The sequence below is a fragment of the Rhizophagus irregularis genome, chromosome 18 (genome assembly GCF_026210795.1).
Source record: "Rhizophagus irregularis chromosome 18, complete sequence".
NCBI classification, from domain to species: domain Eukaryota; kingdom Fungi; phylum Glomeromycota; class Glomeromycetes; order Glomerales; family Glomeraceae; genus Rhizophagus; species Rhizophagus irregularis.
The window spans coordinates 565,144-621,146 of NC_089446.1; the positions used below are offsets into that span (position 1 = coordinate 565,144).

Below are 56,003 nucleotides of genomic sequence, written 5' to 3' on the forward strand. Positions count from 1 at the left end.
ATCAATAAGCTTGAGTATACACACCCTCTTACTGCTGAAGAATACATTAGATTAGACCAGGAGAATGAAAATGCCGGTATACCCCCATCTGAAGAGCAGATCGTTGCTATTCTTAAAGAAAATAATACTATGTCTGATGATGAAGGTGATAAAGATATTATTTCAGTAACGAGTTCTGAGGCCTTAATTGCATTTGATACAATTTTTAACTATGTAGAGCAAAATGATAGTCAAGATATTTTTGATAAAAGTGCATTAAAGGTAATGAAAAAAATTAGAAAAATTGTTTATAGAAATAATTTTTTTTCTAAAAAACAATCAAGTTTAGATTTATTCGTTACAGATAAAGGTAGTAAACTCAAGCCAAATAACACTGCTATTGATCCAGTTGATAATAATACTATGAACAGGGAAAGGGAAGGCGATAATAATATTATTGATATTGAAAATTTTGATTTTGAAGCTTTGTATTTTAATGAGTTTGATTTTTATAATTATGAAGAAGACCAAGGTTTTATTGAATATCAAATCGATGAGAATAGTCTTTATAAATGATGTACGACAGTATTACAGTACTCGTATCATACTCAATTAAGTAATAGTCATTGAGTAACAAAAATATAAAAAGTATTTTGTATGTGAGTTCATAATAAATAACAAAGAACACTCGTTAATTGAATATAATTGGTTTTGTTTTATTGTTTTTTTATCTTTATTGCCAAATAAATTTGGTTGGTATTTAATAATAGTGCGATAATGCATTTATCACGTGATTATATGATTTTTTTGATATAACGAAAATCTTATGTTTATTCGTTATACACTATAACGAATTTTCTTACTATAACGAATTTTGATCTTCAGCCCACAAGATTCGCTATAGTAAGGGTGAACTGTATATATAACAGATAAGGCATTAATAAGCCTAAAAATATGGATATTCGTACCACCAGATTCCCACACGTCCAATACCTGAAGAGCAAACCGTCTAAGATCATCAATCCACCCAGAATATTGTTTTAATACGATTACGGATTGATATCTCTAACATTCCCGAGCCTTTCATTTATAAACTATATTTTTTTTACGAAACTAAAAAAAAAAGAACGCAGTAATTAGTTACAAAAAATGAAAGAAATAAAAAAATGCTCTTCTAGTTTTTACCAAGACTTACCCGTTGTTTATGGTTTGGACATATAATATAGTCTAGTTGGCTTGATTCAACAAGATTTTTTTTTTTTAAAAAAAAATTATTTATTATTATTGCATCACAACAAAATTAGAAATTACTTACGTCTATACTGCCTTATAGGAAAGTTAAAAAATGTAAAACAGTTTTCTTCAAAATGCTTCGGTACAATCTCACTCGCTTCGTTGGTATCTAAAAGTGATAAAAGAACATAGAAAATAGTTAATGTCCTTTCAAAATGCAGTTATGTCACCATATATTACCAAACTATACTTGCCAGATGTTAGTTCCAGCATTAATACCAGTCTAAAAACGCTATGTGTCTACCCAAGTATATTTACCTCTCAAGAAGCTAAGAAAATTGCGCTTTAAAAAAAATAAACAGTATTAATATTAAAACTTTAAAAAAAACAATAATAAATACTAACATTTACATACTTCGTTAAGTTTATTCCACTGAATAAAATATAGTTTAATGCTTTATATGTGCATTAAATTACCTGTACATTCAAGTCATTAATTCTACAAGAAAAAAGGAAAGAAAAAACATTAAAATACATTAACTGAAAGTGTGGTTTCGTCAAATTCCAAAAAGCCGGTGTCCTTATAAATATAAGAAAAAGGAAATGAGAATTGTTAGAATATTTCTTACTTAAAATACACGTCCTAACTATCCAAGCCATTTGTCAAAGAAAAACAAATATAACAAATTGTTACTAATATATCATTTTATTTAATCAGTTCTATCACTCCTATGTAATACAAATAAATTAATTCTACCGCTCTAACCAAAAAATATTACTTTAAATTTATTTTTTTTGGTTTTGGTGTTGAAGTTTCAACATTATCAAATAAATAAAATAGAACCCTATTTTCATATTCAAGAATATCAGTTATTGCTGATTTTTTGATTTTCCCTCCATCTTTCATTGTCTGTCTAAAAAAATGTGTTACTTGCTGGTGATTTTTTTTTTCAACAGCCGCGCACGAAAATGCCTTTATGCCAAATTGTTTATGTCTTTTCATAAACTCGGACATATGGCAGACAAGAACATGCATATATGGAGTTATATCACTTGGCATGTATAATACCTTAAATAATTCCAACCAATCCTCGGCTTCGAATCGAAACTGTTGTGCATCGTAATTCTTCAATTTAAGATTGAGATAAATTTGATGAAAGTGATCCCATAATTCTCGGATTGCATTTGCACGTGAAGATGGTAATATACGCTTAAAGTTAAAATTTTTTAAAACTTTCTTTTTGTCATCACCCATCAATGATGTGTGGTTCCACGTATTGGATTTTTCTTGCCAAAACTGGAAATTAACACCAATCCTATTCATTTCTTTAACAATTTCATCACGACATATATCATCAAATTGATTAAATTCTTTTAATTCGGCTAAAACTAAACACCAGAGACGATCCCAAATACGAAGCAGAATATGAAGTTCATCTGGTACCCAATTATCCAGTGAAATCATATTAAAAAGTGGCTTCCTATTATGACCTGGATATTCTTGAATGTTTTCCATTTTCTTACTTATTTTCCAATCATTACCTTGGTCATATTTTGATACTTGGCACCATGGGCAAAAAAATTTTGAATTTGCTGAATTGAATCCTAAACATATGGATAAAAATTTCCAATCAGAACTGAAATAAAGTACAAAATTCCATATAATTTCGCCAATCATTAGCCCATTTTTTTTTATTTCATCTAGTTCTTTAATAAAAGATGCCATCATAATTTCTAAAACCTCATATTTCTCCACACCTGAAAAGAGAATGGTTGTATAGTGGTGATCAGGTTTATGGATATTTTGTATGTCATTCAAAATTGCTATGGTTACCATTACATGCTTAATTTTTCTGCCTACATTCCGGCCATCGCCAGAAACTCTTAAGTGGATAATTGGATTATTAATATCCAATATTTCATTAGAAATAAGGGTGGGTACAATATACTTTAAAATGTCTTTAACGCTCCGAGTTCCACCTTTTTTGATATTTTGAATTATTTCAGAGTTTGAATCTTCAGCAAAATCCAATGGAAGATTGATAAGAGTAATTGGTATTTTCTGATTCATTTCTGTTGTTAATTTAAGTCATTGTTTAGAGATGGCCCATTCACGTTGTAAATTAGATTCTACTGCAGCTAATGCTCGATAACCTTCACGAGGAATATAATTTAAATCAATAGCTTGTACTGCTGAAATAAGCTTTTTTTCTTTTATATCGTTTTTTTCCTCATAATCAATTTGGAAATCCATATCTCTAATGCTATAAGAAATTTGCTTAAGAACAACTTGATCTTTACCATAGATTTTGGATCCTTCAACTTGAACATGTTGTTTCAATTGATTTCCAAATTTATGCTGCCTTTTATTTAATGTTGATTTACTACAATGTTCAAGTGATATTAATTGAATATTATTTTCCTTTGTACTTCTTACGTTTTCTCTAGCTTGCTTTAATGTTATTAGATGAATGCCAAAAAGATGTACTCCAGAAATTAATGATTTTTCATTTAAGGGAAAAAGTTTCTAAAAAAAGATAATAAAATTTAATTATTAAATATATTTAATTCGATTTTAACACAAAAAAAAATCGATAAGCTAACCTTCAGAACTGCATTTGCTGCTGTTGTTGAAGATATATTTGATTGGACTTCTTCTGAGAAATTTATACCATACATAATTTTAAAAAGTGGCTTTCCTTCTACATAATTAATAAAGCACTTTACAGTTTTCTTTTTTTCCCCACGACCCCAAGTAGTTTCCACACAATATCCATTTGGAATTTTATATTTGTTTTTTCCTTGGGTATATGCCAATATTGGAGGTTGAGGATATAAACCTTCTTGCTTAATTTTGTAATTATAACTCCTTTTTCCATCTGTATATAATATAGAATCTGATTTAGGATAGTCGGTAATTTCCTTAGGAACATTTTCAATTTTTTTACTTTTTACTTTTGGCATTGTATTTAAGAGTATTAAATACTACTTATAGGAATTTAAAGATTATTAAAAAATGTATTGACGAAGACTTGATAAAGATAAAAAAGTATTGATGAAACTTGATGAAGACAAAAGAGTATTGATGAAGACCTGACGAAAAGAATATTGACAAAGACTTGACGAAAATAAAGGAGTATTGGCAAAGATAAAAAATATTGATGACGATAACAAAAAAAATTATCTCTGCTAAATTTGGACTGAATTACATACTTTTTATATCATATAACTCTAATATAGCTGTATAAATAATCGTGTCAGATTCAATATTACCAAAAATAGAATATTTGTTTGTTTATAGACAGTACACTAGTACAGTATACATTATACGTAGTATTACAGTATAAGAAAATTTTATACTAGTTGAAAATGACCAGTAAAAATAATCCAATTAAACCTGCATTTTTTGAAAGTCTAAAATAATAATAATAATAAATAATTACAATCTTTAAGAAGGTAATTTTAATTATCACAATATATTTTGTATTTACCACTTAATTTTTTTATTGCAAATAATGTTATTGGATAACATAACATAATACAGCATATTACGAGATGAATTTGTGGAGTATGCAAGGATATGAAAGCTGAGTTTGTCCAAAAAGAAACTTGTGCGTCACAATATTTTGTTATTTTGCTATCGAAATAGATGATGTTAGGTTTCGCATTTATTATTTTTGTTTCAAATTCTTAAAAGTCTTATATGATTGAAAAAGTGTGAAGTAACAATCAGTATTTTTATTACAATTAAAATATTTACTAATCAGGTTTCAAAAACTCGGTATATAGAAAAGCAGGTTTTAAAACAAGTTTTCAATAAATAGTAATATGACACGTATAGATTATAGTCATTATACATTTATACTTTATACGCTTTTATACGTTGTTTATGCAAAAATTACCTGTAACCATATCATCACCCCTCTGCATAATATAAATAAATATTTTATAGCAAGGGAGTCAGTAGGGTGCGATGACTTATGCAGTGTTGATTCAAGAAGGTATTCTTCTGAAGAAATTTTCCCCAAGAATCACCATTTTTGGATTAAGTTCAGACGTATCTATAGAAATTCAAAGTACCTACAATATCAGATATATCATTATATACAGTAATATTATATAGAGTATCTCGTAATTCAACACATTATATTAGTTTTAATCAATCAATGGTATCTCGATTATATAACGGTGTTGATGTTCCTAAAACATTAACTGCAGTTAGAAATTGGATTAGTAGTCAGAAAAAATGAAAAAAAAACGAGAGAATTTAGGTTGGAATTATAATATAATGTTTGTTTACGTAAAATGAACAGGTTTGCACCTATTAACTCGGTAATCTTAGTATGGAACGAAAGAGTTAGAAATCCTAGTTCCGAATTTCACGGTAGTTCCTTTTTATGCAGGATATAAAATAATTTAATAACTAAATACTTGCAAAAAAATTTTAAGTTCAATGTTTATTTATTAAGTCACGGGTTCAATCCAAGAATGGTAATTCTTAGGGTAAAATTTTTTCTTCAGCTTTGTGTAGAATTAGGAAAATTTCTTCGGAAGAATACTGTACATGATTATAATTTTTGCTGCTGTCAGAGATTATTTAATTATTTGATTGGCTGACTAAACTAAAAAGATTGATTATTGATTTATTCTAATTGCTTCAGATTTAACTTAGTTATAAATCTGATAATTTAAATACATTAAATACATGAATCTTCGTTCGCACTTTAGATTGAATTCGTCATGTGAGGTGCGTAATGTGAATCATTGATAATCTGAGTGCCTCAATTTCGATCTGAGGCAAAAAATAAAATTTTAATAATTCCAGTTTTACGTTTTGTGGTAAGCTTCGAAGATTTTTTTTTACTTTTTTATTTTTTATTATTTTTTTTTCTTTGGAAATGGTATTTAACTATACCTTTTCCTTTTCTTTTTAAATAGGAACGGGTATGTTTTTTTATGCCTTTAAGGTAAATTTTAGAATTTTTTTCCATTTTTTTCTTTTAAGAACGGTATTTACCATTCCTTTTTATTTTTTTTAGATAGGGTCGGTTGGTAAACTTTTTTTATACTTTCTTTAAGGTAGAGTTCAGATTTTTTTTTATTTTCTTTCTAGGAACGGTATTGACCATTCCTTTCTTTTTTTTTTTTAGCATTTCGTCCTGGACTCTTCCCAAGCGAACTTGTGGTGAGTGGTGTTGGACTGTTGGCTCCTTTTCCTAAAATGGTTACTAACCGTTTTTTTGTTTTTAGAATTTCATTCTGGATTTTCTAAGCGGACTTGTGGCGAGTGGGTGGTGTTAAACTATTGAATTTCCTTTTTTTTTAGCATTTCATTCTGAACTTCTATATGGTGAGTAGGTTGGTTTTGGACTGTTAGTTCCTTTTCCTAGAACGGTTACTAACCGTTTTTTTATTTTATAGAATTTCATTCTGGATTTCCCAAGCGGACTGTGAGTGGGTGTTTTTAGACTGTTGAATTCTTTCTCATTTGAACAATTACTAACCGTTTTCTTTCTTTTTTTAATAGGAACGGGTTAATACGTCGACTTAGGACTAATCTCAAGACTTTTTTAAAATTTTTCTTTGAAATAGTTAAATAAAAATTTTTATCTAATAAGCATAGAAACAATATGGGAATTTTTAATTTAAGGTTAAATAATATAACACACGAATTTACTTCAATATTGTCAGGTGATATGTATGATAATGAGTTTAGCATTATTATACATGTGATTACGAATCACGTTAACGTGGAATTTTACCTTTGAAACATAATAATAATTTTTTAAAATTAACGCTATAAATAAAAATCAGAAAGAGAATTTATTTATTTTATTTCTAAGATGCAAATACACATTTTATAAAAACACGTTTATTACATTGCAGTTTACAGAAACAGATATAACTTTATTAAAAAAAAATTTGATACTATTCATATGACTATATACATTATTTTTACTATACATAATAAAGTAATAACTAGCGGTAGGACTTCAAGGTAGTCATTTACACTGGTGATGCTAACCATAATATGCATACTTTGATTGAACCTACCAAGCGAGAGGTCCACACCTTCTATACAATCAGAAGTATGATATTCCTCCGTAGCAGGTCCTATTGACCCCTTCTCCTCGGACTGATGCTATTCACCACCTGTTAGACTTCATCGAAATATCATGTACTTCTATAATTCTGCTTCCCTAAAATGAAATGTTTGTCCCCTTCCCAATTCTCTACCATTTAACTCAAAGTAACCTGAAAGGTTTGAAGTGTGAAATTTTGATAAATTGAACTTTATACGCCTATAAAATAGAAAGTAGGGATATTAATTGACTAGACTATATGGCTGTACTATAGTTATAGAACCGATTTTGGACTTTGTCTGTTCGTTCTTTTTCGTTCTTTAAAAAAAAGAAAAAAAAATATTAATATATTCCTTCATAATAAAAAGAAAAGTAAAAAAAAAAATAAATGAAATGAACTAACTGTAGTTCGTTTGTTTGTTCAAAATTCCAGTCATTCTGAAAAATTAGAAAAAAAAAATATTTTATAAAAAAAAAAATTGAGAAATAAAAAAAATTGGGTGGTGCCGAAAATAAATTTTTTTTTCTCAACTGAATATAATAGTGGCTAGTTAACGGCAAATTGCGACAGTTTAAGTAATACACATGGGAATATTGCAGATACTATTCTAAATTTAGTAATATTATAGGGAATATTCAGTATATTATATAACAAACATCATTACGTTATACCGAATGATTAAAATTGTTGAGTATGGTACTCTAGTACACTGTACTCAGTAGTACGTACAGTTATATAAATTTTTGAAGTACACTAAAATATATAGCAAAATAGTACTGTACAGTACTACAAATTTGGACAGACGTCTGAAAAAATTTTTTAATTTTTCCGTACTCAAACGGACTATTGCATCGTAGCATCATGAAATAGAACTTTCGATAATGAAAATGGTACAATTACATTTTGAGTAACATAATTGATCTGATTAATTTATATATTTGTAATGTAATGATTTTAGCGTTTTATTTATTATATATTTGTCATAAACAATCTTTACTACTTTGAAGAAGAAAAATAATTGTAAATATGAATATTGATAATATATCCGACTTTCTAATTGAATTGGTAAATCCTGAATTTGAACAGGTTTATATAATTATTATATTTATATTTTTTAACATAAAGTCTTTTATTAAAAATCAAATCATGTATGAAAATTCAAAATTGTACGAAAATTCAAAGTCATATGAAAATTTTTTAAAGTATTCATACGTACTAAATTTATCTGTTAGAAAGTAGAAACGTACGTACGAACAAAAAGGATTGAAGTCCGTCCGAATTTATATTACCATACAGTACTACTTAACTTAATACCTGTGTACTTTTATTATTTAATTGTACATTATATATTCACAGTTAAAATATTCTATTTTCAATTCACGTTCTTTTTAAATGTTAGATAATTCTATAATACAAATTAAAAAGCAAAAAATTGTTTAAAATTCAAAAACGAATTCATAGTATATTTTATGTACAATATAACAATAGGTGTTTGTTATATAATATTACATAATAGTAGGTTTACAAATCCGGTAAGACAAAAAAAGGAGTGGTATCGAGTTAACCAAAAAAGTATAGTATGGCGCGAAATCAATATTTGTGTATGATTTAGATAATAAAACTATACTCAACTGTAATAGTGTATATTATCAAACGAAAAAAGTATTGTATATTTGTATTTATTTATACTCAACTGTGAATTTTTTTATTAAAATCTTTAATTAATACTAATTCTTAATTAGCCAATTTCAATTGACGCGCTTCTTTTAGCGAAATATTATTCTATATACACAAAAATAATATTTCTTTTACATGAAATGAGACTTTTTTTGACGTTATTATCGATTATCAATTATACAATAATTATTTATTATACATACGCAATTTTACAAATCATATTGTTGAGTAGATTATTTCATGTGATATACTATACTTTTTTACACCACTCCTTTTCGTATTACTCTTACAAATCACATTTTCGTAATACTTCATATGACTGTACTCCACTCATTTGGTCAACTGGACTTCATAAAAAAATCAGAAAAATAGAATCACTAAACTATTCTTTTTAAATTACTGTTAAAAGTTTCAAAAAACTGCTATGATGAATGAGAAAAGACTCTAAAAAATAAAAAAAAATAAACAGCTTTCCATAATCTGATATAAAAAAAGCAGTAAAATTTCAATTAAAACGATTGATATTTTATTATATAAATATATAAATAAGTTATGAATTGATCGTGATTTTCTATTTTTATTACAGTACCACATGGCGCATATGATACACATGACGTCTATGACGTCTCTTGTTTATTTTAGTTATTTGATCTGAACTAAAACTTTATTTTTTTAAACACACGGTAAGTTTAGTGGTAAGTTTAAAGATATGCTGTAAGTATTTTTTCTTTTTCTTATTTTTTTAACCGGTCCTTTTTTCTTCAACTTTTAGTTTCCGGGTTTATAATGAATAAAGAAGATGAAATTCCTCCTCTTCCATTTATAATTATTAATAACACTGAATGTACTGTTTGTAAAAAAAGTTTCAAGTCTAGTCGTGGTCTCTTTCAACATAAAAATATAATCCGTAAATACAATGAAATACCTGCAAGACAAGAAAAAATTCCAAGTTTTTTAATTAATAAATTTAAAGAAAATATTGTTTATTTGATTCATAGACGACTTGGAAAGAAAAATACTGGATTACAAACTGTATCTATGGATTGTCCAGTGGATTTATTTAAAGAAATTTTTAAAAATTATATTCACTATTATACGAAAAGAACTGGAGCATTAAAGTGTGTTTTTCGCGGATCTACAGGTTATCAAGAATTATCCAATATTTTTGATGATTCCAATTGGGGGGTGAAATATTATCAGCAAAATCAAAAAACATTTGTTCAATTAAGCAGTCAAAACCAAGAAGAGAGCCCATTAAGTAAACTTAGATTAAAAAAGGCAATCAAGAATCCAAAATATTCTTATGGAGAACTCATAGTTGAATGGAAGCAAAAAAAGGAAATTGATGCTAAAAAAAATGTACATAATGGTGGATTTATGTACATACATTTTTTTGTATCAAGAGGATTGTATATTTGAAAAAAAAAATAAAAAATAATTTAGATATAAAAATTTATATACATGTAATTAAACTTATTTTTTAAAGGCTCAACATTAAATTTATTAAACTTATATATCTTTTCCACAAAAAAAATTAACAAAAGACGCCCAGGAAAAGTTTCAATAAAAAGTGTTTTACCAGTTTTTTTAATATTAAATGAGAGACTTTTTTAATCTAAAAATAAATGCACTTCTATATCTTCTTGAGAGGCAATACCCAATAAAAATCCATGAGGAACGATTCTATTATTGGTTTAAATATAAAAAAGTATTGAATGCGTTGTCAAAAACTGAAGAGATCGGCTAAGTCACATATTGATCATAAATAAAATAATATCCAATCAGATTTTCTAATCAAGTGATTATAAAATCCGTCACACCACCACCCGCTCTAATATAAAAAAAGTAATACAACTTATGAACGAGGACTACATGGCGAATTTTATTATCCTATCCGAAGACATGGGAAAAAAGTCTACCTATAGACATATTCTCCTTCATAAGAGGGAGTATAAATACTGAAGAATAATGAGAAAGAATTATATATTTATTTATACTGATGAAATTATGGGATTTAAGCTAATCAACGTTTATGGAAATCCTCCACATTTTTTTTTTTGATTAAAAAAAAAAATCTTTTTTTTTTAATATCTGGTTCTTTATTTCTTTATTTTTTGTCTCCAATATGGGTAAACCTTCAAAGGCGTCACGAAGAAATGGAATCACTCGCCTACGACAACGACAAAAGTTAAAGAAAACGTCACACATAAAACAAATAAAAGCCAAAGAGGAAGAAATAGGTGACTTGCAAATTGAAGTGCAGAAACTTAAAAAATTTATTGAAGAAGCTAAAGAAAAAGTAATTGATGAATATATGAAATCTGAACGTGAAAAACAAAATTTGTTGAAATGGATTGATTTCTATACTAAACAAATAAAAGATATGGAGGAAAAACAATATTTAAATAGTTTGAAAACATATATAAATACGTCACAACTATCTTCACAACAATCACAATCATCACAGTTTCCTCAACCATCATTTAAAAGTTTGAATGAGTATTTCAAGTGTGAAATGGAACAAAAGAACAAGGTAAATTTTTATTATTTATTTTTTGATAAAATTTTTTATTCATTCTATAAAATTCATATATAGGAAAGTAATACGAAATCTGATTAGACCACGTTACAAAGCAAGAGAAAGTTTGAAAAATTTTATCCTAGGTTTTGCTTTTGTTAGCTCTTTGTTGACCTCTTTTTTTTCAATTCTATTTGATTAATTTGGTTGAGATTGGATCTCCTTTTTTATAATAAATAATAAATAAATCCATTTTAATTCACTTGTAGACTTCTGTATAGCTTAATGCAGTTATATTTTGTTAAAAGAGTAAATTCATTCATCATGCATGCAATGTTAGTGATGTTACTAAGATTACGATTATTAAAATTATTAATTATTTTCAAATAACGTCTACAAATTTCTGGGGTTTAGTTAAATAATCAAAATTTGAAGATGGAGTAAAAGATCAAAGTTAAAAATCAAAAGCGGAATAAATTAAGCTTAAAATGCCTTCTCTTTTTCTGTCATTAAAAAACTTATTTTTAAAACCCTAGATCTTCTAAATACAATAACTTTCTTCAGTTATAAAATCACTTACCAACGAAATTAAAGAAAATTTAGGTTTTTTCTAATCTTTCATTAATACTCCTCATTCGGTTATTGGTGATCTTCATGAAAATCCCATCACAGTATATCAAAATCTACTTAAAATGGCTATCTATAATATGTAGATCTCATTCGGCAAATATGTGTGTATTTTTTTTAAAAAAAAATTCTTTTTTGTTTCCTTTTACTAACACTTCATTTTTTACTTTTTTAAGCGTCTTTGAGTATAGGATTTCGGGTAAGCAGTTTTTTTCTTCATTTCTCTTCAGTTTTCTCTTTTTTAGACGGTCTCTAACGGGTATAGAAGATATAACAGGACTCATACTAAAGTAGAATTAAAAAATAGGTAAGACATTTAGGATTGGAGTTTATGTTATCATTAAGTGAGTATCCCAAGTAATTATTTTAATGGACCACTCACAAAGCAGAGGCAGCAATTGATAGACTTCTCACTTACTTTATCTTTACTATTTATTTTATAGGTAAATAAAGGCCACTTTTTAGAAGTGAAAATTTATAGAAGGACATGATATTCCAATGAAGTCTAACAGGTGGTGAATAGCATCAGTCCGAGGAGAAGGGGTCAATAGGACCTGCTACGGAGGAGTATCATACTTCTGATTATATAGAATGTGTGGACCTCTCGCTTGGTAGATTCAATCAAAGTATGCTTATTATGGTTAGCATCACCAGTGTAAAATGACTACCTCGAAGTCCTACCGCTAGTTATCATTTTTTATTTTTTATGTATAGTAAAGATAATGTATAGATGGTGAATAGCATCATATTTTTTATATTAAAATTTATGCCTTTGGACGAAAAGAAAATTTTACTTTATGTTTAGAACATATAATAAGTAATAACAAATAACAAATAATAATAAATAAATTAAATCTTAATTATAACAATCATTAGTGAATCAAAAAATCAATTAATATATTGTTAATAGAATTTATTTCCAACGTTTAATAGTAATACGGCGAACTGTTAATTTAGATAATGAATGATCGCCACAATTAGTATCCAATCAGAATGTTGTTTATATGTTTATATTTCACAACTGATAATCACATGCCTGATTTTGACATTCAATATGAACTTTGTGTCACGTATCAAGTAATCAACTAAAACATCATCGATGCTTTTTTGAAAGCCTTCTCTTTTTCTTCGGGTCGACCTTCCATTTATTTCCTCTTGTTCTTCCTTCGTTTACCTTCTTCCCTCTCTAACTTTTCAGAAAATCCAGAAGTTAATAAGCAATTGAGCTGGAACATTCTTATATTGAAAAAAAATCTCAAATATATACTCTTTCCCTTTCCCTTTCCTTCGTCTTCTCCCTCTCCAACGAGACATTAGGTTAGTGTTACTAAAGTTACGTTAGAGTCTTGTTGGGCGTGTGTAATTTCGGGTGGTTTCAGCAAATGATCCAGCTGTTAAAGCATTACAAAAGTTGCTCATTCACATAGTCAGGGAACGTGATTTTTCGGCGCAAGAAACTTGTCAACATCTTCAATTACCGCTCTATCATAGTAGCCGAAATTTTGTTAGTCTAAAACTTAACAAAGAGGCAAATCAACAGCTTCGTGATAGTAATGAAAATGTTCCAAATAATGAGAACAATGGAATTATGTAAACGGATCCCTCACCTCTACAAAGATATTGTAATATACCTGCCGAACTTGAGGAACTTTCATTGTTCAAATTGGAGCAGCAATATAAATTCAACTGATAGAATGCTCTGGTGAAAACATTGTACGTATTTAGCCGCGTCCATCTCCCATTCGAAATGGTTCGTTATAGAGACCTTCTTAGCCTCACAGAAATCACACTTTTTCATGGATTAATTTATATAACCAATATCTTGTACAAATCAATGATGACCCTAATGATTAAATTGGACCTGCTGTGAATGATATTCAAGAAGTTGATGATAACGATTCTGATGAAGAAGACGACGACACACCACAGGAAGCGTATGAACCTCGAACTGACTGGCTGAAATGATGCAAAATAGACAGACGCGTAGCTTAGATGACTTTAGTGCCCGTGATATTGATAGAAATCACGACTGGGTTAACGAAAGTTTGTTATGATATCCTGAAATTGAAGAAGTAGAAAGCTTCATCCAGCAGGCAATTGGTAACAACGAAGTAACTCAAGTTGGAAATAATCTAAGAACAAGCCGTCTAAAAAAAAAGAAAAAAAAAAAAAAAAAAAAAAAAAAAAAAAAAAAAAAAAAAAAAAAGAGAAAAAAAAACGAAACATTAGCTTGTAAAAATTTCGTCAAAGAATAATTATAAAATAACCCTTTCCTACCTCGAAGAACCGGCCAATGATGAACGAATTACTTATGTTATTTTATAGAACCATCGTGTGTGTCAACCTCATTTCGTGCAAGATGGACCAAGTGTTTTAGAATTCAAAGAACTAAGACACCCTTACATTACGCCTAGGTATGTTGTTTTTAATACTCCTAATCGTCTTTTTGAACATGGATATCGGCATGGGGAGGGAGTTTTCTTTTTGGATATTTCTTTATTGGAAACTAAAATCAAGAATGGTATCAACATGTTTTTTAAACTTGGAACTTAGTTAATGAGAATAAGCTTTTTTAACGCAAAAATCTTAGTTTAAAGACAAATTATTTTCGAGTCTTTAAACATCGGTGGGTGGTTTTTATTCTTGAAATTATTTCTTTAAATGAAACGGTTGATTTTTCCTATTTAGAGTGGATTTGTTGGAAACTCGTGGGTTCTTTTTTACTTTAATATCTAAACCTTTATTATTTTAACAACCTGTTACTTACAGTTCATTTTTTTCATTTTTTTTTTTTTTAGACGGCCGGTTCCGACTTTTGAAGAACAGAATCATAGTAAGTTTTCGTAATCTTTCGAAAACTTCTTTAGAAACTTACATCAACGCTTTTTTTATTTCTATCTTGTAGGAACCCAGTCAAATTCCGATTTCGGACTCCTGAAGCGGAAAAGAAAGCAAAAGAAGAAGCTGATGGAAAGAAAGCTGAAGCAGTCCTTTGGCTTTGGAAATTTGGATTTGGTAAGTTTCGTTCGAGACGAAATTTATTTTAAAAAAATTTTTTTAAAAAAATTTCTCTTTTTTGTAGGTATCGGACGTTTGTTTCTTGTTGGATTTCATGCCTTGCTGTAGATCGGATGGTAAGTTTCAAAGCATCTCGCTCTGTTCGAAACTTTTTTTCTTTTTTTAATTTTTTATTATTTTTTTGCTAGAATCGCTTCCTGGATCCTGGGATGATAAGATCGTAAGTTTCGTAATGGTTTGTTTCGAAACGTTTTATTAATTTGTTTTGAAGAAACTAACCGTTTTCTTCTTTAGTTTATTTTGTAAGCATGTTTTCGGCTTTTGGGTCAGTTCCTTGAGTAAGTTTCGAAGTAAACTTGATCTTTGAATGACTACTGAATTGTTTAAATTGTTTATTAAATAAGTTTTGTTCTTTTTTTTTTAGGATTCGGCTTTAAATTTAGAGTTTATAATAAATAGAGGTAGATGTAATTTGTACATGCATAAAAGAATAAATGAAATGAAATAATAAATAGAATCAAATCACCTAAAAATCGGCGTTAAAATCTGATTTTTTTACTGCCAATTGCTATCTGATTTCTCACTGAACTGAAGTAGTTTGGTAAATTCGAATATCTATTGATTGTATAACCAGCATGGAGATGAAAAATACTATAAAAAATTTGGTCTTCGCTTATATTCAATGTTTTCCAAAGAATTTGTTACTCCTAGTATTTTCTTAGCGTCGTTCGTTCTAACTCCCTGATCGCTGCCTCGAATTAGTGCAAGAATAGAACTGATGCGTTTAATAATCAAATAAAAAATTGAAAAAATTAATAATCTGCTGGTTATTTTTAAAATACCATATGAAAAATCTATGAAATTATTCCCAATGCCAACGTTTAGGGCTGCATAATAATTGTCTCACTCCCATGTAATATTGATTCTGCTTCTAAACTATTTTGTTCCTTGTATTTCTAAATTATTGTTTTAAACTCATTTATCTGGAGATCAAGTTTTTTGATAATATACTTCCAATTGCATTTTTTCTAAAATTCGACATAATATCATAGTGGAGAGAACAAATGCACATGCCGGGTATAATAAACATAAATTTACAGAGTTATATATTTAAGTTATGTTAATTTCTTTCTTTTTTATTAATATGTATTTAAAAAAAACCTTAAATGTTAAACTGACAGCTAACTACCTAAGCGAAAAGTGAGAAATGGGTTTTTCATAGGAGAAATGGGTTTTAAGCGACTATGTTTTGTCTGATTATTTTGGTTTCGAGATATAAAAATTTTTTATCTTAACTGATCATTAGTCAGATGATAAATCATCAGCTGGTTTTCTGTGCTACAGCATAATTTTGAGTCCGATTTATTCTGAAAATTGCCTACTTTAAACTTATTAATCCCAGATAGACAAATCCGCCGATATGTTTAATATAGCTTCTACAGACGCTTGTCTGTCTCCAAAATCATTATTAGTCACAATGGATGTTGGTGTGCCAGAAGGAGTCTTTTCATTTTTATGCAATTCTACCGCAAGAGCACTCTTAAAAATAGAAAATTCGTCCTTATGATTAATAAAGTTTAAGTAATCAATAAGTCGATTCCTGTAATCCCTGGAATGTTTAAATATTAAATTATCTCTCATCGGAGGATTTTCGGGTAGCTTTTCGATACATTGAAGAAGCCGATATATGTCTTTGGCAATTCAGCCGTAGTATTCAGCAGTTTAACAGATTTGTCAAAATATTCAACTCTAATCCTAAGATCTCTGGCTTTTCGTCTTTCCGAACCTATCCGACTAAAATTGTATGGAATTGAGATCTCGTTAACTTTCGCCTCTACAATCCTAAGATCACTAACTGATCGAACGTGCAAAATTCCATCTGATTTCGTATATTGCATCAACCCGGTTTCAACGTTCATTGTAAATGTCTTAATATTGGTTTCTTTTAGTATGCTCCAGAGCGCGAACGAGACGTTGAATACATTTGTATTCAACTTATCAGTGACTGTTTCCGCAAGTTTGGCATTATCTAAAATTTAACAAATTATTAATGACCCAACCGAGTAAAATCTTTCATACTAATATTATACCTTTCTTATTTTTTTTAATATTATTGTTGTCGCTTATACCTTAAAAAAAAAATCCAAATTAGTAAGATACTAATCAATATCAGTTATACAAATATATCAAAATCTTTCGTAATATTATATATACCTTTCTTGGTTTTTTTTGTATTTTTAACATCATTATCATTTTTTCTTTTATTGTTGTTGTCTCTTGCGCCTTAAAAAAAAAAATCAAATTAATAAAAATACCAATCAATATCAGTCATACAAATATATTAAACATACTTGTTGAAGAAATCATTTCGAGAAACCTTGTTGTGGATTAGATGGAATGAAGGTAATATGAATTAAGGAAAGTAAGTATTAAATGAAACAAAGTAAGGTAATGAAACAAATTTTTTGAAAGAGAAATTCAGATTAGAATTCGTTTTTAAATAATGTAAAATTTTCACATAATCACATGTAAGTCAATTATCTCGGGAATGATTAATCACATTTAGAACTAACTAATTACAGAAAGTACACACCTAATTATTACACTAATTACAATTAGAATGATTATACATTTTTTATTTGCAACCAGTCATGTGACTTACAGTAATTACATTTGATTAATGTATTTTTTTAACAAGATTTTTAAGATCGTTAAATTAAAATTTATATGAATTTAATTTCATCATTCAATCTCTTTATCATTGCGAATCTCGCTACCTTCAGAACAACTTGAACGATGTTATTACATTAAATACAGTAAGTCACGTTTTTAGGTATATTTATGAGAACTGAGTACGACGGTATTCTACTTCAATCATTTCAGCAATCTTAGTTTGATCTTTCGCACATATAGTTGGTTCCATATAGTCATATGCATATCGCCATTTACTAATTGATTCATAAAATTTGAGGTATTAATTCCTAAGAGGTCACAAGAATTTTCACTGTAATTTCGCACTTTCTGAAGAAATCTTATTGTTGAACCCGCAAGGTTAAATGTGATCCACCTTACAGCAAGGGTACTAATTGAGATAAGTATTACAAGTAAATCAACGAAAGTCCCCATTGTAGTGACATTACGTTATATTTTATCTAGAACTTTTGTAACTGATTGGACCATCCCAATAAATATAAGTTATTTTTCATCCATAGTTTTATTCACCATATATCGATTACAGTCCAACATCCAACTTTAATTCCATGTTCTTCCACTTCTTCCAAAAGGGTTCTAATGCCAGATAAGTTTTACTAGTTGATGATATTTGGAATCAAGAACCTTCTTTTTGTAGTACTTGAGTAATTACTTTGTTTGACGACTTTCTTGTTTTTAATATGAGCGTTCATCAAAAGAAAAATTGATCCATTTATTGAAATTAGGCACTTGATTATATTCATGACAAATTGAATCTGTTATCGGCTGCACAGTCTTCGATATTATGGCTATCAATAGGGAGATCCTAAAATATGATAAGGAAGAAAAGTTCGTTTGAACTTTTCTTAATCGTGATTATTAAATGTGCCAGAGTTTTTTGATTGGTCTAAATGATTTTGACTAATATTACTGGATAAGGAAGAAAAGTTCATTCAAACTTTTCTTAATTCTCAAAGTCTTGTGATTAAAGATCTTCAACGATAAGGAAGAAAAGTTCATTCGAACTTTTCTTCAAAGTCTTGTGATTAAAGATCTTTAACAATAAGGAAGAAAAGTTCGTTCGAACTTTTCTTAATCGTGATTATATGAGGAAAGCACAAGTATACGATTAACACGTGAATTCTCCATTTGCATTTAATATTATGGCACAATCAATTTGAACAAGTAATATTTGTAACACCATTTTTTGGAACAATACCCAAGACATTTCATTCATGCTTTTGAAATAACCTTCTGCTTGATCTGACCCATCATATAAATCATCATTTCGGAGAATTGTATATTGAACTTTTGACTTTTCAAAGTGTCATATTTTGCAAAAATAGCATACTTTAATCCAAAAAATCTGTGTCATCTTTAAGGGTATTTGATTTGATTCGTTAAAAGAATTTTAGTTGGTTGATCCCCAGTCAAATCAATGATACCAGTATTCATTGTTGGCGTATTATAATTATTATTAAAAAATGATGTCAAAAAGGTGGTGCGCATTCTTTTTGATTCAATTTCTTGTGTTATTTTGGAATTTTCGATATGTGTTGGTGTAATAATATGTTCCTTTAATCTGGTTCCATCACTAAACGGTGCAGAATTATTAATTTTTGACAACTTTGACAATAAACATGCTTATTATTACTAATAAATCGTAGGATTTATCCTCTAAAATCTTTTTAAATAAAAATTTTCCCGATAGAACAAGATTTTGAAAAATTTCTACTATCTTTTGTTCTGTATTTTCATCTCGAGTTCTTTTGGCTGATAAATTTTCACTTTGAACTACTAAAATTTAATATAAATTACTTAATTATTTTACACGTTTAAATTAATACATAAGAGCGACATTTTCACCAGTATTAGATGCAGTGCTTTTTCCTTTTCCTTGAATAAAGTTATTTGTTATTCCAAAATAATCAAGTTTTTTTTTGTTGTAAACTTTTTTTGGATGAACTTGAATTACTTACTACTTTCATTCTTTATGATTAAATTTATTGACAAAGAAAAAAGAGATAAATGATAAATAATAAATAATAAAAAGTACATCGAACATTCCTGATATGGATTTTTGTACGTCGAACCCCTTAATTCTGAACTAAATCTGTACGCAGAAGTAATGCCTTCAAACAAGCATTCAAGGTATAATAGAGATTAGTAATGCTATTATGTTGTCAGAACATAATTACCTGTTTAGAGAATCAAATTAGTATAAACCAGTTTTTATAGTATCAAAATGGTTAAACATTATGTCAGAAACCATAGAAACATGTGACAGAACTACCCGAAAATTTGGGTTCTATCTGTGTATTTAGGGGCTTTGAGAGAAGAAAAAAAAAATCTACAAATAATATAATAAAAAATGTTACATGAAGTGGAAGAGTAACACAACAAAATTACCAAATCAGTAAGATATAATAAATTCAGGGAATTCGTAAAATTTAAATTCGAACAAAATGATTTAGTAAAAAATTTAATTACGTATATGTCACGATAAAATCAAAGCCACATATATATTTGCACAAGTCATAGGATTATTTTAAAATCAGCATTCAATTTATTTATTGAATTTCGTTAGTTTTTATTTTTTATATAATTTATATAAATACTACCCGGGTTCTAATACAAAACTTCAGTGAATTATATTCAGGTCTTAAGCCAGGGGAAATTTTTTATATCGAGTAAAATACCTAAAGTGGGTACGCCTAAAGGGTGATATTTTATGCAGTGCTTGTCGTTTAATTATAATCACGATGGTGTACAATTTTGTATTAGTGCAGATACTTACGTTATCATAATATTTTAAAAATATAAACGCGACAGAGTATTCTCTACCAGGTTTAAAACAAAATGGATAAGGTAAAAAAGCAAATTAAACAAAATTTCATATTTTTTCTTTAAAAAAAATTACTAATTTTGATTATTTGATTAATAATATATTAAGGAAGAATTTAACAAAATTCTGATTGATGAATTAAAATTACTTTTCTTAAAAACAAGAAGCCCTTCAAACGATTTCTTAGAAATATTATTAAAATCAATAAATCCTGCAATGAACTATAGTCAAATTGAAGAATACATCAAAATTTGCAAGGGAAAATTTTCAGATTTTAGGTATAATTACAAAAAAGAAATTTTAAATAAAGCGCGAAATCTTGAGGGTTATTTTAGGTAATGTGAAATTAAAATTAATAACTGAAAGTATATTATATTTTTAATTTTAATTTTTTTTTTATTAGAAATATTAAGTTAGAAGAATTCGAAAGTTTGTTAAATGATATTATTACTGAAAATGATTGCAGACAGATTCTTGCTTCACATCTTTCTTGTGTATATAAAGAATCTTTTGAGGGTAATGAAGTATCTTTAAATGAGCTTACTAATTTTGTTACAAAAAGTATGTTAATTGGTATAAAATCTTTTTACATACCAAACTTTAATGTAAAAGAGGAACTTAAAAAATTAGACTATTGTACTAGTTCAGTTAGACTACAATCAAGGTATCATACTAATATTGTATATAACATGGATTAAAATAAACTGAAATTATAAGTTACAGATTGAGCTTACCATATGATCGGAATTTTACTATGTAACGACAATTTTGTAAATAAAGTTTGTTTAGTAAAATTATCATTATATGACATTGACTGGATGATATATAAAGCTGTAAGATCAAATCCTTAAATAGTTCTTACACTCTTATATTGTAATAATATAATGTTCAAACAAATTAAGCCACGATGAATCAGTTGTACTACTCTATTTACCTGGATGCACATGATCGTTACGCGCCTTACATCACATTTAAATATTTAATGTACGCGTCTAATATTTGATTTTTTCAATTTTTTCTCGTTCAATTTTTCTTCCAGAAAAAAAAATGCCACCCAAAAAATCTAATCAAAAAATACTACCTAACGCACAAAACACGTCAAAAGGTAAATAATATTACGATAAATAATCTCTTTTAAATATAAAGAGAATTCATTATATTCGTTATTATAGAACATGGAAGTAACTCGAAAAGAACTTCAAATATCGAAGACGAGGAAACTGTTAAAAAAAGAGGTTCAAAAAAACCACGACCTAATGCTGCTGAAAATAGTACCGTAAAAATTACAGTTCCCAAAGATCTTGACTATAGTGGTACGACTTAATTTAATTATGATTTTAATAATCTCAGAGTTAAACAACAATTTTTTTTTTTGTAGTAAGCGAAGAAAGTGATGTTGGTTTAGAGGAGGATAAACTTATTCCACTTAACCCGGATAACATTATTAATCTGGAAGAAGAAAGTGAGATTAAAAAAAACAAGTAAGAATATTATAATTCAATTAATGATAGCTTACAAGAAATGAATTTAAATTATATTTTTTTTTTTAGTATTAATTTAGAATCATATAGCGAATTCCAAATCGCAAATTTCGTTGCAGATCATCTGTCAATTTTAAAATTAGCAAACGTACTTCGTGATTCAAAAGAAACGCCAGCAGGGAATTCAGTAAATGAGTCATTAAATATTCAAAATGAGAAGGTAATATTAATATTTTATTAGACTATAATGAATATGTAGTTCTCTAATACCAAACAGCTAGTGTGATCTTAAATAAATAAAATTTATTTTTTTTAGAAAACCATGGACAAAAATAAAAAGCTTTTAATTCAAGAATTGAAGCTGTTGTTCCTTAGATGTAGGATAGCAAATTCTCACATTTTTAATTCAATCATTTCTGCAACCCATCCGCATTTACGAACTGAACTTTACAGAGATGAAGCTAAAGAACTTCGTCGTGAATGTGGCCTAAAAATGTCAGACTTTCAGTTCAAATTTATAGCAACTTTGACCGAAATGGCTCGCACTTTTATTGATAGTGGTGAAAAGTAAGTATTTGGAAGGTTTTAGCATTATCATTTAATTAATTAAATTTATTGATTTTGTCTATTGATTTTGTTTATTAATAGGGTAGAAGATTTTATTGGAGATTCGTGGAGAAATATTTTGGGCTTGCATCTTAAAGCCATTAACAAAATGAAGTTCGAAGCAATGAAGGAAGATCATAAAAGGCTCCACAATTTTGTGCTGAAATCGTTTAAAGCTGTAGTAGATTATGAACAAAAAAAATCCACAATAAGTCCTAAAGACATTATAAAAGATACTTTAAACCATATTACGATCAATATAAAAGTTCCTTCATTTTCGGGTCATGATATTGTAAACAATTTAAATATCGAAGATTTAATTAAGTAGCACCACTATAAGAAAGTGTTATTTGATTGAATCTTATAAAATTAATTAGTAAATAAACACAGAAAATATTTTTGAGAAATTGAAAAACATAGGAAAAAATTTTATTTTGTGATAAATTGCGCTACCTTAGATTTTCTACAAAAATTAAATTTGGTTTTTCTTACTAGATTTAAAATTTTGTATTTTAGAATTTTCACGTATTTCAATACCTAAATTTAAGTGGACACAATTACAATTTTGTTACATTCAGGGGTATTTATTCGTCACGAATAATCGCATATAGTAGAGTTAAGAACACATGAAGACGGTAGATATTATGATCTGATCATTGTGATCATTGTGTAAGGATTTGCAAAAATAGATAATCGATATTATATTAATATAACAAATTCGTATAATTGATTACATGATGATATATCATTGATATCGTCTAATATTGATATCTTCAATATTGTTACTAGAACAACGAAATATTTATATTGTTATAACAAATTTAGAAATAGTTGACAATCAGATGACAAATCTATTTATTTTATTTATTTAGTACATTATATGAAAATATTAAATTTTTACATCAATCGGATAAAATGAAAAATACATTTTAAGAAAATATATACTAAACATCAATTAAAGCCCATATATTCAATTTCCAAAAATGTGTTGAACTAATTTAAATAAATGTCGACGAGTCACAAATAGATATCTAGATTTTTCATCAATCTATAGATGAAAATTCTTTATAAAATAGTTCTCTTTTGGCACATGAGTCGAATCAGTCGATACAAAACCAATAGCAGTTTTATTACAATTATTTGTTGTCACGTGTAAGTAGTTATAATCATATAAATAATGACGTAATATACTGTACCTTAAATAGCGCGTCATAACTGACAAAAAAAAATCTTCCCACTTGTTTTCGCTGTTTCTAGTTTTTGAAATAAATAAACAGTATTTTTCTTTAATTTCTTTAATAAAATGGAATTTGGAGGTGGGTTTACTTTTGATAAAGGTATTTTTTGAGGTGTTTACCTTCTTTTGATAAAGGTGTTATTTTTTTTTTTACCTTCTTTTGATGAAGGTGTTATTTTTTTTTTACCTTCTTTTGATGAAGGTGTTATTTTTTACTTTCTTTTGATGAAGGTGTTATTTTTTTTACCTTCTTTTGATGAAGGTGTTATTTTTTACCTTCTTTTGATGAAGGTGTTATTTTTTTTACCTTCTTTTGATGAAGGTGTTATTTTTTACCTTCTTTTGATGAAGGTGTTATTTTTTTTACCTTCTTTTGATGAAGGTGTTATTTTTTTTACCTTCTTTGATGAAGGTGTTATTTTTTTGATAAAATAGAACCATGCCACCCAGATAATTGCTCATTATTTATTGGTGGTGATAATCTTGCCGGTATGACGTCATTAACTATTGAAAATTGGATCAAAAAAAATGAAACCATTCCACAAAATTTTGCGCATATTTTCAAAAAAAGAAAGGAGAAGTATGTATATACTTATTAATTATATTTTTTAATTTTAATATTAAATGAAATTAAATGAAGATTTAACTTTTAGTTATGGATTTATTCATTTCGTTGACGAGGAAACTAAAATTAATTTCTTTGAAGAAGTAGATGGAAAAAAATTTAAAATTGGTCAAGAAAGTGAGGAGGAATTAACAATCCATTTTTTTCCCTTAGTAAGAAAAAAGCAAGCTGAACATGTAATTTTAATTTATTTTTTTTAAAAAAAATGTAAGCAATTAATTTATTATTATTACTAATGTTTATGTTTATTTTTATATAGAAGACCGTAGATTCAAACTATGGTCCTTCTCATAATTTATATAATTTATATGATGACGGGTAATTATGTTTGTTTGTTTAACATGAAATTTTACTAAATATAATATTTAACTGATGTTTAGTTAATTTTTAATTTAATATAAAATGATATTTTCTTTATATATAATATACCAACCATCAATAATAAAGATGAAATAAGTCTTTATGTAGATGATGATGATAAAGTTGTTATCATCAGTGGCGAATATAAGAACATCAATATAGTGGAAGGTAATCATTGTATTAAAAAGTTAATTCCAACCGGCAGATTTGAAACTAAGATTCCATTACCATCAAGGTAGTAAGTAGTTGTAATTATTTTATTTAATTATATACTATAGTTATTCTAATTTTAATTGATATAATAGAATCGATCCAACAAAAAAAGTGAAAATTGAAAAAGTAGATGCTATCAGTTTATTTAAAATAACATTTACAAAAGGAGAAGGGTATAAAAAAAGAAGATTATCAATAGAATAATAAAGAATAATAGTTTATTTTTTTAAAAAATAAAAAATAAGTATTTTAAATTCTATAAAACAAGCAGTATCCAAATTTTGAACTTTAATTTCTTAAAATCGCACTTGAATTTATAAAGCAGTACCAATAGCGAATTTTTTTTAACTATCGCAGAATTAATAAAATAAATATTGTGCAGTTCAACCGCATTTTTTTTTATTTTCAATTAAAGTCAAAGTTCTTACCTAAAACAGTCTTTAAACACAAATGTATTCTTCTTGATCTGTGTAACAGTACAGACTAGACCACATTAGGTTCCCAGACCAACTGTGCTTTTTAATATATTCCCTTTAAAAATAAGGAAAACCAAATTAAGTTTTAGTTAATATTTTTATTTTTATGAATTTTCATTAATGACATTAATTAACGTGTACAATTAAGCAGGCTAGGTATAAATTTCAGTAAATACATTTACAAATTGCGTGAAGCAGGTCTCTTCTAACTTATTAAATAAAGACTTCTGGTAGCTACTGTATCTGAAATAAAGAATATTATTAATTTATTAAATTATTAGACCAAAAATAAATATATCTTGATAATACGCACTTTGACTTACCATTTATTTTGCTTATTAATTAAAGTTTTAAGTATAGTGCATTAAGAATTTTCATGATTTTTATTATTATTATTATAATAACAATGTCTGTATTTGAATGTTTCATTTTATCCGAATAATTATCGATTGATGTAAAAGCCTCACATTCAATTTCCAAATATGTACCAAATTGTGTTGAACTAATTTAAATGAATGTCGATGAGTAGTCACAAAATCAAGATCTAGATAAAAAGAAAAAAATTTTTTATGATTCTTTTTCAGCATATAGGAAAAAACATTTTTTTTTTAATAGAAACCGATATTATATTATTTAATTATTAAATTTTTAACGTATGTGATTGTAGCTAATACAGCCTCTCCTCATTATTGTTAAGACAAAATTTTTAACATGTCTTTAAAAAGAAGTATTAAGAGTAAAAGTAGAAGTTTAAATTTACGACAACGAGATGATAATTCTTTAAATAGTACTGAATTAATAATGAATGAGGGTAGGTAATTATATTGTGTAAACAACTTACTATAAGGTTGAGGAATTTGAAAATGCATCATGTTGGTTGACCATCCGTTTCATCCCTCTAATAATAATTTTTTATTAATATTCAGGTGATAGCGATAAAAACTATAACAACGATGATATTGAATTTAATGGACCTATAGAGATTCCTTTTGAACGAGAAGAAAATGATTTTCCTGATAATATTGATGGGAGCCTATAGAAATTTTTGAACAGAATGAAAATGAATTACCTGAAAATATTGATGAATATGAGAGTTTTGAAAACATTTCCGATTCTGATTCTGAAAATATATTTGAAAATAGTTCATTACTTAATTCTTCATTTGATGGCGAATTTGGTCCTTATTTTTCATCAAGTACTTCTGCCTCAATATTTGCTTGGATTACTAAACATATGATATGTAAGCAAATTTAGTAAATTTAACTATTATTTTTAATATAATTTTTTTTTAATTTAGTTGACTTTTTTCTTTAGCAACAAATGCATATGAAGACTTAATCAAAATTTTGAATCATCCAAATTTTGATATCAAAGATGTTTCTACGAATATTAGAAATTTTAAGGAAACAAGCCGAAATCAATTGCCATTATTAACCATCAAAAAACATACAATACCGATATCTGATATGAAAACGCAATCTACTTCACAACCTACTAGAGAAGCATATCCAGTATCATTGATTGATACTTTAACAAAAATTTTGTCTAATCCATCTCTAGTTTCCAAAATGTACAATGGTCCAGGAATTGAAATAGAAAACAAAAGTGAATTTTGGCATGGCGAACTTTGGCAACAATCTCCATTATTTGGTGAACATAGCATCATAATAAATTCAGGTAATTATAATTCTTGGGTATTTTAATTAATTAACTATATATTAAATTATATTAATAGTGTGTTTTTTTTTAATAATACTTTTTAGTCGAATATTTTACAGGAGAATTTGTTCATATAATAACATCAAATCATTTAAATTGCATGAGAATAACATCCATAATTTTTCATAATGAAAATGTAAAATTAAAATTGCAAAGGTTTTTAAGATTCGAAGAACTTCCAGATCGATTCAAAACATCTGAACGTGCTTCTAATATCAATACAAGGTGGTTATTAGAAGACAAACCAATAATAGTTGATCCCAGAGTTCTAGTTAATAAAACGTCAGTATGGTTGCGTGACCAACAAAAACTATCTTATTATTCATATGAAGTTGACGAAATTTTATACCGTTATGAAAATACATGGAAAATTAGAAACATATGTTACAGGATTAGGCACCCATCCGAATACTGTTCTTTTCCTCAAAATTCAAGTAATTTACCGATTTGGAAATTATTTATAGATCTCTATTATGATGATTTTGGTACTTATAGAAATGTTTATCACTCCCTTGGTGGTGTATATATACAAATTGGCAATATGCCATTTTCAATGCGAAAACTTTTGAAAAACCATTTTGTTATAGGTTTTGTCCCTTTTGGTGGAAAATTTAAAGATTTTATTCGCCCTTTCTTAAAAGAATTAAAGGAACTAGAAAAAGAGAAAATTATTAATATTCAAGGTGAAGATACATTGGTTGTAGCGGGACTTGGTCTTGTAACTGCAGACCTTCCGCAGGGGAATGACTTAGCGGGAGTTATGAGACATAATGCCAAAAAAGGTTGTAGATTTTGTATGATTGAAGAACATGAATCTTTAAAATCCTTTGATGATTTATCTAAAGAACTACATTATCACCAATTGATGGATCGTGAATTTGAAAAGATACTAAGTTCAAATTCATTAACAGAACAGAAAGTTTTATGTTCAGAACTTGGATTGAAAAATCAAAAACCTGTGTTAGATGATTTAATGTTTAATCGCTTACTTCAAACTCCTCATGATATTTACCACGCTATTGCTAGTAAAATATTAAGATTAATGGATTGTACTTTTAATACCGTATAGTTCCGAAATTAAGCAACCCCCAAAAATAAGCAACCTTCCAATTATTATAGTTCCGAAAATAAGCAACTCACGAACTTCTGTAATAAAAAGGTAATAAACGTAATAAAGAAACATTTAATATTGCTAAAATCACTTAACACTTCAAAATGATGGACAATTTTATTAAGTATTATAAACATTAATTATGCAAATTGTTCCAAATTACAGTAATTCTTAACAACTATTTCTCTAATGGTGCTAATATGTCTTCTTTTTTTTTGTGGCATACTGTGTAGTAAATTTTAACTGAAACATGAGAAACAAGAATGCGCGGCTGATTTATAGATCACAATATTGTACAGATCATATATTTGATCATTTAAATGCACAGTTTTCTTCGGATTTTTCAGATTTTTCAGATTTTTATTCAAAAAAATACTACCCCGAAATTAAGCAACTCTATAATAAAAAAAGGTTGCTTAATTTCAGAACTATACGGTATGTTTAGTTCAACTGGAAATAATGATTTTATCAAAACTTGGAAAATATTTGAAATGCCCATACAATGGCATAAACTACCAAATCCAGTAACACATCGACAAAGTTTTATGATGTCAGATCGGTTACGTTTGGCTATGATTTTACCACATATTCTTAGACGATTCTTAAAACTTAAACATTTAAAGCAACGTTCGATTGATGAATTACAAGAAAATCTATCCGTTAATTCTGGATTAGTAATCAACAGATTAATTCAATGTTGGGCAATCGTAGCAAAGTGTGCTAGATTTTGTTTTAATCTATCTTTTAATGATGAGTCATATGAAACTTTAAATAGTTTATTAAAGCAAGAAATTATTTTACTTACTAAGGTAATGATCATTGATTTATTTGATAATTTCACAATATTATAAAACGAACTTAACATTTTTCATATAATTCTTTTATTAATTGTTAATTTATCTTATAGATGTTCCCTCAAAATTTTACTCATCTTCCTAACCTACATATTAACGCTCATTTACAATGTCATGCTAAGACATTTGCTACACTAGTAAATAGTACCGTTGGAATAAAGGAAATGGTTCATAGGACATTCAAAGGTGCTGTTTCACATACAAATGGCAAAATGATAGAAAGAGATTTGATAAAGAGATATAATACTTTACAAGCATTGTGTAATATTATAGATGGCACGTTAGATTCTCGTTACAACACTTTGGGAAACGGATATTATCAAAACAACATTTTTAGATCATTACTTTCTTCTTGGTATGCCACATCAGTAACTAATTATGACACTAGAGAAATAGGTATTATTATTTTATAATTTTATTTTATTTTCTTTTTTACTAACAATAAATCAATTATTTTATTAAATATAGACGAAGAAGAAATTAATTCCCCAGTTGATTTTATTTGTGAAATTCGTTATCGAATTAAATGGAAATATTATGAAATTTCACAAAATAATTTTGAACCAAATATGTCAATTGATGGAGATATTTATAATGGACTAAAAATGGCTTACAAAGATTATTTCAATTTCTTAGAATATATTCATAATAAGAAAATTGTTTATTTTAATTATATCACTTACAAAGTGTTAAACGATAATGATGAATCATCAATAATACGAATACGTGTTGGAGATATAGTAGAAATTGAAGAAGAAAACGAAGGAACTTCATACGCAATAGTAAAGGCAATTTTTTTGCATACTTATAATAATGATAAAACATATCCTTTCTATTTTGTGAATTGGTTTGAAAAGGTTAAAGAAAGAAATGGGTTTGATACTTTAATGACGTGTCAAAAGTACAAAATATGTACAGAAAGAGAAAAATATCTTAATATTTTCCCTATATCTCTTGTAACTTCTATGCCAAAAATTCATTTTGTTCATCAATGTGTAGATAATTGTTTAATAGAAAGTCATGATTTATCGCAACCTTATTTGCTAAATGAGTTTTTCTATAATGCGATATGATTAATCAAACAATAAAATTATCCAATATATATTATGTAATTGAAAGAAAAACTAAATTTAGTTTTAGACAATGAAAAATTCTTGTAAATAAATTATTCATTTTTATTTTATTTCTGAACGTTGTCTGTTACATTAACAGGATGTTAAACCAATTTAGCGGTACTTTTAAGTTTTTTTTATCGAAAATTTTTAGTCACGTGGAATTTCGTGATTTCAATCACGTGTAATTTGTAATATAAACAAAGTAAACATTATTACTAATATTACTTAGTACATTACTTTTTTTCTCGGTAGGTTTTCTGGTTTTATTCCTTTTCGAATAAATAAATATGAGAAACATATTTATTTTTCTCGGTAGGCTCTCTTTTGATATTTAAAAATGTAGTTTCAAACGTTCTTTTTTGTTTTTCTAAGTAGGTTTCGTTCCTTTATTTGGAAAAAAAAAATATTAATGAAAGTTTAAAAAGACAGTTATCACGTTTAAATATGTAGGCTTTCTTTCTTAGAAATGGTAAGCTTTTATTTTTTGTTTTATACTACAGGGGAACTCTTCCATCTTGGATCAAGTAATACACTTTTACGCTATTAAAGCTATAATATTGTTATAGAAAACAATTAATTATGAAGACTGATACACTGGCTGAATCTGCTTATTTGTTAGGTGGAGACAACTTTGAAGTTAATGTGTATTCCTACCTAGTAAAATAAAGAAACAAAAGTTAACTCAATATTTAATACATATAGAACAAATAGAACTTGATAAAGAAGGTGAAAGTAATACAAATATTCTTACGGGGTCTATTCTCTGGACGAAACTGGAAGGTCTTGACTCAACACAATACCCTATGCTAAGTCAACCTTTGGAATTGTCTGTTGGTGCACAATTTAGTTTTTGGGAAATTGCCGAACACCATATAAGAGAGTATGGAAGGCAGAAGGGATTTGTGGTAAAACGATATAGAGTTTTGATTTTGTTTTTTCAGAAATAAAAATTTTATATTAAAAAGGAAACAGAAAATAAAGTTTCCAAAAAAAGAGAAAAAAGCAACGAAGTCGTAAAATTCAAGAGAGAACCTTCCTGAACCAAAGCTAGAAAAATCAATCAGTAGGTAACTGACATTAAATGATGCTTTTTTTTCTTACATACAATATCTAATAAGTCTTATTGGAATGGTCCTCACTCTTTAGACGTTAGCATGCTATCGACAAAAGTGTGATCAGAAGGCTTACTGCATAAAGATCTATTAGGATACTAGATTTATGCATGACGTACTGTATATTTCTGATCCAACTAAATATTATTTATCTAAATTTACGAATTTTGTGTAATATATTATAATTTAATTTACAATATAATAAAGTTATTTCCACAATACTTTTATGATACTTTTACGATGTAGTAAGTTATTTCCGCAAGTCTTTAAAATATTTTTACAGTATAATAAAGTTATTTCCACAAGTCTTTAAAATACTTTTACAATATAATAAAGTTATTTCTACAAGTCTTTAACAATATAATAAAGTTATTTCCACAATACTTTTATGATACTTTTACGATGTACAGTCAGAACTTGATATAACGATTCGGGATAAACCGATTTTGACTCTTACCGACTTTTTTTTCAAAACCAAATCCACATATAATTAACTTTACTACTATATACCGAATTTATTATAAATTTCGTGATATAGCTATACCGACATTAATCTGTAAACCAGTTATATTGCATTATTCGCGATAAACCGATACCGATTTTTTTTTCTGTATACCGATCATCGTTATAAAAAAATTTTTTTTATTCTATATGCCGATTTTTCATCGATCTTCACCAAAGAGAGTAAAATAACAGATGTAAGTTAAGTTAAATATCCCATAATTACAAGATAATTTTTTTGCCCCTTTTATTAACTCTTCTACTATTGTTATGTCTACAAATAAGCGCGTTACTTTATCTGTAGCTCAAAAGCAAGAGCTTTGCCAAAAGAAAATTGATAATCCGTCTATTCCAAATATTGAACTTGCTCGTCAATATAATGTTAAACCTAATATGGTTAGCGATATTTTAAAAAGGAAATCTGAATACCTGTCTGTTTCAAGTTCAGAACTAGAAAGGAAAAGATTTAGACAACCGATGTATAAAGAAATAGATGACGCCGTTGGAATTTGGATGTCTCAGTTTTTAGCTGCAAACCAAACATTAAGGGGTGATATTTTACAAAAAAAAGCCAAGCAGTTTGCAGATAGATTTGGATTTGCTGAATTTACGGCTTCTGCAGGCTGGCTGTCAAATTTTAAAAAAAGAAATAATGTTCAATCATATATTAAATCAGGAGAAGCAGCTAGTGGTCCTTCATTAGAAGAAATTGATGAATATAGACGAAAAGTTACAGAAAAATTATCTGAATATGCATTGGAAGATATATACAACTGTGATGAAACGGGTATTTTTAAATTTATCATTATTTATAAATTATTTGTAATTTATTTATTTATCTGTGATTGTTTTGTTTTATTAGCATTATTTTGGCAACTAGAACCATCAAAGACTCTTGCGCAAGGACCCGTAACAGGAACTAAAAAATCAAAAAATCGAGTAACTATTTTGCTGACATGTAATGCTACGGGTGAAGATAAACTTAAACCGCTATTCATTCACAAGTACAAAAATCCTCGTCCATTGCGTGGTATGTCAGTTGAAGATTCTGTACAATATTATTGGAATAAAACTGCATGGATGCAACAATCAATTTGGCTTGATTATTTGAAAAAATTAAACAAGTTAATGTGTCTTCGCCGTAAAAAAATCCTGTTATTGGTTGATAATGCTCCAACACATGGTAAACAACATGAATTGCCTTCTTTTAGTAATATTGAAATTTATTATTTACCACCTAATACAACTCCATATTTACAACCTCTGGACCAAGGTATTATTAATTCTTTCAAAGTAAGTATGATAAGTTTATATTTGAAATGATTGTTTTAACATCTTTTATTAACTATTATTAAAATTAAGGCCAAGTATAGAAAATTGTTAGTGGAAAATAGAGTTGAAGAATACGATATTTCACAAGAGTTAAATACACCTATTGCTCCTGTTAATATTCGTAATGCTATTGATTTTGTTGTTGAAGCGTGGAATCAGGTTGACCTTCTCACCATTAAAAATTGCTGGTTGAAAACTGGTATTATTCCACCAGATGATGAATGAGATGTAGATATAGAGCTTAATTTTAATAGGGAAAATGATGAAAATAACTTAAATGATGCTATACAGAAATTGCCATATGATGATACTTTATCTGGGTTGGAGTATATTAATGTTGATAAATTAGGTGAAGATGAAATTTTGTTGGAGGATGATGAGATTGTTGAAACTGTGCGATCAAGACATAATGCAGAAACAGTACAAGATGACGATGAAAATGAATTTATTCCTAATATTTCCTTAAGTGATGTATTAAGCAGCGTTGAAAAATTAATTACTTTTCATAATTTTCCACCAGAAAATTATGAGGTTACTAGTGACGAATTAAAAATTTTGAAGGGCATTAGAAGAAAAGTTTTGAGATTTAAATCGGAATTTATGCTACAATTAAATTTGGATGAATATGTAATTTGCGAATAGGAATTTTATTAGTACTTCTAATAATAGTAGTTTTATAAACATAATATAATAATGCGAATAGGATTTATTAATATTTCTAATAAATAATAATGATATCAATTTTATAATAATATAATAAATAATAGCATATATTACAAAAAAATTGATAAACCGAATTATAAAAAATATTACATATAAGTTCGATATAACAAGAATATTTGTTTTACCGAATACTCAGTATAACGACTTAAAATCACCTGAACGGAGGGTTCGTTATATCGAGTTCTGACTGTAGTAAGTTATTTCCGCAAGTCTTTAAAATACTTTTACAATATAATAAAGTTATTTCCATAAGTCTTTAACAATATAATAAATTTATTTCCACAATACTTTTATGATACTTTTACGATGTAGTAAGTTATTTCCGCAAGTCTTTAAAATATTTTTACAGTATAATAAAGTTATTTCCACAAGTCTTTAAAATACTTTTACAATATAATAAAGTTATTTCTACAAGTCTTTAAAATACATTTACAATAAATGTACAATATAGTAAAGTTATTTCCAAAATATATTTACAATATTTGTATAATATTACATGATTATAAAACTATATATATACTATATTAATACAATATTGTATAAATATCTAAATTATATTCTTATGAGTCTCAATTATTTATAGTTTTATGATTGCTATTGTATAATTGCAATATCATAAAAATATTGTAAAAATATTGTAAAAAAATTAAGGGTTACAGTAAAGTATAGATGAAACAGATAGTGATGATACGCCAAAAAGTTATACTATAACAGAAACAGATGATAGGGAAGAAGAAAATTCATCAGGTAGCGAAAATGAAGAAACAAAAGAATTGAACACATTATATGAAATCATAACAGAACAAGGTTATGAGATAGAGAAATTAAATATTGAAAGATTATTTAGATTAGGATTTGATCGTTATGAATTAGTGGTAGATGGATTTATAAGAAAATATTTAGAAAACCAGGAAAGAGATGATAAAGATGTACAAAAAAGTTTAATGCAATATTTAGCAAAGAAAGGTTATAGAGAAATATCGGATAAAAAATCTGATGAATTTAATGAATCTGATAATGTTGAAGAGACAGAAATAACAAAAATATTTGAAGAAATAATTAGAATGGATCTGAAAAGAATGAGTTATAATGTAGAAATAACAGAAATTGAAAGAATAAGAAAATTTGGAGTAACTGCAAAAATAATAACAACGTACGAATTTATGAAGAAATATTTAACAATATGGAATCTTGAAGATGAGGAGTTAGATAATCAAATCTTACAATGGAGAGTTGAAAACACAAAAGAATGTGAAAGATGTGAAATTGAAAGATTAAAGAAAGAATTTAAAGTTGGAAAAGAAATTTGCATAGAATGTGGAAAAGATATTGAAAAAGAAAATCCAACAGATGATGAAGACGAAGTGGAAGAAGATATAAAAGAACCCGAAATTGGCTCAAGTAAAAAACCAAAAAGCAAAGAGAAAAATAAAGAATTAAAGAAAACACCCATAATACCAATAACACCAGTAATACCAGTAAAACTAAAGATAACAATGGCAGCATCAAGAGATGAACTCAGAGCAGATCTCAGAGCATTAATGAACACTATGTATAACCATGATATTTGAGCGGATTGGAACAATTTAGTATTACCACCAGTAACATTAACAGGATTACAAGAAGAAGTTCAAGTGAATACCAATGCTATTGGAAATTTGAATGCAAATAGAGGAGCTATTGTGGAAATACCAGCATTTTATGGTACTAGTGGAGAAGATCCAGAAGAATGGGCAAGTAAATTTGAGAAAGCATTTACAGTGAATGGTTTAGGAAATGATGACACACAAAGATTTATAATAGCAAAAGCAAGATTAATGGGGGAGCAGCAGATTGGTTAAAGACTGAAGGAGTAAATATTGTTGATTGGAATATTAATGGAGATCATAATTTAAGATTAAGAGTAAGAAAACAGGGCGGACATGGATTATATCACAATGTCGATCACTTGCCGATCATGATATAAGTGATATCACGTTAAATTTGAAGCTTTATTCCAAGCAATAAATGTTCTGACAATTTATGTTAAATTATTTTATTTAATAGTTTCATTTATCAATAAATTAATATAAAAGTATTGTGGCAAAATAAGGTGTGTTTCCAAAGTTAGATTTTACGTCAAATTTTCAATAATTAATATATATGCTATATATATGCTGATCATCTGCTAACGTGACTTTGAAGCTTTGGGCGAAGCCACAAATCTTCAGGCGAAACTTGAAACTTTTACAGTATATTATTTAGGTATTCAAGAATCAATGGCTAAAATAAACCTGGATAATTTTTGATAACCCAAAAGTTATCATTAAATAAATGTTTACAATTATTGTAAAATTAATATATGTCTGATATTTGACAAAATCTTTATGAATTATTTTAAGAACTAATTTATTAACAATAAATAAAATAAAGTAAATAAAATCGAAATTTTATACATTATTATGTAGAATTTGTGAAAAAACTAATTCAACGGTATTTTTTAATGTGATAATATTGGACAAGTGATCGGCAAAATGATCGGCAATATCGTGATAATATGGGGATGTCCGCCCTGTTGAGTAAGAATGATCAGAAAATATGCAAGTGATGAAATTAAAGATAGATGGTTAGAGCAATTAGAAAAGATTAGTCAGGGAAATGAAAATGTAGCTCTATACTTTGTTAGATTTAAATATAGTTTAAAGAGGGCAGGAGGTGATGCAGCAGTAGCAGCAAATCAACAAAAGAGAATTTTTATTAGAGGATTAAAAACCAGAATTTACTAAAGAAGTAGTAATGGGAAATCCGGCAGATTTAAATGCAGCGCTTCAGATAGTAAAGAACATAGAAAGAGGTTTAGAAGCATTAACAGATAAAGTACAACCAAAAGATATTAATAATGAACAAAAAAGACAAGAACCTATCGTTAGTGCTCCGAAAAAAATCTGATCTGATCAGATTTGATCTGAATCCGATCTGTCAGATTCAGATCAGATCAGATAAATTTAATCTGCAGTTCAGATTCAGATCTAAAAAATTTGATCTGAACAAATCAGATTAATTTCAGATCAGATCAGATCAGATCAGATTCAGATTAGGCTTATTTAAAATCTGAATCTGATCAGATTGGATCTGACAGATTTGATTCAGATCTCAGATTTGATTTTACTAATAATTTCAGCCGAATTCATAATGCCGGCTGGAATTAATTCATAATTTTAAACTCCAGCCAAAACGGATATGTCGATCATTTCCTTTTTTGGCGATAGACGTTCCACAAAAATCAATTTTTATAGGAACAAATTTGGCATTTTGTGTAACCTAAATTTCCTTTTTTGGAAATTAAATGATTCCTGCCAGAGTTAAGTGCATAATTCTGGCCGAATTACATATTTAATTTTGGCATTTTGGCTGAAATTTCAGAATTTTGAATTTGACTGGAATTACAAATTATAACTTTAGAATTTATAACATATTTATTCAGATTCAGACCAGATTCAGATCAGATTCAGATCAGATTCAGATCAGATCAGATTTAATCAGATTCGAATCAGATCAGATCAGATTTGAATCTGATTAATTCAGATTAAATTTAAACCGATCTGATTCAGATCAGATCAGATCAGATCAGATTTAATTAATTTCAGATCAGATTGAATCTAAGTAAAATCTGGTCTGATCTGATCTGTTAGGAGTACTACCTATCGTTCAGGGAAACATAAGAAATAAAGAAGTAGATGAATTAACAAGTAGTTTCGCGAAATTGCAAATCAAGATGTTAGAAGATGAGAATGAAAAATTAAGAAATTTAGCGAATCAGAGTTATAGGCAATTGCCACAGAGGAATCAACCAATACAAAGAAATCGACCAGTAAGGTTGCTTGCCGAAACCTAAGGGTTTAGGCAAGATGGCATTTTACCAAAAAGCGAAATTCTGCCGAAACTATATTAAAGTTATATTAAAAAACTGGCGAAACTTTGGAGAAAGGCAAAACTGCCGAAACTTATTATAAATGCTGAAACTGCCGAAACTCTGCCGAAACTATAACTGTGTTGATAAACTAAATAAAAATTTAAGTAATTAGTTGGGTCATTTAAACCATTTTTTTTTATTGTATATATATATATATATATATATATATATAATAAATCTATAGTAAAATTTTGACAAAACTAATTGTAGGATTTTGAAGAGGTTTAGATAAGCAACCTTATCGACCAGTACAGAGAGGTCAACCAATTCAGAAAAGGGTACTGACATGTTTTATGTGTGGTAAAGTTGGTCATTATGCAAGAGATTGTCTAGAAAGAGGAAGGAATATAAGAGTAAATATGATGGACGAATATTATGATCATGAAGAACATGATTATGATGAATATGAATATGAGGAACCACATTACGATGAAATGTATTATATACAAGAATATTACGATGATTATGAAGATAGGGAATTAAATTATCATAATGAATTATATGCAAAAAATGCAGTAAAAACAAGAAGACAAACAAGAAGAACGAACCCAACAGTAGGATATAGAAATAATAACGAATAAGGAAATTTACAAGAAGAATTAAGAAAAGCTGGAAATAGGATGGATGATAGAGAAATACCAAGTGGAACAACAATACCAAGATATACACCTGAACGGACTGGACAAAATTTTGTGAATGGAGGCAGTCAAAATTGGGACAAACCAATAAGACCAAGAAAAATGAAATGGAGCAAAAAAAGACAAGGATATTATGACCCGACAGAAGGATTAAGAAAATGGAGAGAAGCAGGAGGACCAACAAACCCTAAACAGTATGGACCAAGGTTAATTGATGAGATACCACCATATGATGTTGTAGGAGACATAAAAAGTTGTAGAGCAAATATAACATTCGGACAATTGGTAAATGAGAATAATAAATACCATAAGCAATTAAGAGAAGAAATATATAAGCCAAGGAGTATAAATGAGAAAAATTGACTACACTTGGTGGAAACTATGAAAAATGAAGAAAAGAGAACTACAGCGATGAGAACAGAATTAGAAGTTGAAGATCAATTAGTAAGTGTAATAATAGATACTGGAGCAGCAGTAAGTGTGATAACAGATAAATTAAGAAGAAGATTGAATATACTTATACGTGGAAGAAGTAAATTTAGATGTACAATAGCAAATGGGCAAAAGATAGCAGCATTAGGAAAAGCAAATATAACTTTGAGATACAAAAATGAATTAGAAATATTGAAAGAAGTTGAAGTAATAGAATCAAAAGAAGAGAATCTAATTTTAGGAAATGACATATGGAAGTTATATAATATGAAAATAAATTTTGAAGATCATACCTTAGAAATAGAGGAACAGGGAGAAATAATAATGATTCCAGTAGGATATGAAAGAGAAGTAATATATGAAAGTGAGGAGAGTGAGGATGACGAAGAATATGAAAGTAATGACGATGGAGAGGTATTTAAAACATACCAGAATTTTAAATAGAAAGTCTTGGCTCTGAAGAGAGAGAGACGAAAAAGATGTTTGAACCAAGTGAAAAGTTTATGCAAAAACTAAATATAGGGAAAGTAGAAGAACCAATTTGGGAAAATATGGTAAAATTACTATTAAAATACCAAGATATTTTGGAATATGACGAAGAAATAAAAGGGAGAACAAAAGCAGCACAACATGAAATAAAAATAAAAGATGGGATAGAACCAATAAAGCAAAGAAGATACAAAGAAACAGATGAAAAAGCAAAATTTATAAGCGAAGAAGTAGATAAATTGTTAAAACAAGGAAGGATAAGAAAATCAAAAAGTCCATGGAGTTCACCTGTTACATTAGCAGGAAAGAAAACAGGAAAATATAGATTTTGCATTGATTACAGAAAGTTAAATAGGATAACTATAATGGATAGTTTTCCTTTACCAAGAATGGATGAATTATTAGACAAATATAGGAAAGCAAAATGGTTTTCAAGTATAGATTTAGTGGCAGGATTTAATCAAGTAGAAATGAAAGAAGAAGACAAAGAAAAAACAGCATTTGTATGTTCGAAAGGATTATTTGAATATAATGTAATGCTGTTTGGTTTAACGAATGCACCAGCAACATTTCAAAGATTAATGGATGAAATATTAGAAGAATACATAAACGATTTTATAGTAGTGTATATCGATGATATTATGATATATTCAGAGAATTTGAAAGATCATATGAAACATATAGAAAAAGTATTAAAGAAATTACAGGAGAATAATTTAATAATAAAATTGAAGAAATGTAGATTTCTGGAAAGGAACATAGAATTTTTAGGACATATAGTAGGAAATGATGGATTAAGGCCAGATGATAAAAAGATAGAAAAGATAAAAGAAATGAAGGCACCAACAACAGTGAAAGAAATAAGATCATTTTTAGGACTTTGTTCATTCATATTATAGAAAATTTGTGAAGAATTTTTCAAAGATAGCAAGACCAATAAGTGATTTGAGAAAGAAGGAAATACCTTTCGTTTGGGGAAAAAAACAACAAGAAGCATTTGAAAAATTGAAAGAAAAGTTAATACAATATTCAATATTACAACATCCAGATTGGAAGAAAGAATTTCTATTAATAACAGACGCATCAGGAAGAGGATTAGGTGCAGTATTAAGTCAAAAAGATGAAAAAGGAAAAGAAGTAGTGATAGCATATGCAAGTAGAAGCTTATTACCAGCAGAAGAAAATTATCCGATAACAGAGTTAGAATGTTTAGAAATAGTTTGGGGAATTCAACATTTTCATAAATATTTAATTGATAGAAAATTTAAAGTAATAACAGATCACAGTGCATTAAAAGGATTAATGAACGCAAAGATACCAAAAGGAAAAAAAGCAAGATGGGTAATGGAATTACAGCAATATAATTTTGAAGTAATACATAGATCAGGAAAAGAAAATACAAATGCTGACGCATTAAGTAGGTTATTAAAGATAGTAGAGGATCAACCAGAAATAGTAATAATCGATGGAGTAGATGGATTAGGAAAAACAAGTATAGTACAAAATTTAATTAGAGAATGGGAAAAGCAAAGATTAAAAGTAAGATTCAATACTTATAAAAGAAGAAGAAAAGATAAAGATGAATTTTACAAATCAAAGATGGAAACAGAATGGAAATTCAGAAAAGAAGTAGTGGAACAAATAAACAGAAGAATGTTAGAATATGATGAAGATACAGATATAATAATTTTAGACAAATCACCATATTGTGAATATTATTATCAAAGGACAAAAAGTTTTGACAGAGGATTAATTACTCCGCATGGAAATCACGAAATGGAAAAAGAAATATTCAGATTAAAAGAAACAATAGATAAATCAATAGTGATATTTTTAGAAAAAGATGGCAATATATGTTGGAAAAATTATATTGGAAGGGAAACAAAGAAGACAGAAAAATCATCATATCTAACATTAAAAAAGGATGAATATTTGGACATGGTTAAAATGTTTGAAGAAAATCAGAGTGTGTATAAAGATACCAAAAGATACAGTCGAGTAAAAGTTAAAAATGACAATAGTAGTTGGAGAAAAGTATTTAAAGAAGTGAAGAAATGGAGAAAAGCGTAGAACAAATAATAAAAATAACGAATTCAGAAATAAAATCAATTAAAGAAATATTATGGAAGAAAGTAATTACAAGAGAATAATAGACAATATCGAAAAAGAGAATAAGTATGAATTGAAAGAGGGAATTCTATATAGAGTGAAAGGACAAAACAAACTTAGAGTAATCAGGAATTATGAATATGAGGGATTGATATACATGATGCATGATAACAAATTATCAGGATATTTTGGAATAGAAGCAACATTAGATAGAATAAAAGAAAATTATTGGTGGAAAAATATAAAAGAAGATGTAGAAGAATATGTAAGAACATGTTGGAATTGTCAAATGAGAGGAAAACCAAGAGGAAAGAACAAATTAATGTCAATAAAGATAAACGAACCATTTGAAATGATTGGAATAGATATAGTTGGACTATTAAAAGAAACAGAAAAGGGAAATAAGTACTACATTGTAGTAGCAATGGATTATTTTATGAAATAGCCCGATAAGATCTCCCAATTCCCTCTGTCATCAATTTACAGAGTTGCCACATCGAACGGGCATTCTCATGGTCAAACGAACGAATAATCGAATGAACGAACAATTGAACGAACAAGCAAATAATCAACGAACAACATACAACAACATATAACAATAATATACAATATAAATAGCGTTAGTAATATAAAACGTTGAACGATATAAAATAAAATTTAACTTCTCTAAATTTTTCCCAAATTATATTCACTTTACCTTTAATTCCAAACTTCGATAGCTCTTGCTACGAATTATTACTTTTCAAAAACGTATATTTAATTCATCTTAAAATTTTCATTTTATTCAATTAAAATTAATTAAGCAAACATTAATTAAAGTTTAGAGTGAACCTATTACCTTTAATTAATATTAAACTTCACTAACAAATAATTAAATGAAACTTATATTTTATTGAGTTCTGTGGATGAGAACTGTGGAATTACTTTGAATTCCGCTCTCTATTTATACAAATTTTATACTATTCTAATATATGCTATCTATATACTATCTTTTATGTTCCTTTTATATATTATCTTTGAACTATCTTTCTAATATGCTATCTATATTTTAAATACGCTATCTTTTAATATGCTATTTTTAATATGCATGTATCTTCTATTTTAACATGTTATCTTTTTATATATATTCTTTTTTAATATGTTATCTTTTATATTCCGTCTTTATACTATCTTTTTATATGATCTTTGTATTATTTTATGTTCTTTAATCTTTTTGACATTATTTTATATGTTCTTTTAATTCGCTATCTTTCCATTTTATGTGTTTTGCTTATAATCTATCTTTTGTGGCTTATAATTATTCTTTCTAATTGTTCTTATTGTCAAAGATTGCTAAGCCGCAATTGATCGACTCTAATAATTCTATTGGTTCTTTGTCAATCATTCGATAAATATTACATCATGTAGATCATTACTCTTCCTAAATGTTTATCCTTTTCGGCTAATTATTTATCCATCTACGCTAATTCATAATTAATTTGTTCGTTCCTAATATTTGGCAATTACATTTGGTGATTGAATTTTATCATCTTTTCATGCTTGATATTTGACCGTTTACACCAAGGCCACACCACTAAAAGAAGCTACAGTAAAAGAGGTAGTAGAATTTATTTGGAGGGATATAATTTGTAAACATGGGTGTCTAAAGAAAATAATTAGTGATAGAAGGACTCACTTTAACAATAGAATGATGGAAGAATTAGTAGAAAGATGTGGGATAAATCATAGATTAAGTACATCATATAGGCCACAAACAAACAGTTTGGTTTAGGGATGGCAACGGTCAGTTATGGTCGGTTATGGTCAGTTATAATCAGTTATAGAAATTTAAACAGTCAGTTATGGTCAGTTAAAAAATTGGTTAAACGGTCGGTTAAACGGTCGGTTATACCATTTTACTTAAATAATTAGTCAAATGGTCGGTTAAACATTAAAAATGGTCAGTCAAATGTTTAAATGGTCAGTCAAACGGTCAGTTAAATGTGGTTAAACAGTCGGTTAAACGGTTATGATTATAACTGTTGCCATCCCTAGTTTAATCGAAAGATTTAATAAAACTTTATGCGAAGGATTAGCCAAATTAGAAGAAGAAAATTGGAATAAACATATACCATCAGTATTATTTGCATATAGAACAAAAAAGCAATCGTCAACAAAAATTAAGCCTTTTTATGCAACATACGGAAGGAGAGCGAAACTACCATTAGATAAAGATGAAAACAAAATAACATTAGCTGATAGAGTAAAAATATTAATTGAGGAGCTACCAGTAATAAGAAGAAAAATAAAAGAAAATGTCGAAGAAGCTCAAGAAAAACAAAAATGACAACATGACAAAAGAGGAATTAGAAAACCTAAATTTGAAATAGGAGAAAAAGTATTATTATACGAAGCATGGAGGGAGAAACAATAGTTTGGAAAATTGCAGAATAAATGGAAAAGACTATATTTAATTTACGAAGAATTTGGAAATGAAGCATATAAACTCAAAGAATTGGACGGAAGAATATTAAAGACACCTGGAGAATGGTTAAAGAAATTTTATGATTGAGAAAAAGAAATAATGGATAAGACACGAGTTCGATTTGATTAAAGTTATTTGTGAGGTCACAAATAGCGAAGGGAGGGATAATGTAAACAGTCAAATATTAAGCGTGAATAAATAATATACCAAATGGACAAATGTGAACGTCAAGTACTAAGTACGAACGAACTAATCTTGAATCAGCGTGAATAGATAAATGATTAGCTGAAAAGGATAAACATTTAGGAAAAGGAATGATCTACATGATGTAATATTTATTGAATGATTAATAAAGAACTAATAGATTAAGTAGGGAGTCGATCAATTGCGACTTAGCAACCAGTTTATTGAGTTCAACAATAAGAACAATTAGAAGGAATAATTATAAGCCACAAAAGATAAATTATAAGGAAAACATATAAAATGGAAGGATAGCGGATTAAAGGAACATGCATGATGAAAATACATAAAAACAATAATATAAAAAGATAATATAAAAGATAATATAAAAGATAATACGAAAAGATATAAGCCACAAAAGATGGAACATAAAAGATAACATATAACATATTAAAAGATAGCATATTGTTAAAATAGAATGTTAAAATAAAAATGTGGCGCAGTAATTTTATGAAGATCAATTTTGTAGATCATTTCGTAGATCCCTTAATTTTTTTGATTTTCTTGATTTTCTTGATTTATTTGATAAATCTGATAAATCTGATAAATTTGATATATTTGATTTATTTATTTTATTTCATTTATTTAATATATTTATTTTATTTTATTTATTTATTTTATTTTATTTATTTTATTTATTTATTATATTTGATTTATTTATTTTATCAAATATTCTTGATTTTTACTTTATTATAAATAGTGATAGGATTTTACCAAGTAGGAGGGAGGTCAGTCAGTTAGTCAGATAGTTAAGAATTGTATTGTAATTTTCGAGTTATACAAAAAGAGTATTATTCCCAGTAGTATAATTCAAGATAATTAATTTCGCAACCAAGAGATTATCTATATTTTTCGTTATATCTAAAATCTTACATTATTTTAATAAAAACCTATTTTCTTTAACTGAACATCCAACGTTATTTCACGTGATTATTTGTGATCAACTTAAGACTCTCCTATTAAGTTAAACTCCAGTTAACCTGTTAAAGCGTTAAAGTTTTTCAGTCGGCTTTAATCGTTAACAGGATAACAATATTAAAAGATAGCATATTAAAAGATAGTATATTAAAAGATAGTATATTAAAAGATAGCGTATTGAAAATAGTATATTAAAAAGATAGCATATTAGAAAAATAACATATAAAAAGAACATAAAAGATAGTATATATTAGAATAGAAAATATAAGAAAGTTTGTTTAAATAGAAAGTAGAATTCAAAGTAATTCCATATCATAGAATTTATTGATTTCTCATCCACAATGTAATTTAGAATAGTTGAATTTAATTATTTGTTAATAAAGTATAACATTAATTAAAGGTAATAGGTTCGCCCTAGACTTTAATTAATGTTCGCTTAATTAATCTTAATTGAATAAAATGATAATTATAAGATGAATTAAAATATACACTTTTGTAAAGAGAATTATCGAAATATTAAAGTTGTAATAAATAGAATATTTCGTAGCGAGAGCTATCGAAGTTTGGAAATTAAAGATAAAGTGGCTAAAAATTGAGGAAAATTTAGAGAAGTTAAATTTAATTTTATATCGTTCGATGTTTTATATTACTAACGCTATTTTTGTTGTGAACCAAGAATGTTGTCGTTGTATGTTGTCGTTATATGTATTTATATGTTGTTTGTTGATTATGTTGTTTGTTAATTATGCCGTTGATTATTTGCTTGTTCGTTTGTTTAATTCATTCGTTTATTCGTTCGTTCGACCATGAGAATGCCTATTCGATGTGGCAACTCTGTAAATTGATGACAGAGGAAATAGAGGATCTCAACGAACTAAAATTAAAAATTTTAAAGTTTTTTTTAATGTTATAATAATTTACATGATTACTATAATATTAAGAATTAAGCATTAAATGTCTAATTTAAATAAACAAATAAAAACATGATATTTAACTATTTTTGCAATTAAACCTCATTTATAACGCCCAAATAGACCTAATAATATTATTCTAATAAAAAAAATTTTTTTTATTAGCACTATAATTAAAAAATTCAACAAAATTTATAAATAACAAAAAATCTAGCTTAATAATCACCATTCTAAGCTTAACAAAAGTTGTTCATTTCACAAAATTATACCTAAAAATAAAATAATTACTGGTTAAGAAAGCTTTTGTTAAGAGTTTTATTGAAATCAAGAAAAATTTTTTTTATTATAAAAATTGGTTTTTTGCAGTTTACACAAAATCTCCCTAAATAACTGTCTTTTTTAACTTATTAAATCCTTTTTTCTCATAAAATTACATATATTTGTGTTATTTAAATTGTATTTTATACCCACCTTTAAGTTGCATTTAGAGGAAAACTTCATTTTTGAGACGAACTTTCTTGTAATATGTAAAGAAAAAAAAAATATTACTAAAGAGGAAATGATGATGAATATTTATAGTACACATGATGAACTATTAATTTACTTAATTTGTATAAGCATTATATTTAAAGTTGCCTGCCGAAACTTATTTGGCCCAATGCCGAAAGTCAAAACTCCTTACATAGTGTCGAAACTGCCGAAACTGTTTCAGCATTTTGGCATAGTTTTGGCATAACTGATACTAATACTTTATTAGAGTTTCGGCATTGTTTCGGCATATATAGTATTAACTTTCTATAAAAAATAAAAGAAAGAAACAGTTGTTTCTTTAGACTTATTCTCACACGTACATACCCACCCCATTTAAATTATTTGCTCGTTACTAAGCTAAAGGTTTTTATTAATTTGTTTTAAGTTACTACTAACACAACAAAAAAAAACAAAAATTAAAAAAAAATTATTTCGTTTATATTATAATTTAATATATTAGTTTATTGCAATTTTTTATTTATATTAAAACAGATTAATTAGAAAAGTATATTATTTAGTCTGAAACTCCATTTTCAGTTCAGCACGACGGAATCTACGATAAAAAAATAATGAATATTAGTAAAACATTCTGAAGCACTTTCTTCACCATCTCTTATCTCCCACTACCACATATAGTACCCGCCCAGTTCCAAGGTTCCAGTTCAAAAATCTAAGTAAAAAGAGTTTAAACTAAAAACTCCCAGTCACTCCAATTCCAAGGCTCCAATTTGAAACCTACAAAAAGGAAAGAAAAAGAACATTATTAAACATTCTTATATCAAGAACACCCTCCTCCCACTTCGAATTGCTGTTCCTTCAAGTCCAGGAAACACGTCAAAAAGTCCATTCCTACAAAAAGAAAAAGAAAAGAGCATTATTAAACGTTCTTATATTAAGAATACCCCCTCCCCTTCGAAATACTATACCTCCAAGTCCAGAAAATGCGCTGAAAAGAACGTTCCTAAGAGAAAAGAAAAGAACGTTATTAAATGTTCTTATATTAATATATTAAAAAAACCTCTCTTCTAACATTGCCGTTCCTGAATATCTACAGTAGGTCAGTAATGCCAAGCAACTGAAACCTAAAATAAAAAAAATAAAATTAAGTTAATAAAAGAAAAATACATAAGATAATAAAAGAAAAAAAAATAGACTTACCGTTACCGTCCAAGAATCGGAAAAAAAGATACTGTACTTGTTCGTCAATTCACAAGACTAAAGGTATTAAAAAAAATATTTTTTTATAAAAAAAAGAGATTATCAGCCGATTAGATCGGTAAAATCAGATCGGCTACTGCAGGTTGGACAATATTACATCGGAAATGCCGAAACTATATATATGTATATCATATGATATACTGCGCCAAAACGCTAAAACAGTTTCGGCAGTTTCGGCAGTTTTGGCATTTCAGCATTTTTGATTGTTTGCCGAAACCTAATTTTGGCAGTTTCGGCAATTTCGGCATGCCGAAACTTCCTAGTTTCGGCAAGCAACCTTAATTATATTAAAAATTTCTTTTTTTAGCTACGTGGTAATATATTCAATTATGGTTACACAAAATTATTTTAATTAATGATCGACAAGAGAAATGACGTTTCCACTGACTGATAAGTCTATTAACAAGTATGATATTTAATATTAATATTGTAACTAATATAAAAGAATAATTGTCATATATTACAAAATTATTATTTTTTTACATTTCATTGTAATATGATATTTTAAATTATAATAGTAATTATATTGTCAATTATTACAAAATATACATTACAGGATTATTATATGGTAATCAAAAAAATAGGATAGCTAAGAAAATCCATTAATAATGTCCTTAAATAAAAAATAACGTCAAAACAAAAAAGAGAAAAGAACTCAAATCCACTTGTAACTTTAAGGTTTCTTGAAGTTCAAGTTCATTCTAAAAAAAAAGAATATTAGTAAGGTTTATAGACAAAAAAAATGCAAAAATAGTAAAAAGAAATTAAGAAATAATACCTTTATACATTCTCCATACAGTCAACTCTCGATATACTGAAGTCGCCGTTCAAGACTAAAACTTCGGTATATAGTGATCTTTGGTATATCAAATTTTTTTATATACCGAAGTTTATATAATTTTTTTAGAAAACTTTGTTATATTAAGATTAAAATCATGTGACTTTATTATACTATGAAAATCATTACATATTTTACGTTTAACAAATTTTACAAATCACTTGTTGCTAATCCAATTATCTAACGTTCATATCTTTTAAAGAAGCTAAAGCAGCTAAATATTTAACTTCAAAGTAACGTTAATACTGAAAAATAAAAATGAGAGAATAAAGTTGCGAAAGTTACGCAAATTAAACATCATTTGATCATATGATTTTGATCTTCAGTATAACGAACTTATTTTTATTATATACTATTATAAACGGTAAAAATGAAAACTTCGGTATAATGTTAAATAAAATTTTATAGTAAAATTGGTATATCAAAAGATTTTAATTATTAATGAAAATGGTTATACAAAAATCTTCGGTATATAGTGATCTTTGGTATATCGTGGCTTCAGTATATCGAGAGTATACTGTACTTATAATTTCAAAAATCTGTACCAATATCCAGAATGTTTTATCGTAAAAAAAAAAAAAGAATATTATATATTTCAAGTAACAAACGTAAAAATAATGAAACTTCCACTATTCCTATTTATAATTTTAGACTTTATGCTATTAAGAGGAGAGGAGAAAAAAAAAATTTTAAAATAAATTTTTTTCTTCATACGTTGCAAAATCAAGATCTCTACCAATGAAAACCTGTAATATAACAAGTGATATTATCACAAGTACGATAAAAAGCAAAATACTAATTGTTAAAATATACATTTTTATAATATTATCTGAAATTTTATACTTTTTTTTACTATAACCTATTTTTGTAATATACTATTTTTGCATATAACATTTTCTTAAAATATATGTTTTTTTCATATAACCTGCTCATTAAAAATACAAAATTTTATACTTATTTTACATATGACCTCTATTATAATTATCTGGGATCCTATTAAGATAGGTTACCCTGTAACCTAAGGTAAGGTTTACATATAAAACTTTTTGAAGATCCTACTATAAAAGGAATTTTATGTTACATTGTTATGATCTTTTTCTTTTTAGTTAATTAACCAATAGAATTTAAGCAAATCCTAAGGTAAGGTTTTATATGAAAGTAATTTCTACCGGTGATATATCTTAGTAGTAGGTGGGGTCCTGCTGTATTCAAGATATATCTACACATTGGAATTCAATGTATTATGCTTGGGATCGTCTTTTCTTTTTAAAAGATGCTATTATCCAACTTCAAGCAAATTTATGCACATCAACTGATTGGAAAAGTAAGAAAGATGGCAATAAATTGAAAAAAATCTTACTTTCTAATGAAGAATAGAGTTTGTTAGATCAACTTATTAATATATTAATGCCATTTAAGGAAGCAACCCATGAATTTTCTGGCAATACATATGTAACTTTAAATCAAACCATTCCAACTATTAAGCCAAAAATTTATGATTTGGCTTCTAAAGTACCACAAAATGTTAGTGAGTTTTTGGATGAGAATACTGTATTTGACTCTAAAATTGTAGAAACACATCCTATTGATTTTGATGATAATGAAGTTATAAGTAATATTACAAAGAAAAGTATTTCAATTAAAAATTCATTAGATATAACAGGTGTTTTAGATAAAGTAAAGCAAAATATATACAATGCATTAATTTACTACTGGAATATTCCAAATGATCTTGGTTTAATGGCAGCTTTATTGGATCCTTATTATAAAAACTTGGATTTTATAGAAATTGATACTAAAAAAGAACAAATTATTCAAAAACTCCATGATGAAATTGGTGAGGTAATAGTATTAGAATCTGAAACTTTGAATAACCCAGCTCCATCCATAGATATATATAGAATCTTCAATATGTTCACATAAAGAATATTGTCAACAGCGTCAAAGTAAAACTAAAAAAGCAATTCTGAATATGGTAATTTGCGATGAAATTATGAATTATTTGTCATTACCATTAGCATTAGAGATAGAAAATACTTTAGATTGGTGGCAAATATGTTTTCAAAATTTTCCAAAACTTGCCAAGTTAGCTCGCAAGTATCTTGCAATACCAGCAACCTCAGTATCAAGCGAACGACTATTCTCTAATGCTGGTAATGTCATTAGTGTTAAGAGGATAAATTTAGATATAAAATTAGCAGGTCAAATGCTATTTTTAAAGTTTTTGCACAAGAATGGGATGAAAATATTGAGATAAACTAAATTTTATTAAATTTCAATAAAATTTTGATGATTTTATAAATTGTTTTTACAATATTTTGAACTGTTAATATATTGAATTTCTAGGTTTAATACCATTTTTTCGTTTTATAAATTTTTAAATTTAATATTTATCTATCATTTAAAATTCTAATAAATTTTCAATTTAATGATTATAATAAATAAGTTAATTACTGCAAAATAAACATATACGAAAAACAAACTGATTAAAAATAATTAAGAGAGCTGAAGAGTTATTTTTTATTTTTTTCATAATAATTTATTAATTTTTATTTATTTGAAAAATATCAGTGATTAGTTAATTATATTTTAAAAAAGAAAACAGATTAGAATTTAAAATACAGATGAAATCTGAATTTGGTTTAAATTTATAGATATCTGAATTGATTTTAGAATCTGAATTGGGTCAAATTATGGATGAAATCTGAATTTAAGTAATCATCTGTAAGATTTTTGAATTCAAATTATAAACTGGATTCAGTAATAAAAATTCAGATTTGATCCGAATGGCCTCCAAAATATCGGATCAGACCTCTAATGATGAGAGATGAAAAGGAGTGATGGGAGACAAAAAGAAGTGATAGGAAACAAAAAGAAGCAATGGGAGACGAAAAGAAGTGATAGGAGACGAAGAGGAGTAATGAAAGACAAAAAGAAGTGATGAGAGACAAAAAGAAATGATGGAAAGTAAATAGGAGAGGAAAAGAAATAATGAAAAATGAAAAAATGTAGTAGAAATAATGGGAGATGAATAATGAGAAGTAATATGAGGTGAAAAATGATGAGAGACACAAAATAAAAAAAAAGATCATAATAGGATGATAGGAAACTAAGTAAAAAATAAACCATAAAGTAAAAAAAAAATGAAGTTAGTATATAAGATAAAACTGAAATAAATAAAAATAAATAAAAAATAAAAAATCTACCTTTATTAATTGTAAAACTAAAAGAACTAAAATATCTAAAAAAAAATGAAATAAAATTAGTGAAAAATGAAATAAAAAAAATAAAAAAATGAGTAAGAAATAAAACGTAAAGTGAAAAACCATTAAATCTTAATTGCAAAACCAGAAGGACTAAAGAACCTAAAAATAATGAAATTGAGTTAGTGAGAAAGAAATAAAAATAAAAGAAAAAGAAAAATACCTTGAAACTGAAAGAACCAAGGAATGAACCTATACCGAAAACAAGATTCAATAACAAAGCATGTCTGAGGTTAATGGTGCAGTGTGATACAGCGATTTTTCCAAAAAAAAATTAAATTGCAATTTTTTTTATTTAAAATAAAACTTTTAAATTTCTGCACTAGGTGTATTTTCATCCGCTCTGCAAATTTACTTAGAGTATATACAGATGGTTTAGAAGGCCATTTTTGAGTTATTTAACAAAAACTGTTCTTTAAACAAATCCAATTTTGGAAATGATCAGCAAAGATGATAAAATCGGTTGTTATATACTAAAGTCAAAATCTACTTCCAAAACCTCCTTTCATTTATAAGTGAATTTTGTAAAACAGATGAAAATACATCTAATGTGTAAATTTGAAAGCTTTGAAATCTTTAACTTAAATCTTTTTGAATTACTGCGCCACACTGCGCCACACATTTCAGACGTGTAAACAAATAAACATGACGCGATCATGTGGCAAACGTTCCGTCGTTTCCGTACCTTATATAAGAGAAGTAACGTAATGGATCATCGGCGGTGACATTTGGCGGTGTGTTACATAATGGTGTGAAGCGTACTCAGGTGATGAATAGTATCTCGGCCCACTCTGAATCACGTGTTTGGCCTGTCGTGTTATTTATCACTTGAGTAAACTGCCACATCGGGACCGTACTCCACCCCAAATTTCCGTATCACTCGCCAATTTCCCGTTACTTACTTTCTATATATTCCCACGTTATCGTCCACTTATATTCTTCTCCGCAGCTGTTCACGTTAATCTCCCTGTACCATATAAGATTCTTTTTATTTTTGCAGTTAATAAAAACACAAATAGAAGCCTTATTGCAAAAGACATGTCATCCACTCAACCCGAGAGAAAGGACACCACTAAATTCACATTTAAGAATGGAGGGAAAACTTATGGTAGTTTGATTCTTTTTTATAGCGCATCTTTCTGCTATTATTCACGTTTCGGACTTAGTTTTTACTCTTCATTTTCGTAGAATTGTGGTTAGCGTTAGGAGAGGAAAAAGTAAATGAAGTGAGATTACCCGGTGGCAAAAAATTTGATGGAAAGTGTTCTCTAAACATTGAAAGCATTTTTATTCAGTTACTATTATTTCTAATCTTAAATTATATCAACAGAAAAAGACCATGCAATGAGTAAGTTAATGTCGGAAAATTTCTCTAATGAAACTTACGAGAAAACATTTAGTCAACTCCAAATGTTAGGAAAAGGATCATTTGGGAGTGTGTGGAGTGTAAGTCTTTTTACAAAATTAATCTCATTTATGACGCGCTTTGTAGTTACAAGCATATGCTTAATTATATAGGCAATGCATAAATATGATAAAAATACTTATGCTATTAAAAAAATCATCGTCAGCAAGGTCGAAAATATTTATATGGTTTGTTATTTTGTTAAAATCATATTTCCTTCGGAAATACCCTTCAGGTATTTTCGTTGTTAAAATTTATATTCCCAAATATATTAACGAGCTAAGTTTTAGGTTTTCCAAGAAGCCCAAGCTCTCGCTAAACTTGAACACCCAAACGTTGTGAGATATTTTTCTTCCTGGATACAGAGTTGCAATAGTGACTGGACGGATCTCACCCCTGTGAAATTAACTATTTTTATCCAAATGGAATTGTGTTCGACCTCTCTCAAACGAGTTTTAGAAAAACGTGATGGTCAGATCGATCCGCTTTTTAACATCAAAATATTTCATGGGATTATGAAAGGAGTAAGTGTCGAATTATTTATGCTTCAGTCCTTCATAATTTCCTCTGTTCCTCAGAAATTTGAGAAGAATTTTTTTTGTATATGTTTTGTCTATATATCATTTATCAATAAACAAATCGTATACAACAAATTAAGAGAGTACTAGGACTACGTTCCTAGGGACACAATGTTTGTTTGTTTGGAAACGTTACCATGGTGACTGATGAAGCACTTTGTTTTGTCAGATTGAATATGTCCATGAAAAGAAACTCGTTCACCGAGATTTAAAAACGGATAATATTTTTTTACAAGAAATTAATACCGAATTTATACCAAAAATTGGTGATTTTGGTTTGGTAAAATCCGAAGAACCAACGGTAACGCTCATTATTTTTAATTTTTCATTATCATATAGTGATGATATAAATACTAATATACTTAAACATTATCTATTACAGCATCTTGAAGCTAATACCAAGGAGAATGATATTTATTGTCTCGGGGTTGTATTAAAAGATTTATATTTCCCTCGTAAAAGTTTAGATGACCTTTTGATTATGGTTGAACAACAAGGCGACTTTAATAATATAGTAAGTCTATTTTTGTGAACATTAGTTCATTGAAGTAACGATTAGATTTAAGATTCTTTATTTTTTGTAATTGAATTAAACTCTTACTTAGATAGAATTAATCTTCAAAATGACTAAAATGACTGGTAGTGATCCTCCTCAAGCAACAAAAATCCTTGAATCCGACATTTTTAATATGTTATCTGATAATCACTCCGGAGCTCTTACGTCAAAAATCAACTCGTTGGAGGAAAAAATTAAATCATTAGAACAAGAAAATGCCGACTTGAAACAAGAAAACAACGTTAAAAAAGAAAAAATTAAATCATTGGAGCAAAAAATTGAATCAATGGACGGGAAGGCGGATTAAAATAAGGAATAACATTTTATACAAGTGTAAAGAGTTCAATCATTATTTTTTTACGAAAAACATCTAGCGGATAGGATTTTAATAAATCATTGTAATGAAATAACAGAGATAGTTTTCAAGGAGATATTTCTTGTACTCGTGATATAAAGAAATAAATTTGGTAGCATTTTTTCACATTTTTTAAGAATAAAGTTATTTACAAAGTATACGAGAATAAAGTGTAAATTTATATACACATTAGATAGGTTAGATCCCGGATTAGTCACTAGCATCTTTTAGAGTTCATTTGGAATGGCCAGTTTCGGTGTAACTAGCTTAAGCTACTAAAAATACCAACAGTGCAGTTGCGTACAACAACGGTCAACAAAGATTGTATAACCATAATAACATAATAAAAATAATAAACCCACTGATTTTATCTTGTATCGAACAAAGATAGTTTAGAACTAACCCGCTCGTGAAGTGTGTTTCCTCGAAGTTGACACACTACTATAACTTTATTATTTTACGAAAAATGTTTATCGTAGTATAATGGTCATGAATTGTGAAGTATTTCCTGAATACAATTTGGCTCATCCGCATTATCTGTTCAAGAGCTTTATTTGATCGGGAATCTCTATTAGTTGTATCATTTTTCGACCATATTCTTGAAGTATATTAATATGTATCTGTTATTCGCTAGCCGATTTTTCATTTCTTTGTTTAAGATCCTATTCTATATTTTTTCTTCTAGTAGTGTTAGACTGTAGACTATCATACGTGTTCTGGATTTGGTCGATTCTTTCGAGGAATTCCAACGAGTAGTCACATCATTAATTAATTGGAGATATTTAGCCGTACCCCTGGCATCCTAAAAAAAAATCAAAGTTATTATAGTTATTAGTTAAAATTAATAATTTTCTTAACTTAAAATAATTAGCTTTGAAATTAATAAAAGGCATAAAAAATATTTACTATATATTCTTCTTGCTTTCCTTCAGCCAAATTTTCATTATTATCTAATCTATTTGCATTGGG

General features: G+C 27.6%; 11 protein-coding genes across 11 annotated transcripts; 9 read left to right on the top strand and 2 right to left on the bottom strand.

Moving 5' to 3' along the window:
- Nucleotides 1–1,987: 1,987 nt before the first annotated feature.
- On the bottom strand, nt 1,988–4,176 carry OCT59_009762 (uncharacterized protein; the record flags this gene model as incomplete). Its single annotated transcript, XM_066132582.1, has 3 exons — nt 1,988–3,285; nt 3,367–3,739; nt 3,817–4,176. 3 exons carry the CDS (start codon nt 4,174–4,176, stop codon nt 1,988–1,990), a joined length of 2,031 nt encoding a protein of 676 aa, XP_066000212.1.
- Nucleotides 4,177–9,759: 5,583 nt separating this feature from the next.
- Nucleotides 9,760–10,392, top strand: OCT59_009763 (uncharacterized protein; the record flags this gene model as incomplete). Its single annotated transcript, XM_025329400.2, has 1 exon — nt 9,760–10,392. One exon carries the CDS (start codon nt 9,760–9,762, stop codon nt 10,390–10,392), a length of 633 nt encoding a protein of 210 aa, XP_025170163.2.
- Nucleotides 10,393–11,098: 706 nt separating this feature from the next.
- Nucleotides 11,099–11,593, top strand: OCT59_009764 (uncharacterized protein; the record flags this gene model as incomplete). The annotated part of the gene is made up of 2 exons (XM_066132583.1): nt 11,099–11,506; nt 11,570–11,593. The coding sequence occupies 2 exons, from the start codon at nt 11,099–11,101 to the stop codon at nt 11,591–11,593; spliced, it is 432 nt and encodes a 143-aa protein (XP_066000213.1).
- Nucleotides 11,594–16,528: 4,935 nt separating this feature from the next.
- OCT59_009765 (uncharacterized protein) lies at nt 16,529–17,503 on the bottom strand (the record flags this gene model as incomplete). Its single annotated transcript, XM_025327657.2, has 5 exons — nt 16,529–16,696; nt 16,807–17,165; nt 17,227–17,265; nt 17,351–17,419; nt 17,488–17,503. 5 exons carry the CDS (start codon nt 17,501–17,503, stop codon nt 16,529–16,531), a joined length of 651 nt encoding a protein of 216 aa, XP_025170162.2.
- A 3,183-nt stretch (nt 17,504–20,686) lies between these two features.
- On the top strand, nt 20,687–21,370 carry OCT59_009766 (uncharacterized protein; the record flags this gene model as incomplete). Its single annotated transcript, XM_066132584.1, has 3 exons — nt 20,687–20,695; nt 20,781–21,007; nt 21,076–21,370. The coding sequence occupies 3 exons, from the start codon at nt 20,687–20,689 to the stop codon at nt 21,368–21,370; spliced, it is 531 nt and encodes a 176-aa protein (XP_066000214.1).
- A 349-nt stretch (nt 21,371–21,719) lies between these two features.
- OCT59_009767 (uncharacterized protein) lies at nt 21,720–23,087 on the top strand (the record flags this gene model as incomplete). Its single annotated transcript, XM_066132585.1, has 6 exons — nt 21,720–21,777; nt 21,845–21,985; nt 22,051–22,153; nt 22,223–22,373; nt 22,470–22,720; nt 22,802–23,087. 6 exons carry the CDS (start codon nt 21,720–21,722, stop codon nt 23,085–23,087), a joined length of 990 nt encoding a protein of 329 aa, XP_066000215.1.
- A 975-nt stretch (nt 23,088–24,062) lies between these two features.
- On the top strand, nt 24,063–25,398 carry OCT59_009768 (uncharacterized protein; the record flags this gene model as incomplete). Its single annotated transcript, XM_066132587.1, has 6 exons — nt 24,063–24,096; nt 24,432–24,576; nt 24,650–24,797; nt 24,881–24,939; nt 25,079–25,216; nt 25,287–25,398. 6 exons carry the CDS (start codon nt 24,063–24,065, stop codon nt 25,396–25,398), a joined length of 636 nt encoding a protein of 211 aa, XP_066000216.1.
- A 983-nt stretch (nt 25,399–26,381) lies between these two features.
- OCT59_009769 (uncharacterized protein) lies at nt 26,382–28,458 on the top strand (the record flags this gene model as incomplete). The annotated part of the gene is made up of 5 exons (XM_066132588.1): nt 26,382–26,481; nt 26,710–26,910; nt 26,985–27,347; nt 27,434–27,823; nt 28,031–28,458. 5 exons carry the CDS (start codon nt 26,382–26,384, stop codon nt 28,456–28,458), a joined length of 1,482 nt encoding a protein of 493 aa, XP_066000217.1.
- Nucleotides 28,459–28,937: 479 nt separating this feature from the next.
- On the top strand, nt 28,938–30,427 carry OCT59_009770 (uncharacterized protein; the record flags this gene model as incomplete). The annotated part of the gene is made up of 3 exons (XM_066132589.1): nt 28,938–29,309; nt 29,408–29,750; nt 29,823–30,427. 3 exons carry the CDS (start codon nt 28,938–28,940, stop codon nt 30,425–30,427), a joined length of 1,320 nt encoding a protein of 439 aa, XP_066000218.1.
- A 1,925-nt stretch (nt 30,428–32,352) lies between these two features.
- OCT59_009771 (uncharacterized protein) lies at nt 32,353–34,056 on the top strand (the record flags this gene model as incomplete). The annotated part of the gene is made up of 4 exons (XM_066132590.1): nt 32,353–32,869; nt 32,945–32,991; nt 33,445–33,573; nt 33,706–34,056. The coding sequence occupies 4 exons, from the start codon at nt 32,353–32,355 to the stop codon at nt 34,054–34,056; spliced, it is 1,044 nt and encodes a 347-aa protein (XP_066000219.1).
- Nucleotides 34,057–53,178: 19,122 nt separating this feature from the next.
- Nucleotides 53,179–55,161, top strand: OCT59_009772 (uncharacterized protein; the record flags this gene model as incomplete). Its single annotated transcript, XM_066132591.1, has 8 exons — nt 53,179–53,248; nt 53,329–53,403; nt 53,477–53,586; nt 53,659–53,733; nt 53,836–54,069; nt 54,293–54,424; nt 54,506–54,637; nt 54,767–55,161. 8 exons carry the CDS (start codon nt 53,179–53,181, stop codon nt 54,767–54,769), a joined length of 831 nt encoding a protein of 276 aa, XP_066000220.1. The 3' UTR covers nt 54,770–55,161.
- Nucleotides 55,162–56,003: the final 842 nt, after the last annotated feature.